The sequence below is a fragment of the Crocodylus siamensis genome, chromosome 1 (assembly GCF_052110815.1).
Source record: "Crocodylus siamensis isolate JL-2025a chromosome 1, ASM5211081v1, whole genome shotgun sequence".
NCBI classification, from domain to species: Eukaryota; Metazoa; Chordata; order Crocodylia; family Crocodylidae; genus Crocodylus; species Crocodylus siamensis.
In genome coordinates this window covers 73883135-73955223 of record NC_143395.1, presented here as the reverse complement: position 1 = coordinate 73955223, position 72089 = coordinate 73883135, and positions in this window count along the sequence as shown.

Below are 72089 nucleotides of genomic sequence, written 5' to 3'. Positions count from 1 at the left end.
GGACTTTAAAAAGTCTCCAGTGGCTCCAGGTGTGGTCTTTACACATCCAGGATGGGAAGGGAGGAAATTAGGAGTGGCAATGCAGCTTCCCCTGCAGTGTGGGTAGCTGTTCCAACACCCCCCTTCACCAAAACCCTGGATCCACTCCTTGGAAAGTTCTGTCTGTGGCATGTGGCAGATGGGGCAGGCAGCACAGCATTACATAGGGCAGAAATCAGAAAGCAGAGCAGCACAGCAGTTAGGGGCCACAGGTAGAGGAGCAGAAAGCATAGCAGCAAATAAGGCAGGGAGCAGAGATCAGAGAACAAAGTGATGTTTCAGACAGGGGATTGGATTAGCACTTGAGAAGGCTAATGTATGGCATTCTTGCCATAAAGGTTTACCCCCATTGGCATAAACTGACCTGATGTTGCTGATGTAGTCTAAGCAAAGGGACAGGATGAGCATTGGCCCAGATTGGTACATGAACAGGATGTGGGATGTTAAAGAGAAATGCTTATGAATAGGGATCTAGTCCATACTATACCATGTAGATATATTTTTATTTACATATTTCTACAACACTGTGGCCAGTCTAAATGCTAACATTAGGCTATCTCTACATAGAAAACTAGACATGGTCCAGAGTGCTGTCCTTAGGCACATACTGTTCTTAAGGGCTGCTTCTTAAACACGAATCAGTGTAGACGTGTTAATATAGTACAACAGAGGTGGACAAAATATGGCCGTTGGGCCAGATCTGGCCTGCCAAGGGATTTTGTCTGGACCATGATGGGTCCCTTGGTAAGGGGATAGCCTGAGATGTGGTGCAGTCCTGGGTTGGAGTGGTATGGCAGCTGGACTTACTTTTCAGCAGCCCTGAAGGTGGTAGCTCCTTCCAGCTGCCACTACCATTGGATCTGGCCCTGCTGCCCAAGCACCCCGGCCCATCCACCCTGCACCCACTACTAGGGACAGGACATTTGTGTGCAGGGTGCACAGCCAGGTGGATGAGATGGAGCCACAGGCACACAGGGAGTGGTGTCCGGCAGTGGGATGAGTGGATTAGGCCAGGATCAGGGGCCAGGATTGCATGGCCATGACAGCATGGGCCTTCAGCATGGAACAGAGTCTCAATCCACTGCACACCCATCCCTGCTGGCCTCCATAGAGACCCTGATACCATGGGGCAGTGAGATCATAGGCACAGCTGTGATCCACTCCCCACATGCTCCTGACCATGGAACTGGTGTCTGTCACAGGGGCGTGTATGTAGTGGATCGTGGCTCTGCCCCAGACCTCAGCTCTACACTGTCACAGCCCCGCAATCCCAGCCATATACTCACCTGCCAATCCTGGTCCCAGCTGTCACTCCTCACCCACCCATGGCCCCATCCCAGCTGCCCAGCCTAGCGCACAGCAGAGTCACTTAGGGAATTTTGTTGAGTGGGAAGGGCAGGGGGAAGGAAGAAGAGAGGGTGCTGAATCATCCCATAACAGTTTTCTAAAACTCCCTAAGTGGCTCTCCACCCCAAATAATTGCCCACCCCAGACCAGGTTGATTTGTTAGACCATCTCTAGTACCCAGTGGCATAACTAGTGTGGGAAGATTGGAGTAGAAGCCCTAGGTGACAAGTTAGGGGTAGGGGCAGAAGAAAATGGTACCCATTGCAGCCACATGATCATGCCAATGGCACAGCAACAAATAAAAGTCACTGATGCCCCTGTGTGTGGCAGCTTCTCTAAGCACTGGCCCTGTCATTAAGCCTTTGCTAGCACCAAACTGATTCCCCTGCTGGAAATAGCTCCCTGCAGCAGCACACCATGCTTGATGACAACATTTGAGAGCATAGTAAGTTGAACATGTGACATGGGTCATGGCCCTGATCATGGAATGGTTTGCACTATTGCTGAACCTATGAATCCTGCAAATTTCATTAGCTTAATTGAGAAGTTGCATGGATAAAAAACACTGAAAATTTGGAGGGTCTATAGTAAATCTATTTGGCAACCTCGGCAAATACATCAGGCACTCTAGTTCTATTAATTAAAAAAAACCTGCTTTTCTCCTGCAGCATCATGAGAAAACTTATAATGCTCTTACTTAACTTAATGTACCCTGGGACAATATCCCTAACAAAACCTTTACTACATATTTAATAGACAGTATAGAAAGTCAATAAGATTGTTCCGACAGGACATTTTATAATAAATAAGGAGGCTATGTGAACACTGCCTATGTCAGTTGGAATGACAGAGTGATTATATGGAGTAGTGGGAAACTGGCTGTACCTCTTAAATATTCATTTTTATATTTAACTATTATGTTCGTGTATACAATTTTGGACCTGTAGATCTTAAAGCACTTTCAATGTAAACATCATTATGTACATTGTATAGATGGAGAAACTGCAAAGTGAAGTGGTTTGCTCAAATCACTCAACAATGAACTTGGGTATAGAATGGAGGTCTCCTGAATCTCACTCTAGTAGTCTATCCTCTAGGCCATATTGCTGTCCATTCCCTAAAAACTTTCATTAATTTTCTGTAGTTTTAGGACAGGAAGTTAGTTAAAATCAACCAAAATTCATTTTCTGTCATAGTTATTTTGAATGGCATTATTGGTTTCTGGTTATTAGAAAAAAAATGTTCATTGTCCAAAATATGATGAAGAATGGAAGGTTATAAAGATCTGAAAGTTCAGCTTACTCAGAAAAATAATTTAAAACAATAGGGAGAGAGAGAGAGAGAGAGAGAGAGAGAGAGAAGGTAACTGGTATTTTTAGAACTTGTTCTTCCAAGACCTGGACTATTATGCTCTGAAGTACATGGGCTGGGTTTTAGATCAGGCTTTTATTCAAACATTGGCAAACTTCTTAAAGGTTATTGTGTTCAGACTGTGTGTTTATAGCGTATGTGGGATCCATGGAATCTTTGTAGACATAGAGCTGGATAGACCTAGATATGATGAATAGATGCAATACAGACATTGGACTACTTTCACAGCATTTAGAAATTTGTGAACCTCTCATGATTTCAATAACACTTTGAGGTTTTATATCAAGTGAAAATATGGCACTTATTTTTAGACTAATAAATTGTGTTGCTATATAGCTTGATGTGTCAGTCAGTTTTCTACTAAATAAAAATATTTACAGTAGCATTCACAGTAAAGCATTCCTATTCAGGTTTGGGGTTTTTTTTCATTGTGAGGAATATAAAGTTTATTAAAAGAAAAGTTTGTTCTTTCTCTTTTTGCCTGTTAATGCCTAGAGTGCTTATTTGTGCCTAGTTATGACATATAGCATTATTCTGTTCTTGTTGCTGTTTTTTAGTGCTCAGAGCACTATAATTTCCATTCATAGCAGGGATGTAAAATTTATTGTTTGTATTTATAGAGTTAACAGCAGCTGACTCTGTCATATATATTTTTCTAAGCTTCTCAGGTCTTGAGTCATCAAAATCACCCAGGGAGAGATTTACAGTAAATCAGAGCAGGCATTCTCAGTCCTTGCTTTTTCCTTATAACTGTATGGTGTAAGGCTTGTTTAAATGTGCTGCTGGAGGTAATTTCAGTGTTGGTATATTTAGTTTCTTTTATATTTTCAGCACTGTTGATAAAATAAAAGATCCCCTATGCACAATAAACTTGTATTTTCAGTACTTTGAAGTGAAACATAGTGCTTAAAGCCATTCCAATGTCTTTGGTTTAAAGGATATTATATGTTATTCTGTGACTTAAGGCCAAGGAGAACTTGGCCCAATCTACTAAGGCTGTGCATTTAGAAAATCTGGTCCAATTCTGTTTTCATTTACATTAGTATAAATCTTAAATAACACCTTGGACTTCAATGAAACTACTCCAGATTTACATTAGAATATCAGACTTTGACTTTCTGTCTCTAATTTCTTTCTTTCCCTAAGTGCATTACGCCTGTAGTTAAGGATTAAAACATTTTTGCATGGGTCACATAAGAGAAAGGCAAGTTCAGGATCAATTTTCAGCAATGACATGTTTTCTTTGCCTGTGCTTGGCAGAACAGATGGGAAGAGCATGAAGAGGGCATGAAGTTCAAGCCATGTCTGGATAAAAACATTAGAGACAGGCTGCAAGATAGCTGAAAATTTCCAGTCCGTCTGGTAGATGGCCTTTTCATTTCATATTTGATTTTGAAATAGGAAAGAAATTAAAATTTATGCCTAGGCTATTTTTAAATGTTTAAAGGATTGTTTGAGAAGCATGGTTAAATGGAACAATGCTTCAGTTTTGTATGTGTTGGTAAGCACAAACCTATACCAGGGATGTGGGATATCCCTGTTCAGACCTAATTTCACCAGAGAAGATCCAAACAGACATCTTCTACTAGGATACATAACAACCAGACTATCAGGTATTTCAGTGTGAAGCCTGGTAACTGTTTCACTTTGCAGAAAACAAATGTAAAATCTATACTAATAGAACAGAGAAAGCTAAAGAAGTGTGTTTTTAAATACGTCTCCATTCTTGGGATTGCTGTTTAGTTAGAAATCTGAATACTTGTGATTTGGACCTTGTACCCTCTAGCTTTTAGGAGCTATTCCAAGCATTTTGAAATATAATTAATCAGAAAAATCCCCAAATAGTATGAGATAGAAATGAGGAAAACCTATCAGAAACAACTATTTCTGTTGATGAAAAATGGGATCTCCCAATGGTGGGGCAGACTGTGTTGTATCCGAAGACCTGTTGCCACTCTTTGCAAAGACAAGCAAAAGAATACCTTCAAAGTGTATGGAGGAGGTCATAGATTTCTTTTGAAAATATTTGGCCTGAAGGCGAGCAGCTATGGGGAAGCAGAATCTGTCAATAGAAATGAACACAACATAAAAAGGAAGTTGGAACCAAGGTACTTTCTGGCTTATGCTACAGACAGAAATTCCAGAGACGTTCAGAAGTTCATGGAGAAATATTCCAGACCAGACCCCAGTTTGGGGATGATCTCCATTAGGTCTGGTAGGTGATAAATTTAGGGACAGGTTAGAAGCTTATTGGAATTTGATGTAGATGCTTTAAAGTTTCCTAATTATTTACATCATGGCAACAGAAGAAGCATACAACATTGTTTCCAACCAAAGTAAAATGTAGATTCAGCCTTATATAACCACCCCAGGCTCATTGCCTCATGGGTCCTTGTTTGATAATTGACTCATAAATGTATTTTAGATGACATTTTTCAAAAAGTATGTAAAGTGATTGTAGATTCATATATTTAATGGCCAGAAGGAACGATTACACTTTTTAGTTTTACCTCTTACATCACAAAAGCCAAAGAAATTCACCGCATTCTTCCAGTATTAGGTCCAGAACTTCTGGTTAAGAAAGGGTATGCAAGTTTAAATCTATCTTTTTTTTTTTTACTAAAGAAATAAACTAATACATAATTCACCATATCTCTACATAAATCATGAAGACACAGCCTCTTAGAGGGCTGGAGTCTGACTGACAGTATCAGCGAAACGTCTTATTTTAATTTATATAATTTCCTCTCAGAGTTTGTTGGATGACAGAGTTTACAAATACAGGTATTCGTATATTTGATGCCTATATTATTAACATTTGTTGGCGTCATTCTGCACTAGGGTTACACCTATATGGCTTTCTTCCAAACTATAGCTCTGTGGCTCTCATACATAATCTATTTGCTCCCACTGCAGTGCACCAGGCAATTAGGTGAATGAAAGGGCCTCAAGAGCCTTTTCTTTCCCTAGTGCCTTTTTCAGGCTTGCCAAGACAGACAGCTGGCATGTGCATTCAGGGATTCTCCAAGACATCCACTTTGCCTTATTACTGGTCTTTGGTAAGCAAGACGAAGTGGATGGGGCTTATTGTATTGACAGCAGATTTAAGGTCAGATCCAAAACTGTAAAGACATGCCCAAGCTCCTCCTGGAATGTCACTCTAGGTTGTGTCATCTTCCCACTGGTAACTGTGCACAGCCTTAAACACAAGTAAATGTGAGATAGCTTGTCTTTGAATGGGACATTTGCCACAAGAGAAGATCATACAACAAAGCCCCGTTCCAATCCTTCTTCGTATACACGATCTAAAATAATCAGTTTGGTTAATCTTTATATCATGTGCATTGTATTGGCATGGTTGGGACATTCTACATTAATGGATTATTTGATTGTTCAGTAGCTGTGTCTAGACAGAGAATGTGACAAGTGACAAAAAGTGGCTGATTTTATATACTCTGAGGTAATCTGAGGTATACTCTGAATCAAACATAGGGTTCATAGAGTTAATCAGAATTCCTAAGTGCTACATAGGTTCCCAAAACCAACACATTAGTGAAATTATATTTGGCATGGGTGAAGGCAAGGGGAAAGTAAAATAAGAAATAGCTCTCAATCATAAGGGTTATTGACAGGAATTGAAACTGAGGTGCTGCAGAGGTTTTACATTGATTGAATGGATTCAGAATACCCAGAGATGGACACAGGGTGATACTTACCTAACAGAGAGAGCTCAAACAGAGAGGAAAATGTATAACATTTGTCACTGTCTGCTTGCTACCAAATGACTGAAGAATATTGCCTAAAATTCCAAAATGAAGGTTGCCATGCTTTTGTTCAAAATCCTTATTCAAAATTATCACTGCCATTAATAGGAGCTCTGTGTGTATATCAGTGTTAGTGAAAATCAATTATTGCTGAAAATAGCTCTGGATGCAGATGCACATGAGGGAGCAATGTTTGTATTTAACTTGCCTTTACTTGACTCAGAAGGCATTCCTCATAATGTAATTCACTAATGATTTCCATCACTGCTACCAGATTTGTGATTGCTTTCTGACACTAAAATGTGCAATATGGCAAAACGTTTTAAGGGTAATTCACTGGAAGGCATCGGAACTAGGAAAACAGAACTGGAAAGGACCTTGAAGATTGTAGTGATCACTGGGTTCAATAAATACAGTCATACATGACAGAGAAGAACTAATAATTAACTTTATGGTACAGCAATAGACAACCTCTTCAGTCCCTCTGTCTAAGAGCTACTACCTAACTGAGGGATTATCTTCCAATTCCCAACTCTTCTAAATGAGATATTATCTTCAAATTATAACTTCTCTCACTACTCATAACATTGAACCCTGAAGTGATGGTAGGAAACCATGTAATAAAATATTATCCAAAAGGCTCCACAAGAGCATTTGCTTTGGCCCACCTTGGCCATGAAATACCCCATAATAAACTTCGGATATTTGATACAAAATACCTGCTGTAATATTCAAGAGAACAGGAGAGGCAAGATCAGTGATTTGGGCTCCTGTACTAACAGGTAATTTGTTAGGCAAAAATAGTGCCAGATTAGCTGAGGAATGGACTGTGGCCCATACTACAGGAAAAGGTTAAAAAATAAAACAAAATAAAAACAGCTAAAGCAAAAAAAAAAAAAAATCCTGGCTAATTTGAAAATTCTTCTTGGCCCTTCATTCTCAGTTGGACCAAGAACACATAACCCAACATCCAGGTATCTGAGAGGTTTCTCATTGTCATATTAGGGGCATTGGCAGACCTAATCCTATCTCCCAAAAATGGCATATTTAGCTATTTAGATATAGGATTTGTCTTCGGCAGTAGTCAAGGGAGCAAAAGTGCATCCTTCTTTAGTAATGACCTGATCTTCATCCCCTTACATCTAGTTTCCCACCAAAAATCACCTGTCCCCATAATCCTGGTTTTCCTGTTCTGTCCTGGAGTTTACAGGAATCCAACAACATAATACTTGCATGCAGTGGGTAGGCACGACCAAGACTATCGAAATCATGCCCAAACCTAGCAGACCTCTAGGCTAACAGAGTAAAAACCTGCCAGTTTCTGTAGCCAACAGCACAGAACAGAGTAATGAAGTTAGCACCACACTCAGCTGCCTCTGACATCCAACCTGTATGATGAAATATTTATGTATAGTGTGGTCAAGCAGAAACCACTTTCAGCACAAATTTGCATAAAAATGTGAATACATACCTTTAAAGACCACCAGAAGATGACTTAACACAATGTTCTAAGCAAGCAATGATACTCCCATGCTCAAAATGTCACAAAGGTAAGCAAAGACGACACGTGACAGTGGGGGGGCACTACTCTGTTCCACCACCACCACCCTTACTGCTGTTGGGTGCTGGCTCTGGCCATGCTTCTGTTCTGCACCCTGCACCCCGTGCCCCACCGTTGCTGCAAAAATCGGCGGGGCAGGTTACACGTCCCCCTGTACTCCCTTCAGTCGGTGCCTACGAAGGGAAGGTTAGCTTTCCAAACACATATTATTGGTTTTAGATGGTGTGACTACTGTCTTTCAAAAACATTGGCATTTAATTGAAACAAAACAAAGTTCTCATACTTTAGAAACTACACTTCACCCAATGATATTTCAGTAAAAGTCCTAACTGTGTACACCTGAAAATATTTAGATGACTAAGCAAATTTAGTGTTGGTACAGATGCAGCCCTATTTGTTTCTGTTGATTCACACCTGCTTGCACCAGGACTCAACATGGCTTATCAAATAATAGAAAGACAGACAAAGAAACTGATGGGAAGAAGGTATATTGTTTCTCTCTTAGACAATTAATACCTCAATACATTAAAAGAAAGCAAAATAAAAAAGCACTGAATGTTTGACTCTGTTGTTCTTTATTAATAATCAGATAATTGATTTAAATTAGTTTTGGAGCCTTCACACTAATGAAAGAACTAGTACAGACATATGCTGACATGAATTGCTCCCAAGATATTTTCTAAACTACTGAACTGGCCCAAAAGAAGAGCAACAGAAGGTATTTCAGTTTATATTCCCGGCTCATCTATTTCAATTGAGGAGTCAGAGACTTCAGAAGATTTTCTTTGGTTCTGATCTCTAAGGGCTTAGAATAAAACATAGTAGAAGAGAATCTTATATTCAGTGTTAAACAACATTTTCTAGAACAATCTATGGTGAGATATACTCTATACCAAACAACTTTCCAATAAATCTGGGAAGGCACAGGGGGTAGGAGAAGTCAATGAACCATGCTGAGTAATAAAATGATCTCACAACACACAGGAAGATCTCATAGGTGTTTATTTTTAGAATACAAGGTTGTTCTATGTTGAACCAGTCTTTTTTATTATTAGTTTTTGGCTAAAACACTGAAACCAAAATGTACTGAAAATACCTTTTATGTCTTTGACTTTTAATTTACCAGAAAGGAATTCAGTTAGGGCTCTGGTCTCCCATTAATACATACACACACACACACACACACACATGCGCGTGTGCACACATACACACACACACACACACACACATATGCATGCATGGACACAACTTCAATTAGCATCAGTGGAAATGTATTCATGTGTGAAGACTAAAGAGTAAATCTCATGGTGGGTAAACCATACTGTTGCCTCACCTGAATTGGGGTTGAAATGCACTGTTTGCCCTGTCAGTGAGCTCAGGGCCTTAAGGGTTTTCACGCACAAGTTTAGAGAGGGCTGAGGAAATGAAACATCGGTTACAGAATAAGTTGATGAAATCACATTTTTTTAACATGACTCTAGGGAGGAGAAAGAAGAGTAGCAAAGGTAAGCTTCAGACTAAATTGTTAAATGGACTAAGGGAATGAGAAAAGAGCCAGAGTGCATGAATTAAGGATTAACATTTTAATATAGAATTTATCCATTTTCTAGTTTTCTAAAGCAATTCAGACTGTGAAGAAATATGTCAATTTCCCCCCCTTTTTGTAACTCAGTTTCCCTTCTATTGCATTGAAGAAACCAAAGGAGCACAAGTGTTCCCTCACTGAGTAGTAGCAAATTAACATAATGCTCTTAGAGATATGCATCACTCAATATTCCATGTGTTTCTTAAAGCTGCCACTCCTGGAGTCAAGTGATTTTTATGAGTCTCAGTTTTCTTTAATTAACAAATGAGTAAATTTCTAACCCACATATTTACAAAAGAAAACTATGAGAGTGCAACTCAGAAACCAAAGAAGCTAAGCTACAAATCCCATAACAATTTTTTTAAATCCCATTACATAGTTAAAGTTTTTGTCATGGTTTTAGAAGAGTTTAGGTAGGCAATACTGAACTTGTCCTATCTCTAGCATCCCCACCAGATCAGCCCTAGGCAGTAAGGTTTCTTGGGTTATGATGGGAATACATTGGACAATGGCAGCAGGGTAAAGGGACAGTTACTCTGCTAAATGTCCTGGATTTCTAACTAAAATTGAGGCAACATGATTGGAAAATATAGGAGAACTCTCTTCAATGTTAACATTTTCTTTTCTGCTTCTACTTTATTTAAAGGCCCATAGCATGTGATAGATACTTCTTCTAAAGAGAAACCTTGGTATGTTATTCAAATTGCACTGGTCAAAAAGAAAAGGACAGCATTCTGAATCTAGGGGTGCCTACAGACCTTATAGTTAGTTCTGGAGGATAGATCAGGATAAAATGGCTGCCTGATATAACTCAGTAATTAGATAGGTAGCAGGAGCTTAATCTAAGGTAAGCCAAGGGAGAGGGAGGTGCAAGCAGGATCGGGGATGGAGGAGCTAGTGGGACTGTTGGGGGTTGTACTATCAAACATATCTCTCCATTGCCTTTTACTTGGAAAAAAGCAGTTCTTTTCCTCATAATGTTCCTCAGTAGCCCACACTTCCATTTTGTAACTGTGGGCAAATTTTTTGTTTTTTTCTTTGTAAAGGTGGAAGAAAGAGTTAGCATTTCAGCTGGAAAATCTCATCTCCATAATAGAATGTGATAGAAGGCATCACTATATTTTCTGATGTCACCTGCCAGTGATTCCAGTGCTCTATATAGTCCCAGATGAACAGTAGAGATGTGTTCATATAGGGCTGCTGTCCAGTGGATCTTTCCTTCAACCACATGATTATTTGCTGCTGTATCAGTGCAGTCTTGCTAGGGCACAAAGCAGAGGATAGGGTCTATGCCGGTAAAATGTCAGGTTCAAGATTAGGTCATTCTGTTCACTTAGCTTGGAAAAGAAATTAAGGTAAGTGGGAGAAAAGAATTTATATAGATATAATGCTTTAAAAAAGTAGTAGTGATTAAGGGACTTGAAGCTTGTCATGAACACGAATATGAACCAATAAGAACATGCATAAGAAGTGCCATACTCAGTCAGTTCTCTCTCCAATAGAGGCAGAAGTGGATGCTATACAGGGAGAGTACCTTTTCTAATTCTACTACATTCATTTTTTAGATGTAGGGACCAGGCTTGCACACGGTATTTGAGATGTGGGCATACCTTGGATTTGTACAATGATTTTCTCCATTTTGTTTTCAGTTCCCTTAATGATGCCCAACCTTTTAGTGGCTTTTTTGGTTGCTGCTGGAAATTGCTCTAACATTTTAAAAGAATTGTCTGCAATGAATCCAAAGTCTCTTTCCTGAGTCATAACAGCTAGCTCAAAACCCAGCATAGTGTATGTATAGTTGAGATTATTTCCCTGAGGTGCATCACCTTGCACTTGTCAACATTGAAGTTCAGCTGCCTTTTTTTGCCCACTCATTTAGTTTGGTGAGATCTTTCTGCAGCTCCTCTGTATCAGCTTGAGACTTGATCACCCTGAATAATGCTCCTAAAAATCAAACATGCGGCAAGAGGTATTACAGGGCATTGAGGCATCTCCCTGATCCCTGTGATACAATTTACTCAGGTATCCTCACTGACTGTAGAATTCACATCACTTTAATTCTCAGGGGACCTCTGATCGGGAGCTAGGCTTAGTCTCAGTGAGCATCCTCCCCTTTCTGAGCTTGACTTCCTCCTTCTATACATCTACTCAGCCTTGGTGAAACCACAGCTGGAGTATTGCATCCAGTTCTGTATGCTGTACTTCGGGGAGGATGTGGAGAAGCTTGAAAGAGCCGAAAGGAGGGCTATGCACATGATTAGTCATAGAGAGCAGGTCATATGAGGAGAGGCTGAAAGACTTGGGACTGTTCAGCCTGGAGAAAAGAAGACTCAGAGGGGACTTGGTGGCAGCCTATAAGTGTATTAGGGGCATACATCAGGGCCTAGGGGAGCATCTGTTCACCAAGGCCCCCCAGGGGAGGACATGAAACATGGGCACAAACTGATTCAAGATTACTTCAGACTGGACATAAGGAAACATTTCTTTACAAGTCAAGTGCTGACGGTCTGGAATAGGCTCCCCCCAGATGTGGTAGTCACCCACCCCGGCGATCTTCAGAAAGTGCCTTGATGCCCACCTTGCTGGGGTCATCTGCCCCAGTGGGGCTGGACCTGATGATCATGTAAAGTCTCTTCCAGCCCCTAACATCTACAACTCTGTGCATCTATGAATCACTCCTGGAGGCCTGGGATTGGTGGCAAGCATACTGGCGTGGGGCTAGCCAGGGGCTAACTAATCCACATTATCACAGAAGGATTAGGAAAAGCAATACTAAACAAGAATGCGTTGTTCAGGTTTTCAAAAAGGACAAAATGTTAAGTAACTGAAGAAGCCGAACTCCTACCCACAGGAAGCAGAATTCCCTATATGATTTAGAATCTGCACAAGTGCCTGAGAAACCAAAAACATTGAAAACTTCTTCAAATGTTAATAAAATATCAGATGTATTCTAAAATAGAGCAATGATGTGATACCTGATATGGTTACAATATCCCCCCCCGCCAATATTTGAATACCAGATGTAAATTTGTGTCCACCTTAAGCCCCTTCTCATGCCTGCATGTGCAGATGGAAGTCATAATTTTGTGTTTCAATTAAATATAGAATGAGCACCCAGCCTCTACATGTTAAACATTAATGACACGAGTGTGACATAAGTGTATATATATTTTTTTAAATAAATGCTGTCCATAGAGTTGAAGATTGTGTTGACATCATAAACTGCTCCCCCCCCCACACACAAGCTTTATTAATGTTTTTTCAACCTGTTTCATATTTCTCTCAAAAACAGGCCAGTCCTGAGAACACTTTTTTGTCAGGTTTACAATCAAATGGGTAGCTGACAACAGACAAAATGATGTAATGAAAAGAGAGAAATACTCCCCATACAAAACAGTATAAGTGCTGTAATTAATTAAGCTAATATGGAAAGCCACTGTTAAACAACCTGTAATGTATTTTCTCACTTTAGTCACCATACTTAAAGGGCCCTCACAGTGCATAAAGTTATCTTTTGCATTAGTTCTGGCAGCATCAGGACGTCAATTTAAGCTTCTGCTTCAGAAAATCTTTTTTTTTTTTTTTTAATCTACCCTGTTCATCTTAAGACCTTTGAAATGTGCTCAAGATCCTCCCCCACTCCACTTTTAAGCACGTAAAAGCTTATGTTGTGAGGCATATATTGGATTCAGTGAGGGGTTGCCTGTGTGAGGACTGGGTAAAAAATATATAAGTATTTCAGGTTTTGACCCCAAGAGTCAAAAAACATAGAATATTGAGCAGGCTTGTGTGGTACAAAATCCAGTTGTTTCTTTTGCCAAACTGAACCTATCATTGTAGGTCTCAGGCATTAGATTCAATTTTTTAAATTTCTGATTAGTTCCCTTGAACTAATTTTTGGCTCAGCCTTTCTCTATTGATTGAAAGCTGATGGAACTATTCATCCCTTGTGTGCTCCTCTGAAGTATATGCACATTATCTAATTAATCATTGCAACATCCCTAGGAGGTAGTTTAGGTAAATAAGTTTAAGGTCTTTTAACATGAGGCCCCTTGGTGAATCATCAGTAATCCTAGATGGATTTGATCACAAGATTTTTTTTCTTCTGAAAAAACCCCAAAAACAAATAGCAACACCAACACTTTGTGAATCCTATTCTGTTTTGGTTTATGAAAACAACAAGTTTGAATGTTTTATTATTTTTAAGTTTTAAGCTTTGAAAATTATTTTAAAGGTTTTTGTCTCATTTTGTTTAAATAATAAGCATATTTCATTTTTCATTTAAAGGGGACTTTTTATAACATTTATTTCATCTTACTTGAATAAATATTTAATAAAAACTGCTTGAATCTGCAATGAATGGTTTTCTTTTGCATAGAAGACAATGATCAGTCTAACTCTAAATAATTATTTGATTTGCTGATTTTGTTGAACACCTGTATTTTGTTCAACCCAGAGTATATATTTTTTTAATTGTTTAGATAATTTTGTAGGGGCTAGCGAATAAAAAAATTATTTCTTTACATGACTCTGTTCTTTTCCACCAGGGGTCAAATCTAGGACCTGTGAATCTAAAAGCACAAGCCATTACTGTCTGAGTTAAAACACTAAGTTTGGTTAACTGAAAAGCTGTACAGACTGGTGAAGTCCTGTGTGGTTGAGTGCTTAGAAAGACACAAAAAGTCATACTCCATGTGTGGGTTGCCTGTTCTATGCTGTCTGGTGAAATTTCTCTCTGTTGATAGATTGCACTACATTGCTGTGACTGCACACAACAAATGCAATAGTTTAGTCCTGGATCATTCTACAAGCAAGTCAAAGCAAGGATATTTTACTTTAAAGACAACTTGCTGAGAAAATTGTAGTATAATCTCTTTGCACTTTAAAATAATTTTGTTAATTTCCACTGTTCACCTATAAGGCTAGATGGGACAAGCACATGTTGGGGAAAAAAGCCAGTTAGATATTTTAAACTCCACATATCTTTTTCATCTACCATTTATAATACTTTGATATAAATTAAAATGTTAGTTGTACACCAGTCTAATAATTCCCTGATAATGTGAATAATATCCTGTGCTAAAATTACTTGAAGATGCTGCCATCACAACACCCCACCCCCACACCCATTTTGTCCTAAATTTAAATTAGCTCATGCTTTCTGCCCAAAGAGGAACTCACTTTGAATACAATCTTTAAAAAATGCAGGCTTCTTTTTTACTTACCATATTTTCCCAAATCCAAGATGACTTCAAATTTAAGATGACCCCTGTGTCTGGGCATCTTTGGTGCCTGCCACTTTATGGGCAGAAATCAGGCAGCAGTTGGGTGCCTGATGAGGGCAGCCATTTTGGACACAGGGATATAAGCTGGGCTGTAGTTTGCTATAGGAGGATGGAGGTAACATCAGGCGGAGAGGCTGCTCTGGCCAGAGTCAGGAGGTAAGGGCAGGGTCTGTGGGATGGAGATGACTCCTTGTCCTGGGTAAGACATAAAACTACATCCTGCCAGGAAAGGGTGGTCTGTTGGGACTCCTAGTGGCATGGGAGCCCCCAGAAAATGCCAGGCCAGTTACCTCCCCAGTAAAAGGCATGTTGGAGTGTCTTATAACCCCTAGCCCCACATACCTGGTGGTGTTCTAAGGAGCAGGAGGAGCCCAGGCTCATTAAGGAGCCCTGAGGCAGAGCTCAGGCTGGAGGAGGGACCAGGAGCCACACCCAGGTGGTAGGGTTAAGCCTGAGGGCATGACTCAGACCCTGTGTGAGAGTGGCAATGAGCAGAGTGATCCTGTGTGAGAGAGGTGATGATTAGAGAGACCCTATGTAAGAGTGGTGACAAACAGAGCAGCCCCATGAGTATGGGTGAGTGAGGAGGCCCAGTGGTGGCCCGGCAAGGGGCTAGGAGTGAAATAGGCCTACAGTTGTACAATTGGTCAGTCAGCACTCAGGTGAGGGTAGCGGGAGACACTTGACAGACTGTGCCAGGGATGACTGAGGAGAGGAGAGCTAAGCCTGAAGCCAGGTGAGGCTGGGAAGGATGAGTGTGGCCTCTGAGAGAGGGCTGTATGAAAGAGGCTGGGTGAGAGCCAGAAGAGTAAATGGGACCGCAGTGAGAGAAGGGTACCATGTGAGTGGCCCTCTGGGGCTGTAGAGAAGAGCAACAACTGTGTGCCCAGTTTTCTCTGGCCAAAGAAGTAACACCAGAGTAACATCTATGAGGCATGGGACCCATGGAGTGGGTTTTAGGCCCATGTCAGCAGGGCAAGTAATCTGTTGCCTCCCACCTTAGTAACAACTCTCATATTTTTCCATCAAGGTGTGGCACAAGACTGAAGCAGGTGGTTACCCCAGGAGCAGGGTAGCTGATGAAGATCTGATGAGGAGGCCACCCTGTTACAACCCATCAATGAGTAGATTCTATATAGGGAAAAATTATATACGTGTTGGTTTTTTCCCTATAGTGAATCAAATTATAAGGGTGTCATATAATTTTTTCCCCTTACAGATTCATTAGCAGGGCAGCAGGCAGTGGGGGTGTCACCTGGCTTCCTGCCATCTACACCCCCAAACAGTTGCCCCCTGACATCTGACACCACCCCCATGGTGCCTACGTCCCCCTGCATCTTCCTCCCCTGCACCTATAGTGCTTGTGACCTCTGGTGCCTGTTCCCCCCAACACTACATTGCTAACCCTCTTGCCACCATGGCCCTGATCCAGACTCCAGACCTCACACACTCGGGCAGCAATGGTTGTGGTAACAGCAGGTCCAGTCCCTAGCCCTTGGACTGGTTTAGACTTGGAGCCAACACAGCAGACAGTGGCCAGAGCTACCATATGCTCTGTGCCCTGGGCCAGAACAGGGCCAGAGCCATCACAGATGGTAAGCAGTGAAGTGAAAGTTCGGATATGTGATCACGGAGCGGGGTATGTATCAGGAAGACAGAGGCAGCACATGGGGGATAGTCAGTTGAGGGCAGACAGGAAGGGACAGAAGCTGTGACTCTGATTCAGACCCTGAGCATGGGTCATAGCCAGAGGCGGAGAGGCCACCTACCCCCTGTCTTGAACTCAAATCCAAGATGAGCCCCCCCCATTAAATATATAAAATGACCTCATCTTGGATTCAAGTAAGGAGGGTAACTTACTGTTTGTGCAACATAGCACAAACACTGCAAAGGATTGCACAACTGACCTCGACTTACACTTGACAAACTTTTCCTTTGTTTTTTTGTTTGTTTGTTTAAAGTTGTGGAGTTATGGATGGATATTAGCATTGTACATCAGAATACATCCTTGATTTTATTCACAGAGTGTGTAATGTACACAGACACTAGGGTGATGGATCCTGTAAATGTCAACTTGGAATATTTACTCACAGAAGGATGGTTTCCACCCTACCAAAATTCTGAGCCATGAAATGAAGGGTCTCATTTTGGGGATGACCACGTGGATCTCACATACTCATTTCCTTGTCTTTTCCTTTGAGCAGCAAACAGAAAAGAGCAAACAGAGGGGAGCAAACAGAGGGGGAGTTTGCCTAGAGAGTTTACCCAAGGAGGGAGCCAAGGAGAAGGAGATTCTGTGTGTGTGTGGTTGTGCAAGAGCTCTCATGCAGGTGTTTGGTGTGCCGCTTCTTGGGGTGTGTCTTTTTTCCCCTATTCTCCCCATTTTTTTCTCTTCCTTACAGTGTAAATGTTTTCCAGATATTTGTGTGGGATGTGCCATGTTTGTGTTCCTCCTAGAGGGTCAGGAGCACTTCATTTGCATGAACTGTAAGCTGGTGTCTGCCCTGGAGAAGATTGAAAATTTGGAAGCACAGATATCCAAGTTGCATTGCATCAGGGAACCGGAAGTTTACTTGGACAAGAGTTACAAGAGGCTGGTACTGGAAAGGCAAAAGGGCAATGAGGACAAATGGCAGCATTTGACTACTCAAAGAAGGAGGACCCCCCAGAATTGAAGCAGAACAGATTGAAGACATCAACCACTTCCAAGCATGTTTCATTGGAACTGCTGAGGAAAAAGCAGAGTAGAGGACATCTGCAGGCATGATGTAGAGGAGTCAACACCCTAGAGAGCAGATAGTACAAACCCCCAGTAACAGAAACTCTAGGACCACTGAACCAAGAAGGAAGAGAAGAGTGGTGGTAGTTGGTGACTCACTTCTACAAGGGACAGAGACACCAATTTGTCATCCAGGTTTTGGGGCCTGGGTGGTATGTTGGCTGCCAGAAGCCTAAATCCAGGCCATCATAGAGAAACTGCCAAAGCTCATCCATCTTTTGGACTACTGCTCATTCCTGCTTGTCCATATAGGCACAAACAATACTGCCAGCAATGACACAGAGCAGATCAAAAGTGACAATGTGGCTCTTGGCAGGAGGAGTAAGGACCTTGGAGCACAAGCTGCATTCTCATTGATTTATCTTATGTAAGGCAGGGGTCCAGGCAGAGACCAGTTTTTTCATGGAAGTAAATGCATGGCTGAGATGGTGGTGTCAACATGAAGGATTCTACTTCTTTGACAAGGGGTGGATGTTCTTGGGAGGAGGACTATTACCAAGATATGGAATCCCCCTGTCAAGAATAAGGAAAAGCATCTTGGGGTGTCATCTTGCCAACCTAGTAAGGGGACTTTAAACTGTCTACAGGGGATGTCTGATCAAAACCCTCCAGCAACAAAACAGACAGTCCAGAGAGGAAAGGATAAAGGATGAAGGAAGAAGCAGCTTAACTCTGGAAAAGGGTCAGAAAGTTAAAGGATTGCAACAAGTGGTGTAAAAGGGAAGCGAGTAGATCAAAATGCATCAAAACAAAATAAGCTAGAAGCTGTGGTCTGTGAAAAGAAATATGATCTGTTTGGCACCACAGGACACAGTGGGGCAGTTCTTAAGACTGGAATGTCAACATTGAGGGTTACACTCTATTTTGGAAAGACAGGATTTGGAGAAAAGGTGATGGTGTTGCTTTGTATGTTAAGCGCACATATTTTTTCTTTGGTTCAGGAGGAAGAAGATAGCAAAGCAGAATACACTGGATCAAGCTGAAAGGTAAAAAATGCTGTGCCAATGTAATGGTGGGAATTTATTATAGGCCATCTAATCAGGAAGAGGAGGTAGATGAGGAATTCTTCAAAAAGGTATGGGATGGTACTGATCAGGGACTTCAAATTTCTGGATATCTGCTGGAAGAACAATGCAGAGAAACAGAATGTCAAGCCAGTTTCTAACTTGTGTGGAGGACAACATTCTGTTTCAGAAAGTGGAGATTACAGCCAGGGGATTATTTGTTTTGGGTTTTGTCCTGACCAATGGGGAAGACCTGGTAGAGATGTGAAGGTTATGAGTAACTTGGGAAGAAGCAATCACAGTGGAATAGAATTCCAGATCCTGAGATGGGGAAAGAATGAGGTCAGCAAAATTATAATGCTAGGTTTCAAAAAGGCAGACTTCATCTGACTCAAGGTGTGAATAGGAACAGTGTCATGGCAGGACAGATTGAAGGGGCAAAGTGCCCAAGTGCTAGGAGCTTCTAAAATGAAAGCATATAGGCAATGGAAAATGGGCAGGTCACCAGGGAAGTGTACTAGGAAACAGCAAGAACCTGCAGGACAAAACCAGGAAGACAAAGATAAAGAATAAGCTGAATGACAAATGAGGTTAATGACAAAAAGAAGAGGTTGGCAAGAAAAGAAGGATGAAGGAAGCTGTCCTCTGTTAACAAGCCAGGGAAGACTCCTAACAGAAAATGCAAATAAGAGGATCTACTCAATAGCTACTTTGCCTCAGTCTTCACAAAAATGTTAATTTCTAGCCAGACACATAATAAGGATTATCTGGATAAGGAAGGGGACATGGAGGGAGGAGATAACAAAGGAGATGGTCAGAGAGATTTTGCTGGGTCTGAACGAATTCAAGTTAGCATAGCCAGATGAGATTCATCCCAGAGTCCTGAAGGAACTGGCAGAGGAGATCTTGGAGCCCTTGGTAATGATCTTCATGAAGTCGTGGGAGATGGGCCAGGTACCAGAGGACTGGAAAATGTTCAGTGTAGTTCCTCTCTTGAAAAAAGGCAAGAAGGATAACCCAGGGAACTACAGACCATTTAGCCTCACCTAAATATATGGAAAGGTACTGGAGTATATCCTAAGGAAGGCCATTTGAAAGCATCTGGAGGAGGAAAGATTGATGACAAGCAACTGGCATGGATTTATGAAAAACAAATTGTGTCAAACAAACCTGATCTTTTTCTTTGACAAAATAACTACTTGGGTGGATGAAGAGAATGCTGTGGATCATTGGTGACATGAAAGTAGGGGAGCACAGGAGGCACATGCCCCTCCAGATTTCTGTGCTGACAGCAGACAAGCTGCAACTCAGTTGGTACCAGGCCCTGGCAGCAGCAGGGGCAGAGGTGGCAGTGGCATAATTTCTGTATTGATGACAGGGCTGCAGGTTGGCTGGAATCAGCGCCCAGAAGTGGTGGGGGTGGCAGTAACAGTGGTGGTAGCAGCATGGAGTTGTGCCCCCCCACTGGCAACACTGACATGTTGTCTATGCTGTGGATATAGTGTATCTTGACTTCAGCAAGGCTTTTGACAAGCTCCCACACAACCTTCATAAACCAATTGAAGAAATAGATGAAACTACTATAACATGGATTGAAAACTGGCTCAGCAGTTATAAGAAAAGGGTAATTACTAATGGGCCCATCTCAGAAGGGCAAAAGTTTTCAAATGGAGTCTCACAAGGGTCTGTTCTGGGCCTGGTGATGTTCAAAATACTTATTAATGATTTGGATGCTAGCATGGAAAGATGCTTGAGCAAGTGCGCAGACACCACAAAACTCGGAAAGATTGTGAATACGTTGGAGGATGTAAGCACAATTCAGAAGTATCAAAACAGATTAGAAAGTTGGGCTATAGCTAATAGGATGCAGTTCAATGTGGACAAATGCAAGTACTACACCTCATAAGGAATAATCAAAAACACGAATATAAAATAGGTGACACCTGGCTGGATGGTGATATTATGGAAAAGGAGTTGGAAGTTGTGGTAGACTCAGTATGAGTCTGCAGTGAGATGCAGACCCCAAAGTGACTGCAATATTGGGATGCATCAATAGAAGCTTTAGGTGCAAGACATGGGAGGTGATAGTGCTTCTCTACTTGGTACATATCAGGCTTCATCTGGAGTATCGTGTGCAGTTCTGGGCTCCACATTTTTTAAAAAGGAAGTGGAGAAGTTACAGAGGGTCCAGGAGTAGATGACAAAGACAAGAAAGGACTTAGATAGCAGGTCATATGAAGAGAAGCTGAAGGAGCTAGACATGAGCAGATATGATAGCACTCTTCAAGTACTTGAAAGGCCACCATAAAGAAAAAGGGAAAGCACCTTTTCTTACTTGCTTGAAAGTACAGCAAAGTAAGTTTAGGTTGTATATCCGGAAAATCTTTTTCATTGTTAGAACAATGAGGCAGTGGAATAGACTGTGTAGAGAAGTTGTAAACTGTCACTGGAGGTGTTCAAGAAAAAGTTCAACAGCCACTGGTCAGGGATGACCTAGGTGTAGCTATACCTATGTCTGACCATGGGTATTTCCCATGCTTCTGGGATTTCCTGGTTCCCCCACCCCTTTCTGCTACCTGTGTCAAGGGTTTTTTAAGCCTCCTTCAGAGGCACTGGGTATTGGCTACAACAAAGGCTGGGAACATTGACTGGGGTGTGCCAGTGCTTCTGCTGTGACCAAGGCTAGAGTTCCTGGCTGGAAGGTCTTTCCCCTCCACTCAGAGTGAGGCCATTCACCATAATTTGGGGTTGGAAAGAAATATTCCCATGGTGAGATTAGTATGGACTGTGGGGATTTTTGCTTTCCTCTGTAGCGAAGGATTTGGCCCCTAGAATCTCTTGAGATCTCTTTAGCCCTGGGATCTCTTGAGAATATATAGGCAACCTTTTACATAAAAAGGCAGTTGTCCCATGGTTCTACTGTTTTACCTGTGGCAGGTTACAGTGTCAGGTCTGTGTGGATCAGGGTTGATGTTAGTCATATGTAGAGTTTAGATTATGGGTTGTATAGGATGATTTAAATATGGATGAACCTGCCTTAGGCAGAGGGCTGGACTAGACAACTTCCGAAAGACCCTTCCAATCCTGTTTCTCTATGATTCTTATGCCTTGCATATGAGGATGTGCAGGCATTCTTATTATTTATTTGCACCTAGGAGTCCTAATCATGATCTGGGACCACAGTGTGGTAAGTGCTACACAAACCCAACATGAAAATGCACTCCCTGACCTAAAACATTTTACAAGACTGAGTTTATGACAAGAGATAGCAGATATCCGACCCTAGGAACTATGAAACTATATATACAGATGCAGAATTAGAGGAGGAATGAATAGTAAAGGAGTGAAATAGTGAACTGCTATTAAACAGGAGCGGTAACAAGACAAGGACAGCCTAACCATTATAGTTATATTATATTATATCATATGTTTATTTGAGAGGTAGTTAATTGTGGTAATCTGAAGTCAGGAAGAAAGAAGGGCAGCATGCCCTGGCGGGGGACAGCCATTACACATAAAACAGTTTATGTAATCAGAAACCATTTTAAACCTCTAACAGAATAGATGTTCAGTGCACATAAACCAGTCTGAGAATGGCTGAAACCAGTTTGAGATAAATCTGGCTGAATGTAGTATCAGACTTAACTGATTTGGCTTAAACCAGCTTATGCAATGTCTGTCCCAGACTCCTGGCTGTTTTAAGATAAACCAGACAACCCCAGCATGCTCTCTGAGCTGGGTGGGGCCCTCTGCTGCACAGCAGGGCTGGTCCCTCCCCTCTGATCCCTGGCTGCTCCTCCAGAGACTGCAGGCTGTTTCCCAACTCCCATCACCACTCCCTGCTAAGCAGAAAATCCCCCCGCACACACATCTTGCTGAGGAGATGTCTGTGTATTAGCTAGCAGACCACATGCTGGCAAGGTCTGTGCTGAATCAACAAGCAGAACCAACAAGTAGCTGGTAATGTCCCTCTGTTTTCTTAATTGGGTGATAAACACTGTTATCAATTCCCTGCTGTGCTAATCAAAGCTCCTGCATCAGCCTGGCCATGCTTCCCTCAGCTACATGCTGTGGAAGGAAGGGATGCCTGCTGTAGCACCCCCTGGCTTCTAGCCTCAGCCACACCAGGCACGTGCCTGCATTTATTGGATGTTTGTCCAGTTACAAAAATGATTTAGCCTAGCCAGGTTAGACTAACCTATAAAGATAGACTCAATTCAGGCTTAGGCTTTTTGAATGTCTGTCCCTAGCCTGAGAGACTAACTTGTTCAATGAGGCACACACTTTTTAAGGCAACATAAACCTGTATCTGAGAATGTAATGCTATGAAAGCTTGTGAATGTCTCTAATGTTCAACCCTGCTCTACCTTCTGCCAAGTTTGTAAGATTTTTTTTTTAGGTATTGCTGTAAAGTAGAATTTTAAGGAGTGATATGAAAGAAATAAGGAGATCTCTTCACAGATATTTCTGGGACCCTCTTTCCATTTGAGAATCCAGATAGAAAAGAAAGGACAAAAAGGCTTATTTAAAAATCCAACAAATGACAAGAAAGCTAATATCACAGACTGATCAAAAGTGGGAATTACCCTTTTAGTACTGAGTGGAAGATAATAGGTAATGTTGGAAAAGACTGTGAAGTGAAAGGGGAAAACAGTAAAAGGAGACAGAGCTTGTGACGTGTAAAATAATTGAGTGGGAAAATAATCATTGAAATAGCATTCTAGGTGAAAGTGAGCAAAGTTGCTTTGAAAAGTGCCAAGGAAAAAGACATTTCAGTAATTGAGCTGTAAGAAATTTAGAACCTGGAGAAAAGTTTTAGTTGCATGGAAGGATAGAAAGGACATATCTTAGAAATAGTGTGCAGAAAGACTCTGCAAGACTTTGATGCATCCTGTGTAAAGAGCAAGAGAAAGGTCAAAACAAAGATGCTACCAAGGCTTTGTGTCAGTGTGACAGACAGCATGATGATGCTTTCTAAAGGGATCTAGAAAGGTAAGGTGAGGGGAAAATAAGAGGTCTGTTTTAGGCATTTTGAAACAATAGGTAGTCATTTATAAGAAAATGAAAGAGAGAAAAGCCAACATTTTAGTTAGAACAAAAAGGCCACATCCCCAGGACTGGCAATGTGTTCTTTCCAGTGCTTCAAAGGCTTTTGAGACACCATAAAATGAACACAGCACATGTGAATTGGTTCATTGCACTACATTTTCAATACAGTGGCAAAATGTAGATACCAGGAAATTCCAGCATGCAAAAATTGCTCAGAGAAGAAAAAGTGGTGTGATGCACATGGAAGGAGCATGCACTACCTGAAACGGGAGCATGGCCAACCAAAGCCATGTTCTGGCTGCCAGCCAGACCCTGCAAGCCTGGATCACCACTTCTGCAGCCCCAGGAGGCCCCCAGGACCCCAGGTAAGGCTGCTGGGGCAATCCCAGGTGCTGGCTCCAGCCTATCTTACCCCACCCAGGATAATTTGCCCCATTCCAGAGTGCTCATGCAAGAGTGTTCCCTGGGGACAACTCACTAGCAGTGGCACAAATGTTCTGCTGCTAGGGGGAAATCCTTGTGTGCAGTTGTGGGGATGTGCCCAAGGTCTGTGTTTAGAGAAGAAATTATTGCATTTTGAGTTGTCAGCACAGAAAAGGTGACTGAATTTGTATTTGCAGATTATATTAACCAGAAGCGACAAAAGACAGAGCCTTCTAGAACCACTACAGAAAGCTGGGGGAAAGGGCTAATGAGGAACATTTAGCAAAGAATGTGGTGGAGGAACAGTTAAGGCAAAAAGCAGAGAGACAGGAGGGGAAACAATCATGGAAGTGAAAAAGAAAGAAAAATGTAAAGAATGCCTACTATATTGATGGGGACTGACAGGTTGAGGAACATGGGGATGGAACACTGTTGCTGGCATCTGTATTATTAGAGGTCATTGAAAACTTTGTCAAGAACAGCTGCAGATAAGTGCAAAGAGGAAGCATCAGACTATAAACACTGTAGGATGGAAGTAGAAAAGATCAGCTTCAGATATCGATTCAAATGATGTAATCAATCAATTTTGTCATTGAAAGGAGAATCGGTGGAGTGTTAGTTGGGGAAGCAAGTGGACACAATAATGGCCATTATTAATTGAAAGTGAAGGAAAACAGCCAGAGAACTAGAAGGTAAAAAAAGTAAAGAGCAAATCAGGAGGCACAACAGAGACTAGGTGCAAGAGGGAGAAAAAAATAGCTTAGAGGAAGAAGGGAAAGGAAAGGAGAAAGACAGGTGTTGAAAGGCTGATAGAGAGTTAAGTGGATTGCAGATGACAGTGACATTGTGGATACATGAGGAGAAAGAACAGAAGATACAGTGCTAGTAAAAGAGAAGGATAAGAAAAAGTGGGAAGTGTTTGGAATCAACAGGTATGAGGGATACTTTATAATATATCACCCTCTCCTTATTTCTTCTCTCCAACACACTATATGGCTTTACCTCCATGAAGAAGGGCAGCTGCAGAGAAGCTGTATGATACGAAGGGATCCAAGTCTCTGCAAAAGCCAGAAATTGAGGAGACTGTGACATGAATGGTTTTGGATAACTAGAAATGCTGTGGTCTCTGCTGTTCCTAAAACTTTTCTGAAAAGGAGGTTCTGCTGGTTTGTTAGGTATCAAAAAACACAGTATTTACTGTGGTCATTCACCTGACAGTAGGGTTACATTGGCCAGCTGAAGTTCAACAGACCTTTTTCTCCCATTGTGTGTCTTCTTAAGGTGTAAGGTTTTTGAAACCTTGCATTGTTTTAGGTTTGTCTAGCAACTAACAGACTGTGAGGGCCCTAATTCAAAACCAACACCACTACTAAGAAATATTCTGTTTTTGGCTCTGCCTTCCAGCAAAGGTGTCATTTGACGTGAATCGTGCACACACACACAAATTGGAACTAATCAACACATTTTACAAAGAACTCTGAACAGAAAACTCATGGTTTGGATTATTTCATTCCATATCTGGATTTATATCAGGGATAATATTTGATCCCCAGGAACCAATGACCTGGATCAGATTTAAAGAGGCAACTTAGAAGTGAGAGGCGCTCTACATTATTCCCAATCACCCTATTGCAGAGGATTGTATTTTATAGGGCAAAAAAAAATGTTCTCTAAATGTGAATTTCTTCTTAAAACATTCATCCTTGCTTGTGCTTTTTAAAATTTTTTTTTGCTGTTCTTCTGTTTGATGGTGCACATTTGCTTGTATTTTAAACCATTTAAAAAGGCATATTGTATATATTACATGTATGTATAATAAAAGACAGAAACCACTATAAACCTTTCGACTTCAGTTTCTGTATTTGAAAACACTTAATACTTTATGAAATAACATTTTTTTTCAATTACAGTCTAATTAACTACTAATATCTACAAATAAAATGTATGGAGCCTATCTAAAACTGAATCTTGCATTGAGGCACTAGGGGTAGAAGCTTAAATTAACTATATAGTGTATCTTATTGGATTTATATATTTTGAATGCTCAGTCATTGACTTTTCGAATACTGCTAAAAATTGCAATACCCCTGAAATAGGAAATTTGGTGCTGCCATTCGTGCTACTTAAAAAATGTTCACTATTTTCAGAAGAGCCATATTTTATTTGAATTGATTTCTTTAGTTTTAATGAACCTGAAAATATTTATTTCATACACTAAGCTTTGTACAGCAGGCACATAGAATTCCAATGGTTCTCTCTGGCTTTCTGGGTTTGTATGTCAGTGTCAGGTAATATTATCTCTGAGAGAGACTGATGTTCAGCAAAATGCTATGGCAGACACTCACTTCCATTTCATAGTCAGTTTCATCAAACAATCTTCAAAGACAATAATGGAGAAAGCTTGCTAATAAACATACAGCATTTATATTTCATGTATATCCTAGGTTTTTATTTTGTCAATGTCCTAATAATACCTTGCAGCTCCAAAGAAAAATCAAGTATGGGTTTTTAGTTGAAATGCAGCTAAATAAGGAAGGGTTGATCATCATTATTGCTGTTGCTACTGTTTTGTAGCATTCCGAATGTGTCATGTTATAAAAAAGAAAAGAGATTGAACATTTTTAGAAACCATTTTAAACTGTAACAAAATCTATTATCCCATAGACTAATTTAGTGATGATAGTTGAAACAAAAAAAGCTCTGGGCTGCCATTTTGGGTCTTTTGGGCTGGCTGGCAAGTCTTGGCAAGAAATCAAGGGATCACTAAATAAGAAATACCTTTGCTCAATACAGTTGCATAACACACTCTGTAAGAAAGACACAGTAGTCCATGGTGCTTATGGAAAATGATTTTTTCTTCTAATCTTTAATTGCAATCTCTCTTTATTATCAGTATTCATTAAAAAGAAATAGCTTCAGGCAATTATGTATTTATTGTCTATAAATACCAACTAATGGAGTTGTTAGTGCGTATTTATAGAAGATAAATAGATAGTAGAGTTCTGGAGTCTTAAAATTCCACCTGCCCTGTAGAAGGATTTCTATTGTATAACCATGAGTTAATATAAAATGATCCTCAATTCCTTCAGGATAAGAAGAAGTTTAAGACTCTTAAAAATGTAACAAAAGTCCCTACTGTAGATACTGTACAACCATATAAAATGTGAAAAGTGAAATATGAGTCAAGAGAGAAAGCCTTCCAAACAAAGCCTCACCTGTCACAGATTCATAGACTTGAATTCCAGACGGGATGATTGTGATTGTTTAGCCGGACCTTCTGCATAACACAGGCTGTGGAATTTTGACCATTAAGACAACCAATAAAACTGGCAACCAAATAACTGTCAAAGACAGACTAAATAAAAACATCTTGCAGGGATACCTGCAGCTTGACTAATGTGGTTGCAGGCCTTAAAGCAATGGTTCTCAACCTTTTTTGGACTCAAGGGACACCTCTTTCAAATCAAGACACTTGTTTGAAAATGCCAGTTGTTTGCTCTCACTTACATTTTGACTGTGGAAAAATAATAGAACCAATCTTCTGTTGCAAAGAACTCAGTAAGTCCACAATAGGTCAGAATTTTTGACACTATGGAGTCCTATTTGAAATCTTTGGCCTCATCCACATGAGCAGAGGTATGAATTTGCAGCAGCGCAAATAGGAGTGGTACAAATCTGTGCCACTCCTTGGTGCCACAGTGCGTACCCCTGCCTGTGCGCTTTACAGGAGGACACATTATCTTGCTAATCCATGTGCTGCAGAGGGGCCAGCTGGGCCACAGGGGGCCTCAGTGTGAGGCTAGCCAGCAGGCATCTCCTTGCTGAGGTACCCTGTGCCTCACCCAGCTGGGGAGTGGCATGTGGAGATGGGGGCCCCAGTGCAGGGGCTCTGCAGCATGGAGAAACAGGTAGTCCTGGGCTACCTTCTCCCCATTTCCATGTTTTCCCTAGTGCACACCACTTTGGTGTGCTTTGCTCTGCTTTTTTTATTCAGGGTCTTATTTTTCCTACTGGGGAATCCTGGTAGCAAATTTTGCCCTGGTGCTACAAATTAGCAGTTCTTTGCACAGTTTAATATGTTGGGCATGTGGTTTGTGGCACCGCAAAGAGGTTTGCAGTGTTACAAACTACACATGCCTGCAGGCCTGGATCCAGCCTCTGAAACTAGGTTGTGAATCATGGGTAGGTGTTTGCATAATTAACAGTATGTAAAGACCCCATGGCATACCCATAAGGTTCTCATGGCATGCCAGGGTTCTCAACTTCCTATTGAGAATCACTGTCTTAGAGAGTCAGGTCCAAGAAACAGAGCATACTAATGTCTATGTTTATTTCAGCTGCCAGAATGCAACATAAAATAAAAGAAGGGATTTTTAACCAACTATGTCCTGCAGCATATGTGCCTTTATTGAATATCACTAGCATCTTGGACTGTACCTGAAAGTGAAAAACTAGTAGATATGAGTAAATATTCCAAAATTAATTTGTTCGCTGAAATTTTTATTGAAATTTTTAACTGTAGTTAAATAGTCAGGATGAATTATCCACACAGGATAATTTGTGGATGATTTTTTCATCAGGGAAAAAATGCAAATTCTGACAATGCTGGTAAAAAAATTCTACATTAAAAAAATCATATTATATTTTCTTTGGTTTTCCTCTCTATTTTTTAAATCAAAATGCTTAAGAGGACATCCAGACTCATCTACTTCACATCTTAGCTCTTGCAAAGATTTAAGAAGTGCTAATCCTAAACCAGGGCTGGACAAAATATGGCCTGCAGGCTGTATCTGGCCTACCAGTTGATCCTATGTGGCCCACTGGCCACCATCAGGAGCCTAAGGAGAGAAAGTCATGCCCCACACTGCTCTGCTTTTCCACAACAGGGGCTGGGACAGGCCATGAAACATGCAGACATCTCCGCCCCTCACCCCACATCCATCTTTCCCCACCCAGCTTTCTCTCGGTGCTGTGGTGCTGTTAGGAGGTAAGTCTATGCTGGCTGTGGAAGGGGCTGAGCCCAGGGTAGCTTCTCCCAACTGCAGAAGCTCATTGCAGTGGGTGGGTGGGTAGAACAGCTACTTGGCACACTGCATCATAGACTGTCCCATGCAGGCCCAGCTGATGGTGGCCATGGTGCCAGGACTGTGCACCTGCAGCACCAACAGGAAGCTAGGCAGAGGATGATGGATGTGGGGGTCTCTTCACCTTTAGTGAAGGAAATTCTATAAACCTATTAGGCAATGAATTTCATTATTTTATTGTTACAGTTAGGAATTGTTTCCTTGATATTTAACATAAGCTACCATACTGTAGATTAAACCATTGCCTAATTTCTGACCTTTGGGAAGGAAGACTAATATATCTTCATCTTCTTTAGATCAGTTTTTAAAATATTTGAAAATTATTATCATGTTTCTTACCCATACCCATCACCTTCTTAATTAGCTTTTCTCTAAACTTAACATATCTTACGTCCTTCAACCTTTCCTTGTGGAGCTTGCATTTTGATACCTTCATCCCTGCTCACCCCAGAATCCTCTCCAGTTTCGCTACGTTCGGATCACACTAAGGTAATAAATAATAATAACTAATGTATCCCATCTTCAAGTCTCTTATTGCAACTGCTGGAACACTGTACTTGCCCCCAAATATTACGAGAACCAATGAGCGCCTATACATGAGAAGTGAAGCTGCTCCACCGCACTGTAATTACAGCAGGTCAAAGCAGACTCAATTAAATGGGTCTGCTGCAGCATGTAAATTACTGTGCTCCAGCAGACTCCAGCATCTCGTGTAGCAGTGTCCCTGCTCTTAAAAATGGCACTGGAGCACTATAACTAAAGCTTGTTCAGTGAGCTTTAGTTAAATCACCCCTGCCACCGTTTTTCAGTGTGGTGACACTGACACACAAGATGGTCTTGGAGTTGCTCTAATTAAAGCACCCCCCCCAGCCCCCAGCACATGTATAAATGCCCAAGCATTTCTTATTCCCCTATTTGCTGTGCAGTCTATCACACAAGGTAGTGCTGTGATTCTAAAGGTTCTTTCCTTTTTATTAAGCACTAATCTTGGGCCCTTTTGGTCTGTCACTAATGGCTGTCCAAGCAGCTATTAAAGAGCCAAAAGAATTAAAGTCACAATAAATAATAGGCACTACTAATGGCTACTGTTCCTTTTTGATAAATTAGAATCAAGTAATTCAGACTCTATATGTTCTGTAAGGTGTTTCTGAATAACAAGGTCAATCAGTTCTGCTTATGCAGTCATTGAATAAAGAATGCTACTTAGCTTGATACAGAACTTTTCATCCATAGATTTCACAGCACTCTACAGGGAGGTGAGTATCATTACAGACTTGGAAAGAATGACAGGAAGTGACTTATTTGAGGTTATTTAGCAGGCTAATGGAATATATGAGGAAAAGAATCAAGGATTTCTAAATTCTCTTTTAGTGCTGATATATTGCCACCATTGCTCACCTCAGTATTGCAGCCTAGCAATTCTACTGACAAACATTCCTATCTATTCCCATCTGTAATGAAATATACTTCAACTGCCTTGACCCTCCTTTTCTTTCTGTTTCTCATGCCTGTTCTTATGAAGGACCTTACTGATTTGAATGGCTCGCAAAGCAACAGAGTTTAAATGCACATTGCAGAAAATCTAAATACATAACTGAGAACCACTTTCTAAAGGAATTTCTGATCCAATCAGGGAACAAAGATTTGCCAGGTGACTTGTATGTCCAATTAAAACAGCTCTCATTCCAAATTGCACATATTGATTATTTGAAGCAATAGCTATAGCTGTTCATGAGCAGTCCTTTGGCTTGAATATTCTCTCGTAAAACTTTTATTGAACAGTTTCAAAAGATGAGCAAATGTGGAAATTGCAATCTGTTTGCATTTCATTCATGGACAGCAAAAGAAACAAACAGAGTGAACAAACTGCTCACTATAAATAATTATTTGAACCTTTCTCATTATTGAAAAACACTTCAACATTTGTTGCTTCTGAAAAGCCTGATATAAAATTGAAATCTACCATTCTTGTTTTCAGTGCACTCAGAAATGTATAAGCTATAGAATCCATAGTGGTGACTGAGATCTGAAGACATAAAAAGCACAAGAGAAGGAAATGAGCAAGCTGTGTTTGTAATGATGCTATGCATGTGGAATAACATTTATTGGTCTTTCTGTGAAGGAATTTTATTCACAAGGAACAGTAGTTAATATTTGATTTATTGAGATACTTATATTTGTCATTTATACTGAAGATAAATCATTTTGGGGATTATGTTTTTATGTCTTTAGGTACCATATATTAAAGGGTTCTTTAAATCTAATCTTGAAAGGATTGTGAAAAAGAGCACATCACAAAGCCAGGCATACCTTGTGTTATAGGAGTTTTCCAACATTGTAGTACTTTGCAGACGTGTAGGCAGCAAATTACGCTACTCAGGTTTCTGAAGTGTTTGCAGATAATCCAAAGTTATCCTCAGCCTACACGTATCCAATTGGCAAAAAAGTTATAGTTGGATATTAGCTTTTCAGATGTTTTTAGTACTGAGAAAATATCATTCTTCAACACAGCTTAAAGAAATACAACAGAAAACACACCAGGAATCAATAGCAAAAACAAAGTTTTATAGAACATGAGAAAAACCCCAAATATCGTATGTAGACACTATATGCAATAAAGATAATGTCTTAACATACATGATTTATATTTAATTTATATTACACCTAATTTCCACCTAAAATGTGAGGAAAAGCAAAACCCAAAACAATTCAGTTGAAAAGTAGTTGTTTTTGGTTTAAACCACTGGGTTTTTGGTTTTAAAAACTGCCACATTTTTTATTGGGTTGTGTTACTACAGCTTTTCATGGAAGATTCATCTTAGGCAGTTCATGATCCCTATGGGCATCCTGAACTAAAACAGTTCCAGACACCTTCCTAAGCAACCACAGGCATCACAGGAATATTTGACTATAGCCATGCAATTAAAGACTATATTATAATGCCTACAAACAACGTGGCCAAATGGATATTGTATAGGAAAAATAACATTTTACAATTTGGTTGAATTGTCTGCATAAATTTCTGCACCATAAAGCTCCTCCATTCTCTCAACCATCATAAGATAGTCATTATGATCATGTTAAAAACATGCCAGGTTGTATGTTACAGCTGACATGCTGGAGGACTGTTAACATATAGTACAATGATTTAACAGAGTGAGGTAGTTAATTATGTTAGTTGAAGAGAGGCAGAAGGCTGGGCAGGTTGGCACCTTAAAGACTAATGATTTTAAAACTAAAATACTTCTGAATGACTTAACTGTTACTTTTTCTTTTCAACTTGTCTATTGCATCCATTTGTTATATTTCATCTCATGCTTAGACTGCCTGCTCCTTAGGTCACAGACTACTGTTTGTATATCTGAATACAATGAATCAATTGTCGGGAACAAATAACACTAAGGGCACAAATTGTTCATAAAAAAAAAATGAGCGACTTTATATTGTCATTTCAACTTTATTTCACAACACAGTATAATTATAATTAATGAAGAATACATATGAATGATGATAAAAGATGGAGTAATTCATAATTATTACTAAAACATGTATGATACTATAAAACAGGGGAATCAAATGTCTGACTTACGAGCCAGATTTGGCTCATGGAGTCATTGAATTCAGCCAACTGGCAGGCTACCAGAAGTCGGGGAGAGGATACTGAAGCAGAATTCAGGGCCCCTGGACCCCATGGGCATTGGTGGCAGGGGAACAAGCAAGGATTATGCAGATATAACCCTTACTTGCTCTGCCACCACTGTCAGACCACTGCCACTGCCACTACATTCAGACCCTGTATCACTGCTCCTAATGGACCCCTGACACTGTAGATTCATTCCTTCTGCTTTGCCCAGATCTCCTGGCAAAACCCCCACCAGACCCTTGCTGCTCCTCTGGGACCCCTGACGTGACCACTGGATCTGCTGCATCTGCTCCTGACCCTGTGGATCTGGCCTGAAAGCAATCCCCAGGGTCCAGATCTAGTCTGGGACCGAGGGTGAGTTTGCCACCCCAGCATATAATATTCTTCAAGTTATTTTACAGCAATATGAGAATATTTTCTTCTTTCATCAACCTTTGGCACTGATTTTATTAACACAAAACAGTTACCTTTGCAGTTTCAGCCTTTCTTTATATTCTATTATTTTTCCATTGTCTCACAGAGTGTCCTGCTGTATCTAGTAGTCAATTCCCAGAAGTCATCTAATTCGGATTGGTGCTTTGGTTTCTAAATCCTAAGACCATCTTTGAAATCATGTCTCTGGTGTAGCAACACTGTTGCTGAATCACCAACTGAAAAATTCCAATTTACTTTCCTCTTTAGATCTGCACAGAGAATGAGTCTACCTCAAATTGGTATGATTGAGGAAGATATTGCTTGTAGTAGTTGCTCACAAGTTTCAAAATGACTCAAAAAGGTTGAAAAACTGTTTGTGCATCAATAATGAAGAAAACAGAAATAAACCACGAAAAGGATAAGAAAGGCCTGATTTCGGTCTGTGCTTATAACTGATGAAAGTAAATTTGCAAACAAAAGGAAGGTAAATAGAAACATAAACAGACAGAGTGTATATTTCTGAGATAAAGGGATGGAAACCATTTGAACTGTAACTACAGATAGAAAAAATAGAATTCTGAAACTGTTGAACAATACTCTTTCATTTTACAAGCTAAGCTAATTCACTTGGTAACAGATTAGGGAAAAAAAAGAAACGTGGGCTGTATGCTTTTGTCAGCTTTAATGAAGTGGGGGGGGAAAATCACATGAATTTACTAGAATTTCAGCACTTTTTCACCTGAGTTTTGCTACCTATTTCAATTTATCTGAATAAAATGAATACACTTCAGTTTTGGAAGGCACAAAAATTAATCTTAAATTCAGAAATGTCAATGAGATACTCATTAAGGGCCAGATCAAAATTAACCTTACAGGTACATAAAACAGGCTTAAGGGCTTATCTTCTGTCTCTGCTTAACTGCCTGGGACCACAGCTGAAGAAAAAAGTCCTACCCACTTGCTCCCACTCCCATGCTCAAATGTATTAACAAAGGAAAATACATGTCATAGAACAGCCCTCAGTGGTCTGGCACAGATGCACCAACACTGCTGTTGGTCTGTCACAAAGGCAGAGCCTGGCAAGGTGTGAATACAGGAAGGGCATGCTTTTTGAGCAGTTTTCCCAGGTAGGCAGGTAAACTCTATATGCAAACCCCGAATCACAAATTATGATCCAAATTGGTCTCACTTTGTGGACTCCTCTTCAGAACTTAGATTCACTAAACACCTCCATTTTAAATTTAAATCCCTAGCTGCAAAAAACTAGGCAACTGCACAAGAACAGAAGGAATTTAGGGCAGGCAACTACTGCCTAATGCCTACGGCCTACCTAAGGTCTATTGGAATCCAAATCTACGAGGAAAGAGCCTAAACCCTACCTGACCGCCTGATCTGTTGGGCAGGGGTGGGAGTAAATTATGCTGAGTGACCATTAGCTAGAGTACACTTAGCTATCTCAATAGAAAATAATAGTTTCATAGATGTTAGGATCGGAAGGGACCTATTAGATCATCAAGTCCAACCCCCTGCCCTGGGCAGGAATGAGTGCTGAGGTCAGATTTTTTCTAGTTACCCCAAGAGGCGACCTGGTAAACATTGTATCCCTTATTTTTTGTGCCCCTCCCCCCCCCCCGATGAGTTTGTAGGTGGCCACGAGATCACCTCTGTCTCCTCTTTCCGAGGCTGAAAAGGTTCAGACCTCCCAATTGGTCCACATAGGATTTTTTCTGTAGGCCTTTAGCCAGACAAGTAGCCCTCCTTTGAACCCTCTCCAGGCCACCCACTTCCCTCCCAAAGTGTGGCGCCCAAAACTGGATGCAGTACTCCAGCTGTAGCCTAACCAATGCCACATAGAGGGAAAGTATCACATCCCTAGACCTGTTTGTGATGCACCTACTTGTGCAAGAAAGAGTGTGGTTAGCTTTACTTACTACCTTATCACACTGTTGACTCATGTTCACTTTTTTTTGCTGCTTAGAGTGGTGGCTCCCAGGCTGTAGGAGTGTTGGTGATTCTTCTTCCCCAGGTGCAACACATGACACTTATCCTTGTTAAACAGCATCCTATTCTGTTCGGCCCATTTCCCCAGCCTGTCCAAATCAGCCTGGATTCGCTCCCTGCCATCTACTTTGTTTGGTGTCATCAGCAAACTTGGACAGGGTGCTTTCTATTCCCTCATCCAAGTCACTAATGAAAATACTGAATAGTACCGGTCCCAGGACAGAGCCTTGGGGGACAAGTTTGATTATCCCCAGTAAAGGACCCACACTTTCCCTGATCCTCCTCTTGCTACTAACATACTTGTTGAAACCCTTCTCATTACCTTTTACATCCGTTGCTAGCTTCAACTCCATTTGTGCTTTGGCCTTCCTGACTTCATTCCTGCATGCTGAAGCAATGCTCTTATATTCTTCCCTAGTTATTGGTTCAAGTTTCCACTTCTTATAAGCTTCCTTTTTGTTACTTAGTTTACTGAAGAGTTCCCTGCTAAGGCAAGCTGGTCTTCTGCTATACTTGATAGTCTTCCTGCACATTGGGATGGCTTGTTTCTAAACTCTCAGTAAGTCTTCTTTCAAGTACAGTCAACTCTCCTGGATTTCTCTCCCACTCAGTGTGGCTTCCCAGGGGATTCTGCATAGAGTTCCCTGAGTGAGTCAAAGTCTGCATTTCTGAAGTCCAGGGTCCTTACTCTGCTGCTCTCTTTCCTTCCTTTCCTCAGGATCCTGAACTCTATCATCTCATGGTTACTTCTGCCCAAGTTGCCATCCACTATTACATTCCCCACCAATTCTTCCCTGTTTGTGAGCAGCAGGTCAAGAAGAGCGTGGCCCCTAGTTGAGCACTCCAGCACTTGCACCTGGAAGTTGTCCCTAATACCCCCAAAAAACTTCCCGGAACTCCTGTGCACTGCTGTATTCCCCTCCCAAGAGATGTCAGGGTGATTGAAGTCCTCCATGAGAACCAGGGCCTGTGATCGGACTGGTAGCTGTTTGAAGACTACTTCCTCCTGGTCTGGTGGTCTATAACAGACCCCCACCATGACATCACCTCTGTTGCTCTTCCCTACAAAGGCTTAGGACAGGTTACAGGAAAAGAACAGAACTGCATGAAAAAGAAGCAACAACAAAGGAAAACAATATCAAAATAAAACAGAAACCCACTACAAAGTTATTGGTATAAATTATGATGACTTGATGCCAAACTGATTCAGAATAAAGGCACCACCTTCACTGAATACTATTGAATGGATTTTGGATAAGGCCTTACAGTATGGTTTTGTATATAAATTAGATACTTTCCTATACTGATGTCACCACTAACACACACTTTCCCCACTACTCTTCAATTTAAATGGATAGTCAGGCAGAATCTAAAGAGTATTTTCACCTTTTGACATGTGTAAAGTCAGATACAACTTGCATCAAGATGACTTCATATCACTGAATCTGTAGTACCTTTATAGGTATTATTTGAGATTTACTGTAATTCTTCTTGCTGAGGTTTATTAGATAAAGTCAAAAGTGAGTAGATGATAATATAATTGTGAATCATGATTGGCTCACTTTGACTTGATTACTGGCTCTTTCTACAATCAGGTGTCCTCTCATCACTAGAAACATAACAAAAACACAATATTAATATTACATTTTTAAATTCTTTTTAATTTTAAACAGACAAAAATTTTTCCCTATTTATTGAGAACTTTCTGAGTTCAGAGGGAGATTTGCATGCAACACATCATCAGGATTAGTTTCTATATGTTTATGCATGAATTTCTGAAGCCATATTTTCATTGTGGTTCTGAGCTTGGTAATGAATTCTGAGAATACTTTATCTGGTCCAGCAGCCTGGCCAGCCTTGATTGCTTTAATATCTGTGTCGAGCTCATTGTCGGAGGTGGAGGTGGTTATATTAAGGTTGGTGTAGGCTAATTTAAGTTGTTCACAAGTCAGATGTCTAATCATTTCTGTGTGCTGCTTGTTTGGGTTACTGTACTTGCTGCTTTTGTACAGTATTGCTTGTATAAATGTCTAGAAAGTAGCAGACTTCCAGAAACCTGGAGAAAAGATGACATCATTGCTATCCTAAAATCAAATAAACCACCAGGAGATCCAAAGAGCTACTGATCCATCTCACTACCCTGCCTTACATATAAATTCATAGACCATGTCCACATGAGCAGTGTCATGCGTTTGCAGCAACACTAATAGTAGCAGTACAAATTTCTGCTGCTACTTTGTGCTACAGTGCATACCCCTGCAATCTGCAGTGGGACACATTGTTCTGCTTCTCCATGTGCTTCGGGGGATGGGGGAGGACTGGCTGGAGCACAGGGTGTCTCAACAGGGGGCTAGTTGGCAGGCATCCCCCATACTGAGGCATTCTGTGCCCCAGCCAGCTTGGAATCAGCACGTGGAGACAAGGAAGCAGTAAGCACTGTTCCTGTGCATTGTGGAGCCCCACACTGAGGCACCCCATACCTCAGAAAGCTGCTTGCCACTTGGCTGGGGTGCAGTGTGCCATAAGATGGGAGAGCAGATGGCCCTGGATTGGCTGTTCCTTTGCCTCCATGTGCCTCAGTGCAGACACATGGAGCCCCCATTGGTACTCTATCTCAAGGCATACTTCCCACGTGAATCCCCCATCTCAAGGCACACTGTGGCCCAGCCAACCACTCCCCTCAAGGCACACTCAAGGTGAGACACATGGGGCCCCCATCTCAAGGCACACTGAGCCCCAGCCAACACTTCACAGTTGGCTGGGCTGCAGGGTGCTTCAACATGGGGGTTCTGCAGCATGCTTCCCCATCCCCGCTTTTGTTCCAGTGCACTTTGGTCCCAAAGCATTTTGAGTCACTTTTTAGAGGGTTTTTTGTTTGTTTGTTTATTTGGTTTTTTGCTATCAGGAAGTCCCAGTAGCATTTTTTTTCCTGCCACTGCAAATTAGCCATTCCACACACAGTTTAATGTGCAACATGTGCAGTTAGTGACACCAAAAGAGGCCTGGATCCAGCCATGGAGTGCATAATCCTAAATAGAATAGAGAAAGAACATCATTGATCCCCAGTTCCCAAAAGACCCAGCTGGCTTTCAAAAAAAGTGTTGTACCACTGACCAAGTTACATTATTTACATTTGACATAGCAAATAGATTTGAAATGAGGCAGAAAACAGGTGTGGTCTTTATCGACCTTACAACTGCATATGATATTGTATGGCATCAAGGCCTCAAATATAAACTGCACTTTATGGGATCCTATACACATGCAAGGAGCCTGCACCGATGTGCTGGAAATCTAGCATTTCAGCTGCTGGAGCATAGACATTAACGTGTTCCAGCAGACTCTAGCATCACGTGTATCAGCTTCCCCATGCTGAAAAATGGCAGTGGGGTGCTCTGAACTAAGACTCACTGAATGAGCTTTAGTTCAAAGTGCCTTGCCACCATTTGTTAAGTTTAGGGATGCTGATATACATGACAAGCAGGTGCTTTTAATTACTGTGGCTTGCTAAAGTGCCCCCCCGCCCCGCATGCCTCCCAGAGTATGTGTAAAAATGCCTCAGGATACTGGACCACAAGCTATATACTTTCATCATGATCATGGTTTCCAGCAGATCATTCAAACTCACTACCAACCAAGGGGGAAAAAAGCACAGTATGAACTATGAAGAATGAGTCCCCTAGGGGTCAATGCTAGCACCAATACTTTTCAAATTATACACATCAGATTTCCTACATATAACATATAAGCAATACATGTACACTGAGAATGTTGCCACAGTAGCCCCAGAAATAGACACAACATAACTAAAAAAAGACACAGAGTACTGATATGGAACTCATCACTGACTCTCTCAACAAATGGTGTGTAAAGTTGACTACCAATAAATCAGTACTTTCACTCTTCTACTTGGAAAATCACCAAGCCATGAGCACACTGAATATCAGCATAGGCAACAACATCCTTCCCCAGGAGCATACCCAACCTACCTAAGAGTCATATGAGACCATTCCCTCACCTATAAATATCACATTCAGAAGATCATCAGTAAAGTTTCTGCATGGGTAGCTGCCTTAAGGGCTAGGGACAGACATTCAAAAAAGCCTGAGCCTGAATTGATTCAGTCTTTGCAGGTTAGTCTAACCTGGCTAGGCTGAACTGGTTTGAAACTGGACATTCTCTCTGAACTGAGGAAATTCAGGCACATGCCTGCAGTGGCTCAGGCTAGAAGTTGGAGGATGCTAAAGCAGTCCTCCCTTCCCTTGTACAATGCTGAGTTGAGGTGGGCATAGGTAGGCCCCAGCAGGACCTCTGATTAGGGAGATTTGCCTGCACAGTCCCAGAATGTACAAACACACAGATGTACCCCCTGTACTCTCAGGCATTAGACCAGTTGATAGAAGAAGGCAGACCCTAACATCACTACTGGCAATAGAGGCAAGAGATGATGAAAATCACCTGTTCCATTAACTTTTAACAAAATACCTGAACAGCTTTAAAGGCTTAAAAGTTGCAAACTCTTTGTATGTGAAACCCACAAGCTCCTGGCAGAGTTTGGTGATGCTAAACTAAACTAATGGGTGGCAGTGGAATGGGCCGACTGATGGAAAAGGTCATATCTATTCCTACAGCATCTTAAACCAACACCAAACAAGTCCACCATTGGACAGGACCTTGACAGAGAAGCATGGGTCAAGCTGAACAGACTGAGATCTGGATACAGATGCTTCACAACAACACTTCACAAGATGAACATCTTGGACAGCCCCCATCCAAGTGTGAATTGCAGCGTCCAACAAACAGCAGAGCACTTAACCAAAAGCTGCAGTCTTTCCAATTGCCCAGCCAGCATAGATGGAATATGCACATGGAGTGGTAACACTAGACAGTGGCTCATAGATTTTGAGGTTGATATCTGGCACCACACACAAGAAGGAGGATTAGTTTTAAAGTGGAAAGGTTCATATTAGCAGTGTAACCTTAACGCTCTCACTTTGTTCAAGATGACGCACATGCTTACTCTCGAACCAACTCCTAGGCACTAGGCATTTTATAGCAGGTAAATGGTACCATGACCACAGACTGTACTTGAGTTACTTAAACTAGTTCTCTTCGGCTGCATTTACAAGAGACGCTTACTGCACAGTAGCTCATTACTACTGCTCAGTAGCTTCGCAGGGCACAAACCATTATGTTTGAAAACTCCTGGTGCTCTGGTGTAGTGCCCGAAGACTGGAAGAAGGCCAACGTGGTGCCGATCTTCAAGAAAGGGAGGAGAATGGATCCGGCTAACTACAGGCCCATTAGCCTGACTTCTATCCTGGGGAAGATCTTAGAAAAGTTTATTAAGGAGGCCATGCTTGATGGACTGGCCCAGGCTAACATTCTAAGGGATAGGCAGCACGGGTTTGTTGTGGGTAGGTCTTGTTTGACCAATCTCATTTCCTTCTATGACCAGGTGACCTATCACCTGGACAAGGGAGAAGAGATTGATGTCATATATCTTGACTTCAAAAAAGCTTTTGATCTGGTATCCCATGATCACCTCTTAGCCAAACTGGCCAGTTGTGGCCTTGGCTCCACCACGATCCGCTGGCTGGGAAACTGGCTCCATGGTCAGACACAGAGGGTTGTAATTGATGGCAGTCACTCATCGTGGTACCCTGTGACCAGTGGGGTCCCTCAAGGCTCTGTCCTTGGACCCATACTGTTCAACATCTTCATTAATGATGTGGACATTGGAGTCAGGAGTGGACTGGCCAAGTTCACCGATGACACCAAACTTTGGGGCAAAGCATCCATGCCAGAAGATAGGCGGGTGATCCAGGCTGACCTGGACAAGCTCAGCAAATGGGCGGACGAGAACCTGATGGTGTTTAACACCGAAAAATGCAAGGTTCTTCACCTTGGGAGGAAAAACCTGCAGCTTCCTTATAGGCTCGGCAGTGCTACATTGGATAGCACTACAGAAGAAAGAGACTTGGGGGTCATCATTGACCACAAGATGAACATGAGCCTGCAATGCGATGCTGCGGCTAGTAAAGTGACCAAAATTCTGGCTTGCATCCATAGATGCTTCTCGAGCAAATCCCGGGACGTCATTCTCCCCTTGTACTTGGCCTTGGTGAGGCCGCAGCTGGAGTACTGCATCCAGTTTTGGGCTCCACAATTCAAAAAGGATGTGGAGAAGCTTGAGAGAGTCCAGAGGAGAGCCATGTGCATGATCAGAGGTCAGGAAAACAGATCTTATGATGACAGGCTGAGAGCCATGGGACTCTTTAGCCTGGAAAAGCGTAGGCTCAGGGGTGATCTGATGACCACCTATAAGTTTATCAAGGGTGACCACCAGGATCTGGGGGAACGTTTGTTCACCAGAGCGCCCCAAGGGATGATGAGGTCGAACGGTCACAAACTCCTGCAAGACCGTTTTAGGCTGGATATAAGGAAGAATTTCTTTACTGTCTGGGCCCCCAAGGTCTGGAACAGTCTGCTAGGGGAGGTGGTTCAAGCACCTACATTGAACACCTTCAAGAGTAAATTGGATGCTTATCTTGCTGGGATCCTATGACCCCAGCTGACTTCCTGCCCTTTGGGCAGGGGGCTGGACTCGATCTCCCGAGGTCCCTTCCAGCCCTAATGTCTATGAAATCTATGAAATCTATGTGACGCTGCTGTGCAGTAGTAATGAGCTACTGCACAGTAAGCATCACCAGGCAACCGTGCGGTGGCACTACTATGCAGTAATGCTGGTTAGTGTGCAGTCATTTAGTACTTGGTTATGCAGCTCCTAATTGTATAATAAGCATCAGAGATGGGAAAAGTTATAGTCTTGTCACATATCAAAGATCAGTATCCATATATACTACAGTCCCATTGTACATATATAGTCTGGTCAAATCCTTGACCCCTACACAAGTGCTTCTGGAAGATGGAATTAACCAGGAACTTACCAGGGAATATCGCTGTTACCGAACTGCAGGCCTACGAAACAGAGCATCATACCCCCTTGAGCTCCCTGTAACAGGAGATCATGGCAAACAGTACCACACAGTGGACAATATGACTTGTCCCTAAAGAGTGTGTTTTATTCCTTATTCTTACATAGCTAGGCTATAGGCTGTTCACCTGTCAAAACAAGTTAGTGTTGAAGACTCGAGCATGTGGTCAGTGTATCACCTATCATTCTTTCAAAGGCTAGTGGCAGGCTGGTGCTGGAGAAAGCACATACTGTACCTTCTTAAAAGGTATAACGGTCATTGATGCTAAGCCTGCTTCTTCCAGTCTCCCCAGAAGCATAATGTCTGCACTCGTCTATTTTGGCATAATGCCTCTGTTCTGTCATTTGGCACTGTTATCCTTCCAGCACACCACTGACTGAAAGAGCTATAATTTAAACCATGCAGTATAACATAGCTTTGTGTTACAAGAAATGGCCAAACTACAAAGCTATGTATTACACTTTAGGAGAGTGATTCTTTTAGAGAATATATTCTTGTAGCTTTTTTTAGCTGCCACGATTTTTCCACTGAATTATCTATCTTTTCATTTAATCTTCATTTTCAAACTACAGTATATTTGTTCCCAGTATTACATTAGGTATTGAACAATCCATCCCTATGCTGACATTTTCTCTGTATGGCCACTTTTATGAGTTCCACAGCCAGCTAGTTTTCCACTTTCTCTAGTTTCTGTCAGAACTTTGTTTCAATTTTTTTCAATAAAAAGAGGCTTAAGTATCAAATATTTACTGTATAAAAATATAGGGGCATTCCACTTTTATAAAGCTGAAACACAGAATATTAAATACAAGAGGTTCTGTCAACTGGTAGCTTTGAATTCTTAGGTCTTCTCTCCTGATTTAGTCAAAACAGGTCTATTGTTATACTGGTGACAGTTACTTATATGTATATGTGTATGTGTATGTATATGTATATCTATAAAACCACCCAGAAAATTAGATATTAAATACTACCAAAATACTCAATATAGTTTATTGCTAATATATATTTTATATATTATCAATATATATACTTATTGATAAGTATGTATTTATATGTATAGTATAAAAATATGCTTATGTTTTATATACATACACACATATACATACATATATATATATCTCTACACACACACACATATATTTAACATTTATCTTGGCTGCATTAGAAACAAGTATACAAATATATTTATCCTTACATGCTACTACACTATGGTATTAACTACTAATTTCCTATTTCTCTTTTGTGAAAGACTTTGGACCATATCTATCTATCTATATATATATATTTATATATATAGATATATCTATAAAGCATATATATATATGAAAAGTATATCTATATATGCCTATAACTTCATAGTTAGCAATATAAATGAGAAATATTTCCACAACAAAATATTTCCTTAAAATAACTTTATATATATTTATTTATAGGAAAGCTCCTAAAGTCCATATGACCATTGCTTTCAGCTTTCAATCAACATTCACAAATGAGGTCCACAACAAGAAGAAGGCCAGACTTTATAATTCATTTCCATGGCAAAGAAACTCTGCTCAGGGAAGCACAAAGGCAGTCAACAGCCATTATTACAAAAATAAATTTTGAAGCTGAATGAAGCCAGTCATTGTGTGCTGAAAAAATGTTTTTATCTTTAAAAGTTTTTGCAAAGTAGCATAGTTATTTCAACTGAACTATGTAGCTTGAACAAAAAGGAATAAAATACTTTAAAATGCTTAAAATTGTATTCTTAATATTGATAAGTTCTCAAAGATGGTTGGCAATTGTTAGTTGTCTGTTGATGTTTACCTAAAATTAATAGCTAATCTCATCTTGAGGTTTGAAGCAGAAATAAAAATAGAGAGTTACGGAATTTTGTATGACTTTATTTGTACCTGGGATTTAAAAAAGACTAATGCTTGATTAATTTAGTGTATTATATTTGTTGATTTCTTATTCAGTCTGCAAAAACAACAACTGTTGCTAAGATATTCTCAAAGCAAATTAATTATAATTATTTTACTTTGATCCACTTGATGTAAAATGTGGATATTGATTGAAATTCCATTTTTTTCTCTGTGTACTGAAATTGAAATTTAACTATTGTAATTCAAAGATTTAAAAATAGCCCAGCAATATTTAAACCCATGATTAGAGCTGATACCATGGAGAAATTAAAATAAGACTTACATTTTTTTCATATCTGAAGGCATTGTAAGCCTCAGACACAAAATATGTGATTATGTTTCATGTTTAAAAAGAATTGCCATATTTACAATATACTGTGCTTACCGTATGTATGCAAACTTCATTTTTCAGCACATGTTATTATAAAGAAAATGTTTTCCTTTTCATGTAAATTCAACATGATGGCATATTTGCTACTGAAAAACAAGCATGAAAATGCATTTTCTGGACTGTTAACTTGGCTTTGTGCCTAGGATGGCTTTTCCTTGCACTGCTTTGTAGGTTTCCTATAGTATGCCTAATTTTCCTAAAATATGTTGTAATAAGTTACACTCATTTTGCTGTTTAGATATGGCTTCTTTGATCTTATTTGTCATTAGGGACCATAAGTTCATTTAGTCTGACATTCTGTATAACCAAGAACAGAATTTCATCTAGTAACTTCTGCTTTGAGCACCATAACCTATGTTTGATTAAAATACAGCTTCCTAAGAGACATTTGTACTGGAGCATAATATATGAGTCTTTCACCATGACTCTTTTGATTTCAGAATTATGGCAAGGGATAATATCGATTGGTATTTGTAGGGGTCTTTTGGGGGGGGGTTGGCTACATTTGGATACTGAGGGGAGAAGACGTGAAAGACAAATAACAGCCTCTCAGTTTACCTGATCACTGGACAAAGGAGAAAATAAATAGGATGCACTGTGGCTCTTACATATAAAATACAATTCAGAAGATGGTCCTTACATCAGAAAGCCCCACTATAAAAGTATAGTGGATTCTTAAAATGACCTGATTATAGAGTAATGAAAAATGCCTTTCCAAACAAAATAGGTAAGTAGTGTCTAGTTATACAATTGTGCTACATTTTACATTCTATATTTTTTTTAATTTTTCAAGTTTGATATCAAATGGCTTTAAAGTAGTAGTTGGCAGCCATTTTAGGTTGCTGTTTGGAGTGACTCTGCTTGGTTAAAAGCAGGAAGATAGGCAGAGACAAGGACCCAGATGTCATCACTGCTCTTTCCCACCACGGCAGGAAGAAGTGCACTTGCAGCTAGAGCTTCTCCCCATGGCAGCCTGGGAAAGCAGCTGCTGCTGCTAAAGCTCCCCCATCCACCAAATGCCACCAAGCTCCACATCTGCAGGATAGATACGTGCCAGGTCTGGTTTACAGGCTGAAGATTGCTAACTCCTGCTTTGAAGTAATGAGTACATTTTGTTGTCAGTTCTCTCACATTTCCAACTCCTGAGGAACCTGGCATCCTGAATTTTTAAGGTCATAATTCAGGGAATAAGCCCAACTATATTTTCTCCCAGAACTCGAAATATGATGTATATGTTTTCAAAGTCTTTTATGTAAGAGTAATGGGAAACTAGTGGTTAATACCATGGTGTAGCAGCATGTAAGGATACATATATTTATATACTTGTTTCCAATGCAACCAGGATAAAAATGAATAAAGTTCTAGAAAATATTTAGATTGAAAGCAACTATAATGCTCTTAGATACATTAACAAATATGCCTATGTTTGAGATCTTAAGATGGGTTACTAATTATACATTCATGAAATACCACAGGATAAAGCATCATTTCAAATCCTGGCCCCAGCAAAACCAATGATCCAATTGTACATTATTTACTCTGGCTGGTGATTATTTATTTCCACAGGTACTCCTGTTGATGTTAATGGTACTACAGCACATCCCTTTGATCTAAATATCAGTCATCTGAAACCAAATGGCAGTTTTGTGAACTTCTGTTTTATAAACTTTCAACTGTTGGCATTGTGTGACAAGCTCTTTTGTTCTTAAAATTTATTTAATGCAGTACTATGCCCCTACTCTTGGCTTTGATATAGTAAGACTATGGGCAAATGAACCTTTTTAACTGCTTTAAAAGGGGAAGAGAAGCTGTTGTTTAGGAGGACTCTTAGCTATCGAGATGAAACTGTTATGTCTATGTGCTCCTGTAGTAGTATAAATTAGGTAAATCACTGTAACATCAATCCTGAAAGAAAAAGGTTTAATGTGGCAAAGGTTTTGCTATGCTTGTATCACTACAGAAGCATGCAGTTGTAGAGCTGTTATAATACAATAGTTACAGCAGTAACATTTGATATTGATAGAGTTATTACATCTGTCTGTACCCTAGTTTGTAACCAGTGATATTATATAGTAAACTGTCTTCTTAATTTTTACAGTATTTAATATTTGTAACATCAAGTTCGGTATAGTTTTGCATTTTACAACATGTAGCATGTATAATTCTTCACAAGATGCTGTGATTTCACCTATTCAACTACTTGCAGAGCCCTTTTGGTGGGTGCTTTCCAAGGCATAATTGAAAATATCCTAAACTTACAGAGTGAAATATGTTGGCCAACTTGAAAAAGGGCTGTGCAGTTGGTCCAAAATGTGACGAGGAATACATACACCAACTATTTATGATAGGCATGTCTAACAAATCTAGTTCACTGCATCTATGTGCTATTGTAATATTAAGAGAAGCTGTGTCTGGAAATCTTTGCTAAATTTGGGAAGTATAAAGTTAATTAAAGGAGAAGATAGCATTAATTGACCTTACTATACTCAATAGAAAAGGTATATGTGCCTTGTAGAGTCACTAAATGGCAATGATAAATACAGCACAGAAAGAACAGTCACAAATGATGGTTCCTCCTCTTATATCATTTTGTTTTACTTTATTTTTCATGTATTTGTTTACTGTACCAAATGTAAGAGACATTGTATTAATGAGAAGAAGAAAGTTGGAACACCCTCTGAATATTTTTTCTGCTTCTTTGCCTCATGTAAGCTTGTTTGTTCATTTATATTTGTATTTATTATTCATCAAAATGCTCTGATATTTAAAGCTCAATTTCAAGGAAGGAAGGCTAATGATAAATGCATCAAAGTGGAACTCTGGACCTGTTCTAAGAGCAGGTATTTATGGACTCAGTTTTCTCAGGTTCTTTTTGGAACTCAGTTTCCAGGTTCCCGCTGTCCTATTCAATTAAACAGGTGACACTGTTCCCTCTTAAATCTGATTTTGATTTCAAGGTTCTGTATTTTAATGATATTTATCTTATCTATCATCTTTCCTAAAATGAATGGATTGGGTCAGTTATAGTTCACATGTAGACTTCACAATATAAGGAGCAAGATTTTCAGAGTCATCTGAACAATTTGTATTTGTGATTGAACGAATCTTTTATAATTCATTGCAAGTTAAAAAGATAAAGAAACGGGAAATTGACTTGAAAATCTTTGTCTTAAAGTCTAGATCAGCCACACTATGGTGTGTAAACTCAGATGTTTGTTCCAAAGCAAAACATGGTAGAGTGGATGAACCTACCAAATATAATTATCACAAATAATACTACCTTTACAACATTTAGAGAGAAATGCAGGATATTTTGGCATATGCTGTGTAAGACAACGCAACTTTAGCCATATATATCTCTAATGTTTGTCAGATGACAAGACCTGTCTCCAGGGCAGGAGAGTATTTTGGTCTCCAAACTTATACAGTCTTTGGAGACTGATAGCACTTCCATTTAACAGAAAAAGCAATAGCAGATACTTCCCTGCTGAGACCTAGAACTAAAGGCCCATTACATGTTATACAGGCAACAATCAAATGGTAACAACCTTGTGATCCAAATATGCAAACACTCAAATGCATGCATTATTAACTTTACTCAGGCAGAAAAAGGTAGTTAGCCAAGTTAGTCTGAACTTAGGGAGAAGGCAGGGCAAGGTGGCACCTTATAGGCAAACACATTTTGCATTTTGTAGGCTCTTTCTCTCTCTCTCTCACTACACACACACACTGAAAGATTTGAAAACAGCTGTTTCTGTCTTCTATGAAACTATTACAACATTTATAAAATATGCTAAGTGATCCTTGTTAGTTTTAATGTGTCAAAGCCAATTTAAACAGGCTTATATTTGGCCTAATACAGCCTAATACATTCAATGTTGAGAGCAGCTATCTTTAGATCCAGTTCTTACTGGTTCTCTTTATCACTCAGATTTCAATAGCTTCAAGTTGCAAATGCCTAACAATCTGTTGAAAAGCACTAAACAAAAGTGGCATATTTTTCTTTTCAACCTAGAAAGTAACTCACATTAAGGACTTTGACTCTACACTGTCCTTTTTAAAATATAAAGACATTACTGAGCAGTAGGAGTTTGAAATAAATAAAAGCACCTTTAATCACTTACTTCTCTACACTTCTGGTACTCATACACAAAGCTCTTAATACTGGATCAGTGTGTGCCATTTCAACCAGTTGTGGATTTTGTTATGATTAAGCCATAAACCTTTGAAAGTAAGGATTTGTCATGGAAATGCTGACACAACCTTAACTGAAGTAGGGTGAACAGCATCACTAGGCTATCCATACCATTGAAGCACAGCCACAACTGGCACCGATCACAGTATACACAGTGATGACAAAAGGAAAGCCAGGAGCCTGAAAATTCTCCCAAAGAATTTGAAAAGCCAGCATGAATTGTGAGTGACTTACATGTTTTTGTTTGTGTCTGCCTCGCACAGTATGTCGCGCTATTCATTTTGGGTTAAGCTTTTTGCGCTGTCTAATAAGTGGCCCTTGTACAAAAAACGTGATCTGTGCTTTTCCAGATATTTGTATGTCAGGCAGCTACACAGCAGCAACTTCTGTAATCCCTTCTCTTGCAGTTAGAGCTACTAGAAAGGCTTAATAATATCCCAGAGGCAAAGATGAAACAGTATCTCCACAGCTACTGTTTGCTGTAGAGAGCTTTTGAAGTCAAGCTTAAGATGTCTTTATTTCCCTACCAGAAAGAATTTTTTTGCTCTCCTTTACTCCAGTGTTGTCATGATGACGGCTTTCTGCTTGAAAAATATTCCAAGAAGCTTCAGCGCTCCCATAAAGCATTAGGGAATGAGAAAGGCTTTTCATCAGGGGCTGCTGGAATCTGTGTGTAAGTACAGTTTGTCACTGTGCCACACTCACAGCCACACTCACAGCAATCTCAATTTAAAAACCTACACTTTCTTTTTTATCAGGTTTAGAGCAGCTACGGCTTTCACTGGAAGCTTACTTCTGGCCATCTCCTGGCTTTTAACTTTCATTTCTAATTAAATCTAAACTGAGTTCATTATATCACTATATCTGGAGCTCATTTTTCTTTTGAGTAAGAAAGCAAAATGTATTGAAATAGTTTTATCTGCACATACCTTCATGGAGCTTGAATCTAGCTAAATAAAGGAAAGGGACAGATTATCATCACAGGACCTAAAAATCTAGTGGATTCCACTGTGCTAAGTATTGGGCGAACATGAAAGAAAAGGCAGCACTTGCCCCATTAAGCTTACAATCTGAGAGTATAAAACAGGAGATAATGGATGGATATAGAGACAGTTGGAGAAGTACAAGGAAGTGATGGGACAAGATTGATCAACATGAAAGATACTAGCCCCTCTGTTCCAGTAGATTAATTTTTTTATAAGTATGAGTTCAATGAGAAGTTCTCAGGAAAGTGAAGGAAGTTAACAAAATAGCTTAACTGGTGGTTATGGGTGCCTATTCCCTACTATGAATAGCAGAAAGGAAGAAAACATGAAGATACTTGTTTGAGAATCTAATTGTATAATAAATCCCGGTGCCATAATCTGAGTCTTGATAGTGAATGAGAGCTGATAGAGTATGAAATGGCTGCAAATGACACTGGAAGAAAAGACAAGCAGGCTATATTTCAGGTAATAGAGAGGGAGCAAGCAGAAGAAATCAAGAGAGGGGTAACATGGTCAAAGCAACAATCTAGAAAAAAATTATCCTTGTAGCAATCAAAGCAGACTGGAATGAGAAGAGCAGCTTTTGCCAAGACTTAAGAAAAAAAGTACATTTCAATAATCAGACCCAAGTTCGGATGAAAGCCTGGAGAAGAGTTTCAATATGCAGCAGGATAGGAAAGGTGATATCTTATGTATGTTGTATAGAAAAAAACCTGAAAGGCTGAGATATAGCTTGGATGTGAGGTCTGAGAAAGCTCAAGACAACACCAAGCTTTATAAGGCTGAGAGAAACAGGCCGGACGATGTTGTCTATAGTAAAGAGAGGAAAAAGGTAGTGAAGAGGGCTTGAGGAAAGAAAGAATTAGAGCCCTGTTTTAACCATATTAAAAGAAGTGAAGGCTTATTGGTCATGGGCTAAATTCAACAAGGCCATTCACCAAAATACTTCATTGAAACAATTATAAAAAAGGTCAACAGAGAACCTTCATAAAGGTGCAAAGAAGTGTTTCTGTCCCACTCTCTCTGTTATTCTGTTGGTCCCTTTCATTGCCCCATTCTTATGGGTGTTTGTATGGAAGAGTGAGAATAAAAAAAATGGCAATACTTCTGAAAACATGACTACTAAATGTTCTGGAGCTTATCCACATTCAGAACTACATGAGGCTATTGTATAAGGAGCAGCATGAGCACCGCCCCCCGTTATAGTTACATTCGTTTAGAACCAATATGCCTAGAATATTACCATCATAGCCTCACTAAAAATAAAGGATCCAAGCTAATTTATACCAGCTAAGGGGCCATTCCATTGTGCGTAGGTTTATATATTTATGTAATTATTTGTACATTGTTTCGTGCAGAAACAGTTACTGCAAGGGTAGGCAGTGAAGTGAATATTCCTTAGAACATGTATCTACTTTCGAGGGACTCCCTGGTAATAATAGATAGGTCAAAAGTCCAGCAAATCACAATGCAGTCCATATGCTTCACAAAATAAAATCTTCTTAAACATTATTGATATCACCTTGTTACTTTGTGCATGCAAGCCAGATAATTAACTGTGATGTGCCTCTATCTCAGTTGGGGATAAATAAAACTAAGGATTTGATATATCATTAGTAAGCGATTAACCTGTTAAAACTATGTCATGCCCCTGTAATTCACAAGCTAAAGGGATCCTGTATTTAGATATCTATTCCTTCTAAAGCAACAGGGGTCAGTTGCCTCTGCAGTGAGAATCCTCCTCCCTTTTCCCCTGCCACTATACACATAGGAGAGAACATGATCCGGGGTGGAAAGCAATCAGAAAACCTGGGCTGACTATGGCTTCTCTTGAACCTGCCAGTATCCAGCAAAAATGTGACTGGGGCTAGAGGGAGATTTGAACGCACACCACCAGTCAGCCATGCAAATGAAGAAAATAGTTTTAATAGGTCCCTTGGGTCTAATCTCCAAGGAAGCAGAAAATGAAGGGGAGAAGAGCCTTGTTGAAAAATGAAGTGCCTTTATATGTTTGACCCCAGACTCTCCTCCCACCCCCTCAAAAAAAACCTACTTGATTCTAATGTTGCCCTGTGGGGTACGGCCAACTCTCAGGATATCAATATTGTGCTGTTAGATAGGAGGGTATAACATAATTGCACATATACAAACACACAAATCAATCAGGTGCATATACACTCACACTACCAGCTCAGGCACATATACATCCAAACCAGCCTAGGCATATGCGTACCTATTACCAATTCAAGCACATACACTATACACCGCAGAAGTTAGACACAGATCACTAATTCATATATCATGCACATAATGCCATATAGACATATATATATAAAAACACACACACATACACACACACACACTAGCAACTCAGATACACACATGTTCAAAATAACTAGTTTAGGTTCATGCACACCTATCACCAGTTTAAGCTCATACATGCTACACACACCAAATTTAGACAGAATCAGTTACCAGTTACCAACACCTACACATTCAATACACATATGAGGATTACTAATTCATATACCACACACACACACAATTATATCTATGTGCATATATATATATATGTGTATTCACTAATTTACTAATTTACACACATACCACCCACCTACACATACACACAAATGAGTTCCTAAGTTGGGTATTGTGATATATATGTATGTATGTATGCATGTATGTGCTTGTGTACTTGGGATACCTGGGGAAAGGTTAAGGTAAAAAAGTAGAGGTGTAGGGAGTTAAAGTTACCAGGACTGGGATTAGAACTGGTAGACTACAGGGGCCTGGGCTGAAGAACTGAGGCTCAGGGGTATCTTTAGGTTAATCGATCTTAATTGATTAAAAGACAATGTCCAAAGCCTGCGGAACAGGGAAGCATGCCAGCATAGAGTCTGGGACTGGAGTCAGAACTACGGGGGAGCTGAAAATGTAGATGGGGAGGGAGAAAAATGGAACTAAGGGGAAGTGTGAGTGTTAAAGAGGGGCTCTGGGTGTTCAGAGCCAGAGGATGGCTCTGGAGCAGCTAGAGAAGTCACAGGAAGCGGCAATAGGTGCTGGGAGCTGGAGAGGCTCCAGCTGCTGGAGAAACCTGCAGGACAGCTAAGAGGAGCTAGGAAGCTGCAGGGGAGGGGGAAGGATTACAGAAGGTGTGGAGGAATCCTGAAAACAGAGATGGACAGCAGAAAAGCAGCAGGTGGCAGGGCAGCAGGAAAGCAGAGAAAGGCAGCAGAAAGTCGCAAAAGGCAGCAGGTGCTGGAAGCTGGAGAAAAGCTCCAGCTGCTGGAGAAACCTGCAGGACAGCTGGGAAGCTGCAGGGTAGGGAGAGGATTACAAAAGGTGCAGGGGAAGCCTGAAAACAGAGAGGAGAGAGAGAGAGACAGACACGAACAGAAGAAAATCACAGGAAAAGCAGGAGGCAGGGCAGCAGGAAAGCAGAGAAAGGTAGCAGAAAGTCACAGGGAAAAGGCAGTAGGAGCAGGGAAGGCTGAGAGGTGGCAGAAAAGGGGAGATGGAATTGGGAGGAGATCAAGAAACTAGCAGAGAGGGTGGGGACTAGAGCTAAGAGAGAGAGAGAGAGAATGAGGCTGGAATTTAAGGTAAGGAAGGGACTGGGATTTAGTAAAACATGACCCAACTCAGGGTTGCAAATGACAGTGGTTTTATTGAACAGGGGAGATGGTGACACAATGTCATATTGGTTCCCTTGCACCCACCCACACACACATGCACACACAATGGCAGCAGGGGTTAGAGAGGCTTGATGCAGGGGCTGAAGTCCACTGAAGTTCAGGAGGACAGAGAGAGACAAAGAGAGAGAGAGAGAGAGAGTCCAAATTGTAGGAGGAGGTATGCAGGTAATACCTACCTATCCAGGCTGGAAAGGGATCCTTGTCCAGTAGCTAAGAAAGCTAAGTAAACTCAGAGGTATATGTTGTAGCTGTGTTGGTCTAATGACATAGGCAGATGAGGTTCTTGGTCTAATACAAGATATCAGATTTATCCAAAGAACCTTGTCTGCCTAAGTAAATTTGACACTTATATAGTGTTTCCTCAGCACTAACTGAGTGTTTCTATGGGGCTACAACATGGTTCTGAGTAAAGACTGAATTATTTGGTTTCACAGTAGGTTAGATTTTGATTGGTCTCTATATAGTGCAGAAAATGTAGGGAAGATGCAGGAACCCTGCAGAGGGGTGACTAAAGGCTTATTGGTGAGCTCCCTCATATGAACTGGAAAGGGATAGATTTAAAAATCAATATATTTCTTTCACAAGAATGATCTTTGCAAGCTGGATGTAGAACAGTGCTATATAGAACTGTGCTTTTGACTTATGCTGAAAGGCTACCAGTTCTGCAACCTTCCAATGACAGCATAGCTGTTCTGCACTAAATTGTGCGTTAGAGCACCAGGACACAAGACAGACTATATTAAAACGAGTCTATGTGTACCCTGCAGCACATTGGAATTGGAAGCTATATCAGTGTTCCCTGATTTCTATGCAACAGCAATTCAATGGCACAGACATTTCTGCAAAAGCAACAAGAAAATGTAAAACATAAGTTTTATTGAATAAAATATGAAAATGGACACCACATTCATGATGGCTGCCAGTACTGCTTTAATTTAATTTGTCGAGGATGTTTTTTCATTTTACACAGCTTCGAATCCTGGCAATTTGCCATAGAATTTTTCATTGACACACAAGAGTTCAGTGATTTTTTTTCAACAAATATATTTGCCCACAATGAGGATGACTGAAACTATTCATAAATTTAGGGCACATTTGAAAAACAGTTTGCTTCCCATCTTTGTCCCCTCACTCCGCTCCCCCACCTTCTCCAAAAAAAGAGAGATTTAAGAAAACATCCCAACATGTCAATACAGGGCTTTTTAATTTAATTTTTTTGCCATTTCTAGTTTTAAATGTCCTTAAAATTAGTTATTTTTTTAAAAAGAGGATTGTTTAATCCTTTTTTAAAAAATGTATTAAACATTTCATCTGGCAGCAAATGAAACATTTCAGGTTAAACAAAAATGATTTTTTTCGGCACTGTTTGACCAGATTTGGGCTTTTTCCCCTATTCAGTCATTAAAATGAACAATGACAACAAAAAAAAGCTAGTTAACTTACACAGATGGGTTGGTACATACACATAATTAGGTACGTTTGATAGGAAGGGAGGATAAGGCAATATTTAGAAGCCATTCCGGGCTTTGGCTATTGGGCAGGGAATATATCTTACCCTATGTATAGTACATCTGGTCAGTAAAATTACTTTCTTTTTCCCCTTGGATATGAATTCCCCTTTTCATCCCACTAACATTCAACCAAATTTTTTTCAGTATTACACTTTGCTTCCAACAATGACAGAAAATGCATCGGTAGGGCCATGTTACAGCCATGATATTCCAGGATTTTTGCAAAAGACAAGGATTTCTTAGGGAGATATCTTTTATTAGACTATACAGTTGGGATAGCATTTGACAAGCTTTCAAATACAAGACATTTTTCATCATCAGGTTTGAGCAGTGAGCACCAACACAGCATAGTAAAAAAAAAGGGCGGGGGGAGAGAAATTCCCAGAGGTAGCAGACAAACAATTAGCAGAAGACAAAGAGGCTGATTACTGGGAGATCAAGGTCTATACATTAACATAATGTTTCTACTGAAATGTAATGTTATGAAAATTTTAAAGAAAAGTCTATATATCTCCAGGATTCTCTGATCTCAGTCATCTGGCATTATTAGTGTGCTGGGGGTATTAGAAATATGTTTGCAGATAGGCAGGAAAATGGCTGTATAGAAATAGATACTAGTGGAACATATATTCAGTCTACCTGCCTGCTGTCTAAGCTCTGTTCAGAGTTGCTAATCCTTTCTCTTCAGGGCTCCTAATCTACCCCAACTGGATTCTAACAATCTTGCAAACTACACATAGCATCCTGATGACTTGTCCTGCTGCTGCTATCTGCAGCAGTAGGTATCCACCTGCCAGCCTTGCTAAAGGGCTCCAGGCTTTCCTTTGCTGACAGCAGCCCTTCATTGTCCCTATCTCTTTGATGCTCTTTTTCCAGGCTCTGCTTCAATAAAGCTTCGCTTGTCTCTCTTTCTCTGATTCACAGTAGGCAGCTTAGCAATGTGCACAGCATGAATGTCCCTTTCATAAATACTGTGCCAGTTGGCCCACCCCATGCCTTTAAATTGGAAGGCTCTCAGCATTCTGGCTGCTAATCTACCAGCAGCTTTTTGATAGAGTGAGACACCACCATACTGCTCTATTGGTACATAAATATCATAAAGCAATATTCAGCATTCAAAGTCACGTCTTTATCATGACACATGACAATGACATTTTTGTGCATAAGAAGGTAAAAGAGATGCCAGTAATATCTTCAGTTACAAAAATCTTTTTCATGATGATAACAAATATTCATTTAGATGCTCAAATGCTGTTTTTGTGTATCGTCCTAATAGGAATTGGTTAATCACTATCAGATTTCTAGAGTATATTATTGGGGATTGGAGAGAAAAATAAGAAGCCAGAAGTACAGTTTGTGGGTGCTTTTAAAAAGTCTTTAGATTTCTGGCACCTGCAGTACTTGTTTTAGCAGATGATACAGCAGCTCAGTAAACTGTAGTGTTACTTCCATTTGCGTGAACACACTTTTGACTTAAACTTCAGGAAACCTATGAGGTGTTACTTTTTAATTTCATTTTCCTATTCCTCACTTAAAAATTCTCCCTGATTGAGATATTACGTATCATTTTGAGTAGTGTTAACTTAATTATTTCTTATCTATGGAGGATTTAAACATGCTGGGGTAGCTCACATAAATTATTAAATAAAAGAGAAAATGATCTGTAGATAGGGATGTACTCTTAGTTTGAAGTAATTTTTTATATATATAATCCTGCCCTGAACTTCATCTTTCTTTTTCCCCCTAGACTTTAAAAAAGAAGTGATTCCTACCTGCAAATTACTTCTAGATAAATCAGAGATCAAGATAGAGGGACAAGAACTGTATTATTAATACTGTGCTTCATTAACTAAAGCCTTGCTTGTCAACACCTTTCAGATTTCTAACACTTCTTTCTCAAGCATGGTAGGCAATATAGAAATGTCAGATTATCACAGCAGCTTTGAATACAATGTCTGTGAGTAAACAAAAAATTTAAGTACTCATTGAGACATTAAGAAAACAAGGATAAAACAGATCAAGAAAACTCTCTTTTAATATAAATATCACAAAATTATATCTTATCAAATCATCTTAGCCTCCCCATCCAATGGCACAGTATTATAAAGGCTTACTTAATGGAAATAAAAAAGGATGCGTTATATATGTGTGTGTATGTATGTCTGTGCATGTGTGTGCATGTGTTGGTGTCACTTCTCAGCCTCTTGAAGGCTCAGGTCTAGTCTAGTCTGGTACATTATAGTATACTATATATCCCATACTTATACTATTCTATACAAACACACACACATTATATATATATATATAGTATATGTATGTATATAGTATATATACATATATATAATGTCTGTATAATATAGACTTATATAGTATAAGCATATATATGTATATGGATATAAATATGTACCATTTTGGATTTGTGTCCCATACTATGCTATGCTATGCCATGCTATGCTATACTGTTTAATTTTGGTCCAGCTAGATTGGGTTGGGGCATGACTTTTTTGGCCCACCTTTCTGAGGGCCTTCCTTAAGAGAGGCTAGCAGGCCACCCTTAAATAGAGCTGCTTGGACATCTCAGTAACTCCATCAGGTTTCTTATCCCTCTTGCAGAGTTCTGTGACCATCACACTGAGACCTGTGCCTTGGCAAAAGTATGGAGGAGTGGAAGCTACCCTAGAACTACCATCCCCACTTTATACCACTGAGACAGAGTTCAAAGGCCAGACCGAGTCTAGACATTTAGTGCCTTAATGGCTGTAGCTTCTGCCAGTGAGCAACAAATAAGAACTACTGCTGACTGCCTAATACTTCAGCAAGGGCACATTTCTGACAAGGTGATGTCCCTTAGCCTTACTTCAACCAAGGAATATCCTTAAGACAATGGGAGCTAGGCTTTCAAGGCACCCTATTCTTGCCTTACTGTGGATGTTGCAACATGGTGGTATTTTATAGAAGTTACCCCTCCACAAGTAACTCAACCATGTTGCCACCAGGCCTACCCATTATATGCAGTTTAGCAGTTTATACCCAGGACCAACTATAGTGTGTGTGTGTGTGTGTGTGTGTGCGCGCGCATGTGTGTGTGTGTGTGCGTGTGTGTGTGTGTGTAGTGAGAGAAGTCTTCACCCCAAGAAAATATATAACCAGTACAGATAATATATTTATTTTCTTGATGTGAAGATTCTTTCTCTTTGTAAGTTCTTGACTCATGGGTTTACTAAAGGATTGGCCTTTTAGCAGGTAGGTTAGTAAGTGCAGTGTATTATAACTCCCAATAGCTATTGGTGATATTTGCAGCATCAAGAAACTTTTGAACAGATGTTCAATACCCAAACATAATGACCACTGGGGAGGCATGCTGTCTGCAAGTACATAAAGGAATATTAAAAAAGGACAAATACCATTCTCATTAGCCATCAAGGACAGAGCAAGAAGTAATGGGTCTAAGTGCTCACCAGGAGACTTCAGCTTGACCTTAATTTTTAACTATTAGAAAGAGGTTAAACAATTTAAATAAGCTACCAAAGGAGATCATGAAATTGCCATCATTAAGTTATTTGGTACTGCATTTTGCCACCCAGATCTCAGGGTGAAAAGTGAGGAGATAATAAAACGGCTAATTTTTATCCACATCATTCCATTTTTTTTGTGATATAATGTGCCTTAATGGGACTGATTACCTTAAGTGGTGAATGAAAGTGCTTTGATTGAGTAAAAATCCAAACTGATAGTGGTTCAATTCCATATATAAAAGCAATATATAAAAATGTATAATACATGCAGGGCATATCTATACAAGATGCTTAACTTTGCGTTAGCATAGTTTACTGCAAAGTAATCATGTGAGTCTACACGTCCACACATGTACTTTTCAGTAAACCTCCTTACTCCTGACAAATGCAAGTAGCAAATTTACTTGGGATTAGTAATGGTGCCATAGCACTCACATAGACACCTGACCAGGAGCAAAATCTGTTCTCAGTCAGCGATCCACCAGGGTGCAAGAGATAGCTCCCTGCCCCCAGGAGCTGCCTGCTACTGAGGTGGGCTCCACTACAGGAGCCAAGGCTGGGACTATTGCCACCTGCTACAGCAGCAGGGAGCTCCAAGATTGCAATCAAGGAGTGGAGGCTGGGAAGTCCTTATGTTCCAGTCTCTGCTCTAAGATCATGAGTGGAGAGCAGGAGGCTGGGAGACCTTTATTTCTAAGCCCAAGACCTGTAGTCATGTGGCTCAGCCTGGGAGAGCCTTATTTAACAGGATTTCATAGATATTAGGGCTGGAAGGGACCTCACAAGATTATTGGGTCCAGCCCCCTGCCCAAGGGGCACGAAGTCAACTAGAGTCAAAGGATCCCAGAAAGATAAGCATCCAAATGTTCCTTAGAAGAGACCAGAGTAGGTGCTTGCATCACCTCTTGGGGAGTCTATTCCAGGCCTTGGGGGCTCAGACAGTAAAGAAGTTTTTCCTTATGTCCAGCTGTGGTGGAGCACCTTTGAGGTGCTTGTCATGTGGCACGGGCTACAGTAGGCTGGGGCTGAGCCCAGCAGGGAAGGCAGCCAAGTGAAGCCCTCTAGATCTCATTCTAAAGGGGGAGGTATGTGGCAGAGCACCTTTGGGGGTGCTCGCCACTTGAGGGCTCTCACAGGCTCCGAAGGGAGCCTGCTTTGTAGGAACAGCTGGGGAAACCATCCCCAGGTACCATTTTAAGGGGAAAGGTGTGTGGCAGGGCACTGTTGGCGCCTGCTACTTTAAGACCAGAACCAAGCAGCCAGCAGGTGCTTGATTGTGGTGGCCATTTTAGATCTCTGAGTGTCCATATAATCAGATCAGTTTCCAGCTGGCAGGGCAGGCAGTAACATTGTCTGGTTGCAAGGCTTCATAACATCCTGGAGGTAAGGGAGGAGAGGCAGGGGATGGCTAGGAGGCTCTTGGTCCTGGTCCTGGGAATGACCTAAAACTGCACCCTGCCAGGCATGGGTGGCCTGGTGGGGCTCTTAGTTGTGCGGAAGCCCCCAGGAAATGCCAGGCCAGTTACCACCCTGGTGAAAGGTGGGTCAGGGTGCCTTAACCCCAGCTCCCACCTTGGGTGGGTCAGGAGAAAATGGAGGTAGTTGGGGGCCAGGCATGGCTGCAGTCACCTGAGTCCTGTGTGGGGTGCAAGACCCTGAGTGATGCTGAGGAGTGGGAGTGAGGCCAGGCACACCTATGGCCCCAGGTGAGGGGGTGATGTGGAGCCCCAATTAAGGGGGGCAGAGATGAGTAGCTCCAAGCAAGGAGGCAGTGAGTAGCCCTGAGGGGGCCACAGATGAAAAGCCCTGAGTGAAGGGGGTGGTGTGGAGCCCCGAGTGAGGGGATAAGAACACCCTGGTGAGGGTTCACCCCAGAAAGAGGCAGAGATGAAGATCCCCAATGTGGGGGAAGGAAAATTAGAGGGGTGAGTGCCCAGTATGTTTATGTATATAGAGTTGCCCCCGAAAGGGGCTAGAGCAAGCTTAGACCTGGTCAGGTAATTGGCTGGCCACTACCCTGGTGAGGGTTGTGGGAGGTGCCCAAAAGTCAGTACGTCTGCCACCCAAGGGATGGACTAGCTAAGCCTATGGCCTAAGGGGCCCACTTCAAGAGGGAACAAGGCAGGATGAGTCATTGATGTATGAAAGAGACCCTGTGAGAGAGGGTGGAGTGAGAGAGACCCTAATGAGAGGAAGGCAGTATGAATGGGTGTGTGACTGAGGCCTGACGGCACAGCCTAAGCTTGGTCTGGCTGTTGGCTGGGACCACTGTAACATTTGGATGCCATCTGCGAGGCATAGGCTGCGGTGTAGGGGAGGTACAAAGCTTCAGGTAGCGCCCCCTGGCATCAGGGCATAAAATGGGCAGCCTCCTGCCTTAATTAACAACTATTAATTAATGAAGAACAAGGCATGGCAGGTGAGTTAGGTGGGGGGTGTGCCCGATGGCAAGTGGGGAACCTAGCACTGTGGCTAGGCAGGGAGCCCCACTTGTCACACCAGCCTAAAATGGTCTTGCAGGAGTTTGTGATTGTTGGACCTTATCATCCCTTAGGGTGCTCTGATGAACAGGTGTTCCCCCAGGTCCTGATGCACATCCCTTAAGTAATTATAGGCTACCACCAAGACATCCCTGAGCCTTCACTTCTCCAGGCTGAAGAGTCCTATAGTTCTCAGCCTTTGATTGTAGGGCCTGTTCTCTTGACCTCTGATAATGCGTGTGGCTCTCCTCTGGATGCTCTCAAGCTTCTCCATGTCCTTTTTGAATTGTGGATCCCAAAATTGAATGCAGTACTCCAGCTGTGTACTCGAGGCCAAGTACAATGGAAGGGTGACATCCTAGGTCTTACTCAAAAAGCATCAATGGATGCAAGCCAGAGTTTTGTTCGCTTTACCAGCTGTGGTATCACATTGGAGGCTCATGTTCATCTTGTGGTCAATCATGACCCCCAGTTATCTTTCAGCTGTGGTGCTAGAAAGTGTAGCACTGCCAAGCCTATAAGTGTGATGCAGGTTTTTATCTCCCAGCCTGAGTTCCATGGTCATGGGACATGGGCTGAGAGATAATGGTCTCCTAACCCAAGACTCTTAGTGGGCTCAGGCTGGGAGAGCCTTATCTCCCAGCAGTGGCCCTGTGGTCATGGAGCCAGCACTGGGAGCTGTGAGGGAACAAGCTCCTCAGCCTGTTTCCCCACCAGCTTTGTGCTCACAGAACTGGTGAGGGAAAAAGTTCCTCAGCCCCTAACTTATATGTCTGGGTGGGGACAATGTTCCCCTACCCTGGCAGCAGGGAGCTTCCAGTCCCTGCTCCCCAATCAATGACCCTCCCCCCCGGGGGACATTGTCCCCATCCCAGCGGCAGGCAGAATACACACACATCCATACACAGCAAATAAGTGGTAAAATATTGATGGTACAAAACTCATAAGTAAGTAAGTTTATTGTAATAGTATTTCTGTTGTTATGTATTTAAAATACTTGGTTTTACTCTGAAACCCATGTATATGACCAGGATCCAAGTAGCAAAGGAAGCTTCTCTTACAGTAAAAACACAATAGCAAATTCACAGATAGGTAATGCCAGATTTAAAAAAAAGCCTTCCTGCTGTTATACTAACTCCAAACAATAGAGAAAAAAAAGTAAAAATTTCAGCCAAGTTTACCCTGGATTAAATTGATTCTATAAAATTATTTATATTTGAAAAATTTGTAATATTTACAGCTGGCTGGAGAATAGCAACTGTTTCAAGATCACTGGCAAGGTCTCAAAATTTGTTTTCAGTTTTCATTGGAAAACACCTGAATGCTTTCAAATGTTTTTGCAAAGGGAACTGTGTTGAAACATTCATTTTCAAATCTAAAAGGTCAGGTTTTGTTTTGGTTCTCTGATTCTCTCTTTCCCAGTAACCACGGAGGCCACACTGACTCTCAAAAGCATTTTCAGAAAAACACATCAAAATCACAACATATTGAAAAGAATCTACATTAACTGAACTTATACTGAGATAAACAAAAACTCCTTTCTGATCAGCTTTAGAAGATTATCTTGATAACCAAATCTTTTAATTTATTACTGTTCCGGGGATAGTGAGAAGAGGGACCAGGAAGCCCCTGCCCGCAGGGCACAGTGTGGGAAGAAATATGAAAAGAAAGAAAGAAATACAAAACAACCACTTACCTGCAGAAGGAGCAGCACCAGAGGATCAAAGAAAAGAGCCCATGTGGTTTACAAGCTGTGCCTTTATGGAATTAAAGTTGGTGGGTGATGTCACGAAGACGCACCAGCCGGCAGAGATAAAAGCGAGCACCAGCAGTAAGGTGGGGAGAGCCAGGGAGGAGGCAGAGGCTCTCTGTGCCGGCAGTGGATGAAGCCAGCATGAACTAGGAATGCCCAGTTGACGGGCAGCTGCTGAAGCAGCAAGGCTCCCTTGAACCGGCGGTGCTGAGACCAAGTCCCAAGAGGGGAGGAACACTGGGGTTGACTTCCCCCTAATATCACCAGGGAGGTTCAGCGATGAAGATGCTGAACGGTGGTGTAACCAGAACAGTGACCCAGAGAAAGAGGCTGAGGCCAACCCCAGGAAAGCAGAAGTGTTCCCATTTGACTGCTCCCAGATACCAGGTCATGGAACTGGGCTAGAGGTGGAAAGGAAGGAGGGACCCCATGGGACCAGCTTCAGGGGAGCATTGCCTAACATGGGCAGGAGGGCTGGAAAAGCCGACCAGTAGGACACAAGATGGGAAGAACCTTTGGGGTTCTTTTTTTCTTTTTTTGCTTCTTTTCTTTGTTTGTTTTCTTTACCCCTGCTCGACAGGGGCATCCATACTGACCCCAGGAATAGAGCCAGCCAGCTCAAGGGGGTCTCAGGCTTAGAGCCCAAACGAGCTAATTATGCTTCCCCCAAGGAGAAAAATGGGGTACAATAGGGCTCAAGGAACTTCTTCACTGGAAAGGTGGCCATGTCAAGATTTGGCATCCCACCAGAGTTTGGTGTAAGGCTGTGGTGTGAACGTCCCGCAAGCAGAATGGTCATCCCTGGGGGGACCTCCGAGGCAAAGTCCAACACCGACGTAATATTCAAAGACATGGCAGGGGAGTTTGGGGAAGGCCAGAGGGACAACCAAAGCTCACCCTAGAGAATCCACAAAGCTAAAGAACATATGCCCCTTTCAGTTCAAGCCAAGGTGGCACACAAGAGCATATTTGATGCTAGGAGGGTGCCCAGGAAAAAGCCAACCTATTAAATGGGTACTTTGTGTCGGTCTTTCATCAGTCCCATGGGACGCCCATGCCCACTATGGGACAGGGAGGTCCAGGTGAGGGAGGTCTCCTGCCATCCATAAAGGCCAACCTCATGACAGAACACCTTGAAAGGCTGGAAATCTTCAATCTGCACCTGACAGACCAACTCAAGGAGTTGGCTAGCATTATAGCCCAGCCCCTGGCATGGATCTTTGAGAACTTCTGGTGCTCTGGTGTCATGCCCAAAGACAGGAAGAAGGCCAATATGGTGCCTATCTTCAAGAAAGGGAGGAAAGTGGATCTGGGTAACTGTAGGCCCATCAGCCTGACTTCTATCCCGGGGAAGATCTTAGAAAAGTTTATTAAAGAGGCCATCCTAAATGGACTGGCCGACGCCAGCATCCTGAGGAATAGCCAGCATGGGTTTCTTGTGGGTAGGTCTTCCTTGACAAATCTCATTTCCTTCTATGACCAGGTGACCTATCACCTGGACAAGGGAGAAGAGATTGATGACATATATCTTGACTTCAAAAAGCCTTCGATCTGGTATCCCATGACCACCTCTTGGCAAAACTGGCCAATTGTGGCCTTGGGTCCACCACAATCCACTGGCTGGGAAATTTGGCTCTGTGGTCAGACCCAGAGGGTAGTAATTGATGGAAATCAATCATCATGGTGTCCTGTGAGCAGTGGAGTCCCCCAAGGCTCTGTCATTGGACCCATATTGTTCAATATCTTCATTAATGATGTGGACATTGGAGTCAGAAGTGGACTGGCCAAGTTCACAGATGACACCAAACTTTGGGGCAAAGTATCCACACCAGAAGACAGGAGGATGATCCAGGCTGACCTGGACAGGCTCAGCAAATGGGTGGACGAGAGCCTGATGGTGTTTAACACCGAAAAATGCAAGGTTCTCCACCTTAGGAGGAAAAACCTGCAGCATTCTTATAGGCTCGGCAGTGTTACACTGGCTAGCACTAGGGAAGAAAGAGACTTGGGGGTCGTCATCGACCACAAGATGAACATGAGCCTGCAATGCAATGCTGCAGCTAGTAAAGCAACCAAAATGCTGGCTTGCATCCATAGATGCTTCTCAAGCAAATCCCAGGAAGTCATTCTCCCCTTGTACTTGGCCTTTGTGAGGCTCCGGCTGGAGTACTGTGTCCAGTTTTGGGCTCCACAATTCAAAAAGGATGTGGAGAAGCTTGAGAGAGTCCAGAGAAGAGCCACGTGCATGATCAGAGGTCAGGAAACCAGACCCTACAACGACAGACTGAGAGCCATGTGGCTCTTTAGCCTGGAAAAGCACAGGCTCAGGGGCAATCTGATGGCCACCTATAAGTTTATCAGGGGTGACCACCAGTTTCTGGGGGAACGTTTGTTCACAAGGGATGACTAGGTCAAATGGTCACAAACTCCTGCAAGACCATTTCAGGCTGGACATAAGGAAGAATTTTTTTACTGTCTGAGTCCCATGGTCTGGAACAGCCTGCCATCGGAGGTGGTTCAAGCACCTACATTGAACACCTTCAAGAGTAAATTCGATGCTTATTTTGCTGGGATCCTATAACCCCAGCTGTCTTCCTGCCCTTTGGGCCTGGGGATGGACTTGATGATCTTCTGAGGTCCCTTCCAGCCCTAATGTCTATGAAATCTATAGAATCAATGATTTGGAAGGGACCTAGACAGATCATCGAGTCCAACCCCCTGCCATTGGCAGGAATGAGACCTGGGGGTGGCAGGGGTCATAAGACTCCAGTCAGGTGCCTATCCAGTCTCCTCCTGAAGATTTCCAGGGAAGGTGAGAGCACCACCTCTCTGGGAAGCCTATTCCAGGCTCTGGCCACCCTTACCATGAAGTAGTTCTTAAACCTATCCTCCCTCAGCTTGTGGCTAGTGTTCCTGGTGACTCCAAGGGGGGCCCTGGTGAACAGACTTTCCCCGAGTCCCTGCTGCTGGCCTCTGATAAGGTTGTAGGCAGCCACAAGATCCTCCCTCAGTCTCCTCTTGCGGAGACTGAAGAGATTCAGGTCCCTCAGCCTCTTCTCATAGAGCTGGCCACGGAGGCCCTCAATTGTATGAGTGGCCCTCCTCTGGACCCTCTCCAGGTTCTCCACGTCCTCCTTGAAGTGCGGCACCCAGAACTGGACAAGTACTCCAGCTGTGGCCTGACCAGCGCTGCATAGAGGGGGAGCAAGACCTCTCTGGACCTGTTAGTGATGCCCCTGTTGATGCATGACATTTATAAAATCTACAAAAGTGGTGCATTGGGCACAGGGAAGATCCAGCCCCTAGAGGACTTCCTGCCAAGTAGCCAGCAGCCATGGAGCCTCCAGATGTGCTGGGGCAGAATTTCTAGGCCCTAATGCAGATTCTCGATGCTTAGTAGCAAATGATGGAATGGCAGCTGGACTGCCTGTGGCATGGCTTGACTGCATTTAAGATGCTGAAGATGACACGGGAGGATGGTCTGGAGACTTACATTGAGGCCTTTGAGTGGCATGCCATTATGACAGGCCTTGATAAGGGGTATTGGGCCAGACATCTCGGGGCCCTCATGGTTGGTAAGATCCAGGCCAAATATCGGGCCCTTCCCCAGGACGAGGCCTGCGACTATGACTGGGTTAAGACCGCCATCCTTTACTGGTTGGAAATTAATCCAGAACATTACAGGCGGCTCTTCTGGGCCAAAAAGGGACCAGAGGAAAAGTGACCCCCAATTCTTGTTACGGTTGTTGCGGGATCAACAAGTGGCTGAGCCCCATGTCCTATGACCGAGACACTAGCAGATCAGGTACTGCTGGAACAGTTTATCAATGATTTAGAAGACTGCACGCAGCACTTGGCACACCAGCATTCGCTCCGTAATTGCGTGGAACCACTCAGAGTAGGGGAGGCATTCTCAGTCTCTGAAGCCAGTTATGACTGGGAAAGGCATGGCCCTGCCCCCCCAATGCTTAGCCTGAGGGATACAGAAAAAAGGTGGACTGTGTTCAAAGGAGCGACAAGAGATATGATCTTTTCCATTGTGGAAAGGTTGACCACGTCTCCAAATATTGAATTAACTTCCTAGTCAGCAGTAGTGAAAGCAAGAGTGGTACCTACTGACTTATTAGTTCAGAGGATGGCAGAATTGAATAGCTGTTACTTCTTTATAGACCTCCCTTTGGCCTGACTTGTACAGTGTAATTATATATTTCAATTATCATATTATGTAGTAGTTCCATGGTATTATTTAAGAGTTAACTTTATAATTTGACATACTATAAGAATGCATCTTCATTACATTCTAGAACTTGGCATCTATGATTTTTGCTGAAAGAGATAGTCAGTATGGCATTTACAATTCTGTTATAGAGGGTGCCTATACACGGGCAGGAAGGCTGCTCCAACATGCTGTAATAACAGTGTATTGGAGCAGACTACATTAATCGAGTCTCCTGGAGTGTGGTAAGTCATTACTGCACTCCAGCAGACTTTAGAGTCATGTGTATCAGTGTCCTCACAGTGGAAAATGGTGCCAGGGTGCTTTAACTAAAGCTCATTCAACAAGCCTTAGTTAAAGTGTTTCCACCTCCATTTTTTAGCACAGGGATGATGATACATTTGATGCTCCAAACAGTTTAATTAGAGTTTAATTAAAGTGCCCTCCCTCCCTCTCCCCACACTCTTGGAGCATGTGTATAAATGCCCATATTGCCACCATTACATGTAGTTATCACAATACATATACAATTTCCTGATTACATGTACTGGTATAATTTTCTCTGAGAAGCTAGTCTGGTCATTTAATTATACAACGGGTGTTAGACACAAACTGTTGTTATGTAATGTACAGTTTTCATGCTTCACATGACATATGCAAGACTGTGATATTATATCTCAGTAATGACTCCACAGACTGACATAACTCAATATGTGATGTAGCTACAGCATGGTGGTACTTAGTAAGGAAACTAATAAATCAATGATAAACCAGCACAAGAAAAATCAATAATTAAAATGATATTGTGGAATTCTTCTCATCATGTGAAGATCTGAAAAGAATATTTAGCAACATTAACAAGGTGAAGCTCCAATGGCCTGTGAAACAGGTGAATATTATTACAGGTGTTTTAGAGATCAATACACAGAAGCACTGAGTTTATATATTTAATCAAATATCACATAACAGACCATTGTTAGATATTAGAATAAACTCTAGAAATCCAAACTCTGCAGCCCTTCTTATATAAATATACTATATTTCTTATAAAGTTTTGGCCTCAATCAATCTAATGTAATAATGATATTGAACATAATTGTATTTGTTTAGTAAAACCCAACATACAAATGGTCTACCAGATTTTCTTGAAGTTGCAACAAAGCAAGTTTAGACTGGATACCCAGAAAAAACTTATTCACTGTTAGAACAGTAAGGAGGCAGAAAAAAATGCCTAGGAAAGTTGTGGACTCCCCATTACAGGAGGTGTTCAAGAAGTTGGACAGCCACCGGTCAGGGATGATTTAGGCATAGCTAGACCTCTCTCCTACTATGGGTATTTCTTCTGCTTCTGGACTTTGCTGGTTGTGCCCCTCCTCATGGAGGCTTTTGCATTCTTCTATAGTGGGAGTCATGGCCTTCTACCCAGGATCTCTTGAGTGTGTGTTCACAACATTTCATGGAAGCAGTATGTTGGCTGCTATGGTTCCCCTGCTTTATCTGTGGCAAGTTAGGGTGTTAGGTCTTGATGGTTGTCTTATTCAGAGTTTAGATTATGGATTGTATGGGGTGGTTTGGATAAGGATGATTCTACTTGAAGCAGGGAGTTGTACTACAAGATCTCTGGAGGTCCCTGCCAGCTTTACTTCTCTATGATTCTATGATTAACTTCCATTGGAAAGAATTAAAATTATGTAACATATCAGCAAACATTTAGTTGAGTTGAGTTATCTCACCCAGTATTACAATAATTATCAATGTATATCAGAAATAAGCCTAAATACTCTATAAATAGCCACACACTCACTACAAGACCAGTGTGTGTCTCTGCCTATTCTGACAAATAATTTAAAAATGTATTGTTATGCTAATATAGGCATCTCTATAGTGGATTTATACTATGGATCAGGAGGGCTTTTAGTTCTAGCACTTAAAGCAAGCATTAAAGTAAATGGAGTTTGCTTTGCAGTAACATACGTAAAAAGATTTGGGTATTGGTTACAAACATTCTTTTTACATTTTGTGGAAAAAGCATGAGTTTGGGAATCGGTCTCAGTTGACTTTGGATTCTCCTAGGAGAAACAAGCATAATAAAAATAGTGTAACTAGTTCTACAGGTCATATATTCAGTCATTTCCTTAGATCATAGTTACTGTCTATACAGAAAATATGATTGAATTGCAGCACTTAGCACAAAGACCTAGAAACTCATCTTCATCATGATACCCTTGTGGATATTCAGTATGCAAAAAATAAAATTAAATTAAAAAATAAAAAAAATAATAAAAAAAAGTGATTTGAACATCTGCTACTTAAATTCCTCACTAATCTGCCAAAGAGAATGTTGGGGATTGTTTTTAGCAATAGGAAAAATACACAGTAAGTTGGAAGACATTGATAACACTTGAACAGAACAGCTCTTCAGCACTTTGATGAGATGAGTTACTGTACAGATGGCTTCCATCATGCAAGTCTTTACTGTTTATAGTACTGCAGGTGGTAGAAAAGGAAAGAGAGGAAGTAGAGGAAAGGTTAGGGCTCAGAATGCCTAATAGCAGCTAACTGAGTAAAATCTGTCCCTATTGAATGTACTAGTTCCATATCTCCACTGCCATCTAGAGCTGCCTGGAAAAATCACCACAGGCCGTAAAACTGGAGAAATTAGTCTTTCCACTATTTTAAACAGTTTTATTTTTTACAGAGAATAAAAGGATGAGATTTGGGAAATGCTGGGAGGCAGTATAAAATATTAACTCTCTTTCTGTGGTTTAATTTATTCAAGAAATTAAAGGAACAGAGAGGCTGTCACTAAGAACCAATGGCATTACTAGATCCAAGTTTGTCATGCTGCTATTGGGTATATTAGGGAGAGAAAGTAGAACAGGTATAGGAATGTTTATGAAACCCTAAGGACTTTCTGATTGGGGTATTACTTTGGATTGTGACAAATTAGGCTACAAACACATATGGCATTTGTCCTAGGATAAACCTTTTTATCCCAGGAGAAAGCGCAGTCATGCCCATTGTCCTGGGATAAATCCTAAAATGGTTCAAGGGATAGGGTGTGCTAACACTACCCCAGAACATCACAAATCTGAATGGTTGTCCCAGGACTATATTATTAAATCAATAAGAAAAGTGGCAGTGTACTCTGATGCTCACTAAATCCCAGTTGAAGGGTAATGTGCATATACATCAATCCTGGGACATTTCTGTTCCAGGACAAACACAAGCCCAACTTGCATTTGTTCCAGGACAAATGCAATGGAAAAGGAATAGCAACAACAATATTGTACCCCAGCCTTCTCTTTGCATCTATTGGGTGAGTTTTCTTGTACTTCTGTACAGGAGACCTTGGGGGGTATGTTCTTGTATCCCTCGCAAATGGCAAAATCCACAAATAAGGCACTGTGTTCATGAATGCCATCTGCCCCCAGTGGCTGGCGGGGGGCGGGGGCAGAGCTGCACTGGTGATGGTGTGACTGTGGCAGTGGTGGCAGGAGGCCGGCAGCAGTGATGAGAGCCCAGCGGCAGCAGCAAGAGCCCAGCAGCAGCAAGTGAAGAGCTTCTGAGGAGCTCTTTTAAGTGTATTTAAGATGTGGGTTCGGAATTTGTGAATATTTGAAACCACAAATGCCAAACCCATGAATAGCTATGGTTTCCTGTATTTAAATGAAGATAAGCCGAGTTCTACTTGTAGAGGAGGCTGGCCAATCTAAAGTCCAGGATTCCTGACTCTCCCCATGCACTGAGTTTACACTGATGCCAACAGGAGAATAATGTTTACAAGACTAGAAGACTATAAAGTGAGAAGAATGTCAAGTTGGGATCATGCATGACTTAGCATATTGTAAGAATGTCACAAATGTTCTTGCAACAAAGAACAGTTATTGAATATTTGCTGTTACACGAAAACCTATCACGGTATTCTGTCCAAATACTAGAGAGCCTTTGTAGCACCCTAGTCTGTAGGAAGTTACATTCTTGGAAGATAGTTGACTTAACCAGGGCCCAGACAAAATAAATAAACAAATAAGGTTTGAATTAATGGAAATTAATGGAAATGTTCCACTCCATCAGGTTCTAGAGTAGACTCTTGATTTGTAAATTGAGAAGCAAATATATCTGTTGACCAAAAAAACCACAGCTTTGTATACATTAAGGGTTATTTTTTCCACTTTCTGTTGGTATGCATTTGGACTAAGTTCAATTATATATTGTTTATGGCTTTATACTACATTCCAGATACATGCTGAAAGCAAAATACCTATTAACAGAAAATAATAACATGACATGGAAATAATACTTTGCAATAACTTTGCCAATGGAAATTTCACATGCTAGACAAGAGTCTGAAAGTTCAGCCTTTAAGCTAAATGTACTTAATGGCAAGATATGGTGCACTGGTTCAGTCTAGTCAGCCCAGTGATTTAACATTACAACAATATTACCAAGCAGCCACAGCAGTTAACACTTTTTTACACCTTCGTTCTGTTCAGGGATTTTTTGTGGGTAATATGTTTAAGGCAGTCCTTGCTCTTTTATTAGTTTAGTTATTTGTACTAAGTAGAAGAGGAGAAAGATAAAAGCAAACTTTTGATGCTTTCAATTGAAATATTAAAAAGTGTTTTTCTGAGCTGGGCAATGCTGCTTGCAAAGAGACGGTGCATACAAAAAAAAGTACATGCACAAAAAGAAAGCAGTTTAAACTCTCACTGAAAGGTTACACTTTATTATTGGCAAGCTGAATCTGATTAAAAATATGATTCCCCACAGGCATCTAGAAAATCATTAAAGTAGTTTCAAACAATTCTAAAATGCATAGTCCCAATTAAAGACAACTCTAGTTTCTCCTCACTAGAATTTAGCTAACATAATTATTTAAATATTATCATTTCCTATGGCACAGTAAATATTGCTTATTTCTTGAGCAGTTGTCTAAAGGCTGTGAATCAGTAGTGCATCTGAAAGCAAAAAAATAATGAACACATAGTTGTGACAGATTCTCTAAAAAAAGAAAAACCGTTAGTTTACAGAATCCAATTGCCATGTTAAATGGTGACAGTATCACAATTCAGCTATTCACTATTAATTTA